Source organism: Coffea arabica, chromosome 8e, assembly GCF_036785885.1.
Source record: "Coffea arabica cultivar ET-39 chromosome 8e, Coffea Arabica ET-39 HiFi, whole genome shotgun sequence".
NCBI lineage: Eukaryota > Viridiplantae > Streptophyta > Magnoliopsida > Gentianales > Rubiaceae > Coffea > Coffea arabica.
The window spans coordinates 31,928,786-31,997,782 of record NC_092324.1 but is presented as its reverse complement, the minus strand read 5'-3'; the positions used below and the strand labels follow the sequence as shown (position 1 = coordinate 31,997,782).

At 33.9% G+C, this 68,997-nt stretch overlaps 2 protein-coding genes, 1 long non-coding RNA gene and 1 pseudogene across 39 annotated transcripts; 2 read left to right on the top strand and 2 right to left on the bottom strand.

Annotated features, from left to right (window-relative positions):
* Positions 1–1,254: 1,254 nt before the first annotated feature.
* Positions 1,255–5,233, bottom strand: LOC113704117 (uncharacterized). The gene is made up of 4 exons (XM_027225785.2): positions 4,877–5,233; positions 3,971–4,176; positions 3,297–3,401; positions 1,255–1,941 (listed from the first exon to the last, which is right to left on the bottom strand). The coding sequence occupies exons 1-4, from the start codon at positions 4,955–4,957 to the stop codon at positions 1,503–1,505; spliced, it is 831 nt and encodes a 276-aa protein (XP_027081586.1). The 5' UTR covers positions 4,958–5,233; the 3' UTR covers positions 1,255–1,502.
* Positions 5,234–8,323: 3,090 nt separating this feature from the next.
* Positions 8,324–13,567, bottom strand: LOC113702690 (uncharacterized). 37 transcript variants are annotated; one of them, XR_003451244.2, is made up of 8 exons: positions 12,940–13,564; positions 12,693–12,815; positions 11,683–11,789; positions 10,801–10,918; positions 10,390–10,471; positions 10,032–10,245; positions 9,451–9,519; positions 8,324–8,719 (listed from the first exon to the last, which is right to left on the bottom strand). XR_003451244.2 is itself a non-coding variant. In XM_072060784.1 (8 exons), exons 1-4 carry the CDS (start codon positions 13,105–13,107, stop codon positions 10,912–10,914), a joined length of 369 nt encoding a protein of 122 aa, XP_071916885.1. In that variant the 5' UTR covers positions 13,108–13,565; the 3' UTR covers positions 8,324–8,719; positions 9,451–9,519; positions 9,645–9,749; positions 10,032–10,085; positions 10,156–10,911. The 37 variants fall into 37 exon arrangements, 33 of the variants coding, with proteins under 33 accessions (XP_071916885.1, XP_071916886.1, XP_071916882.1 ...); XM_072060784.1 differs by adding an exon at positions 9,645–9,749 and having other exon boundaries at positions 10,032–10,085; positions 10,156–10,918; positions 12,729–12,815; positions 12,940–13,565; XM_072060785.1 differs by adding an exon at positions 9,645–9,749 and having other exon boundaries at positions 10,032–10,085; positions 10,165–10,918; positions 12,729–12,815; positions 12,940–13,565.
* Positions 13,568–24,430: 10,863 nt separating this feature from the next.
* Positions 24,431–28,179, top strand: LOC113704720 (histone-lysine N-methyltransferase SUVR4-like; annotated as a pseudogene).
* Positions 28,180–38,360: 10,181 nt separating this feature from the next.
* On the top strand, positions 38,361–42,052 carry LOC140012552 (uncharacterized). The gene is made up of 3 exons (XR_011819736.1): positions 38,361–38,894; positions 41,007–41,062; positions 41,767–42,052. It is a non-coding gene; the product is annotated as an uncharacterized lncRNA (long non-coding RNA).
* The last annotated feature ends 26,945 nt before the right edge of the window (positions 42,053–68,997 follow it).

Sequence of the window (68,997 nt, the reverse complement as noted above, 5' to 3'; positions counted from 1 at the left end):
GTGATTACTGATTTACTGGTTGACAATTTTTCTAGCTTTTCTAAAAAAAAATCAATTAATATGGAAAGGACACTAACGATAGTCGCTAAATCGTATAGTTTATTGTCAATCGTTCTAAAATGATATAAGAGTTTTTTAACAGGTTGTAATTCATCATTTACAATTCATATATTTTTTGTAACAACTTCTGATTCATTGTCACATGTTAATACATTTTTCTAACAGTACAATTCAATGTGAATCATTACTAAACAGTGTAAGAGTTCTTTGACATGTTGTAATTCATTGTCAACAATATATAATTTATTGACAATTGTTTGTATATTTTCGTAACAAACATTTTATATTGAACTATTATTCATGTAAACTTAAACTTGTTAGTTTAGTTAGAATTACATGATGTTCTCTGATCCTTACTTATTAAATTTTGTAAACCCTAGGCCATTAACTTTTTGGGTTAGAGTTTAGATGTTTGTTATTCTTCCCCCCCCCCCCCCCCCTTTACCTACTGAAAAACCTAAAGTTTAAATCCTAAAGCAAATGACAACATTTAAAAAAAAAGAAATTAATTTGATAGCATCAGGTCAAGTTATAAAACAGAACATCCCTCAACTCAAATCACAACATTTCAGCTTTCTGACTTCTGCTTTTTTTCATTCTAGCACCTTCCTCATCTTATATGCATGTGTTTGCATGCCTCTTTGGCAAATTTTTGTTTCTACGGTATGAAACTTTTGAGATTCGTTACTGCATTTCACTATGACCGGCTTTTGCAAATTTGACTAGATTAATCCAATGTGTTCCTTTAAATCATGAATATTACTTTCTTTTTTTTAAAAATAATAATTGTTAAAGTCAATCACTTCAGTCTTTCGTATGATAGCAATTAGAATTGAACTCGTAAAAGCAATCAGTAAAATCCCCTAAAGCAGTTCGGCATGGACTTGGCAAACATACCCTATAGCGTGTAGCAGAATTCTTTCCTGCACATTAGTTTATGAGATCAATGTCTACATTAAGTTAGGATTAATCTTTGTATATATTGTCAGTATTTACACAATTACCGTTAAACATACGACACATGTACAAGATTTGAATTTAAATTCAAAATTTTATTTATATATCATCCATCCAACCAACCGTGACAATATATACAATAACAATGTATATAATAAGTTATTTAAGTGTATATAAGATTTACTAATAAGTTATTTAAGTTGATTTTAGTCCCCCTCAAAGAAATGTCTGCACAGATTTGAGGTGGAATAACTAGGTCAATCAAAGGATTGAAATCTTGAATAAATACAGAAGGGGCAGTTAACTATTTAGCCCAATTACGAGTACATCCAATCACATACTCGAGTCGTCAGCATCTGCTAAATTATTAATTCAGAATAAAGCGGTAAAATTCTGTACAAGTTTGATGATTCAGACAAAGGTCTCAAAGCTTGTGAAGCAGGCGTCTTCAGGCCAAAGATAGGTCTTCATGCTTCAATGCAACCTCACTTGCGACCCAACCTTGCCAAATGCTGCTGATGCTTTGCAGCAGCTGCTTTATCAGCAGCTTCACGCTTCAGAGCCCTTTTAGCCCTTCGGCCCACTGCTGGCGACTCTCTTGCAGCTGCAGTTTCTTTCTTTCTAGGCTGGCGAGATGGTCCCGCACCAGAGTCTTGGGTATTGGGGCGAGGAATTGGCCTAGCTTCCTGCCTTCCTGCTCGAACATAACCATTGTCCCCCCATCTTCTGTTACCAATCCGTATACTCGATGAACCACCAAAGTAAATCTCATCTATCTCTTCTTCTTCTTCATCTTCGTAGGCATAGGAATAGAAAAATCCCATATCATCTTCCACCTCATCCCTTTCCTCCACAATCAAGGGCTTGTACCATACGGCTCTTAGGAGGAGACACACACTCTCCTCGAACATATAATCATGAATGCTGTTCAAAGAGAAAAAACGATCAGCTCCAAAAATATATTACTTCTCGACACAATTGCTTTATTAAGAGGCCACCTTCAAAAGATGGATTACTTTCCAGAGACTATGGCTAGATAATAGCAAAACAGCAATCTAAAAGCATTAAGACTGCACTCTATGGCTCAAGCTTTTCACGGTAAACATCAAGGATGCAAACATGAAGGGACATGCCTGCTCCTGCCAGGACACACATGCAAGAAAATGAGCATTTTCACGTACTACTTCAGGTCTGGATGGTGATGAGAGAGCAGAATTTTTTTCCATTTTTTTTTTTTTTTGGTTTTGAGAGGGAGGTGGGGGTGGGGATGGGGTGAGGAGGAACAAAAGCTCAACTAATTTGATATATGATAGAAACAGTCATGAATCAGATTATCGAAGTATCCATCTTCCCATGCTCTCTGTCTTCTCATTAGTCAAACATTGATTGCAAATACAACATTAAGTCACGCAGATGGATGCCAGATGAGTCAAAAGCATTTAAAGCTAGGTTCAAGCTTTTTTATTACAGGTTTGGGATCAAGTACACAAATCCAAGTTGTAATCAAATGCATTTACACATAAACAAGGTGACTGCTTACTAATATTGGATCACAAACTTTACATAAATGCAAAAGACCAAACCTAGAACCCTAAATGGTCAAAGATTTGCTTAACTTAAGCAAATAACATACAGAAATACAGACGCTAAGGAGGATAAGAGACCAACTAGCAACACAGATCAAGTCCAGCTTAAAAACCAAAGCAGCCAACATAGTCAAACAAACACTCTACTTCGTTTATAAGTGCACTTACAAATCCTTTTCTGGCGTTTATGGGTGAAAGTTAGAATTAATGGTACCAGCAAAAAAAAATTAATAAAGGACTAACCAAAATTGCGAACATCTAGCTGCAGCAGAAGTTTCAGCACCACATTCATATATTTTATGGCGGAAGCAAACAATACCACAACAATGACTGAAAAATTGGTTCATTTAACTGCCAGCCAGTAGTACTAAATACCCACACCAACCAATATGTCACTATCATAAGGAAGGTAGAGTAAAAACTGACTTCAAATAAATACATTTACAGATTAACTCATTACAAAACATGTATGAACTCTTAAAAAGTCCTCCCAATTAATGCTTGTAGAGACACTCTACCAGCTCAATAATTCTGTTCATTTAGCACCAATTGTCAAATAAGTTCTCACTTGAAATTTCTGCAAAGTTTTCCAAAACAATTGCCACATGGAAATTATTCTAACCAAGCTTTCCCAAATTCGACCCACAAAGATCTACAAATGAGAAAATAATGATAGGACACATGATTTTGTACCTTCCATCAAGGGACCGATGAATATTGAGAGACTCAAATGGTTGTTTGCACTGGGGACATGTAGGTTCCTTCTTGTAAGATGCCCAATGCAGTATGCAGTTCACGCTGAGAACCAACAGTGATCGTGTCAGTCATCTAATTGCAATATCTAAATATTGTTTTAGCTCCAACAATATAATGGACACAAAAAGAGTCCAAAACTACATCCATGTGCATGAAAATTTCAAAACTTATCAGAGGACAGCTAACACATAAAAGAGGTAATCCAGCACAAGAGTTGATATATGGGCCAAACAACAGACCTAAAGTTATTGTCAAGCCAACGACAACAACAATAACGGACTACTTGTTAATTGACCAGGTGAAAAGTTTTTCTCATGTTTTTGCAAACCAAACACAATAACCACAAATGAAGTGATACATAGTTACTCATGCATCTGGAAACCAAATTTAGCACCAAAAAAACAGAAACTTGGAAAATCAAGAGTTTAATCAATAACTAACTAGGTACTCTGAAATATAAAATGACCAATACTTTCAAGTAGGAAAATCAAGATCACAACCCCATTCTATACAATTTTACCAAGCTACTCGCCTACAAGAAATAATAAAAGAATCATTGTGCATAGAGATAATAAAATCACAAACATTAATAGGTCAAAGCAAAGACAAACCAGTAGGCATGCTCGCAACCTTTTACAAGTGCAGTTTCCTGAAGCATAATATGATTCAAACAAATTGCACAAACCCCATCATGATGGGGACTATTGTTATCAAAACGACTGTCAGCAACACCACTGCTACTCTCACATCCCACTGAAGTCATCTCCCCTGCTGCATAAGTACCGTTACCCTTCATTTTCTCCTCCATCATCTCACTCTGCAAACCCACATTTTCCACCAAACAAAAACATTCAATTTTCAACAACAAAGATCTAATAATTAATAACTTAATCACCAACCCAATAGTAAGATTTACCACAACTATCATACTTTATCCCAATTAAATCTACCAACGGTGTTAACCACAAGAGTTATAGCATTTTCGATTCATTTTTGACAACAACAACGATAATAAAGAAAGACTTCAATCAGTCTTCAGTGAAACATAGAACCATAACAATCTACAACAGTTATTAACTTCTTTTTTTTATTTGGACTTTACTACTATTTTCAGCTATAATTACTGCAGTTTCCGTTACCCCAGTTCGGAATCCACTACCACTATCAAATCAAATGACACGTGAGAATATAAATTTTCAACAATAAAAGTTAAATCCCAAAAAACATTTGCTAGACTACTGAAGAAAGATAAAATTCAGCCAACAATCCCTCAAGATTTCAATTAGATTAATCCAATATAATCTATCCACAAAAAAGGCTCCGACCCGGATTTTATAATCAGATCAGAAGGTCAAAAAACTTCACATATCAACCAACAATTACTAAGAATAAATCAAATCCATATCAAACCAAGGAAAAAAAAATTTTTCCCATTTTCTCAGTGTTCTAAAATTTTCACTGTAAAACCAAAAAATTCCCAAAAAAATAGTCAAGAGAAAATAACCGAGGGAACGAACCTGGTCGTGGATGGATAGATCTTGAAGAGAGTCGGTGAGTTGTTGCTCTTGATGGGCGATTTCGAAGATTGTAGCAGCCATGGAATAATACTGGAAGGAAAGAAAGACGGGTTCTTGAAATAAAAAGCTTTTTAATTAATCCTAAAGGTCTGATCTATATTTATATTTATGTATAATTTACAAAATTTGGTGAGAAAACAGAGAGCGAGAGCTGCTGACGAATTATTCTGATTCCATAAAGAGGGAGAGGCCCCTCCAGACGGGAGAAGGGAGGAAGAGAGGGGAGAGGCGAGTCAGCCTGAGACACGACAACGAGTCTTTTAACGCGGTGGCTGTAAACTGTAAAGGTCATGATTTCCCCTTTCTATTTTATTTTGACGAAAAATTTTAAATGAATCAAGAGAATACCTATTATTAATTAATCTATTATTACTGCAACCGTCAGAGTTGTCAATACGCAATAGGACCGTGCTTGGTCCGATTGGTCCAAAAAATTAGGCCCAGCTGAGACTCAAAATGAGGTCCGATTTAATTGTAGGTCCAGCTTTTACCCCTTTTTTGTTTGACAAGCTAGCTCGTGGTCAAATAATTAAGGAGGTGTCAAAATGGATGATTTGCATGGGTTTTGGTTGGATAAAATGACTAATGGATATAATTGAGTCAATTTATTTTTAATTAAATGGGTATAAATGAGTAAGTCAAAAAAAGAGTTGGGTAATCCAATTACTCATTTGTAACTCATTTATTTTAACTTTTTATAAATTCATTTAAATTCATTTTTACAAACTAAGTTATCAATTTATACCATCTTTTGCACCCATCATTAATTTTAAATATTTACTTATAATGCTCAATAAGCCTAATTATCAATTTTTTTGCATCCATATTCTATGTCGCAAAATTACATACTATTTAATAATTAAACAATAAGAATATAAAAATTTGAACTAAGTACTATAAAAATTAACATAAAAACTTAATTCAAAAATTTTGAACCTTTAGCATTTTTCGTGTGTAAATTTAAAATTTCGTTTTGAAAAAGTAAACAAACTAAAAGAAAATAAAATGATAAAATAAAACCAACAAATAATAGTAATAATGAAACAAAAGTAGTTAACATTATGACAAAATGAAAGTTTGAAAAAAAAAGGGTGGGGGAAAAGAGGAGGTTTGGGAGAAGACAATTCTAAATGGGTTAATTGAATTTGATGGGTTACCCAATAATACCCATTTAATAAATGGGTATTATTGGTTAATCCATTTATATCCATATGCAAAAAATTTAAGATACCCATACCCATCTATTCGTGGGCGGATATGAGTAAATTTAGTTAAATATGTTTGTTTGGTAGCTATACATATGAGTATGTGACTTTTATTTATAATGATGTATATTGTTTAATAATTGTATGTATTATTGCATACATAATTTATAATTTGCATATAATGGTAAAATAAAATAAAATAATATATGCTTATAATATATAATTATGGATTAAAGTATATGAAAGGAAAAATATAATTATGGATTAATTTTGAGTTGGAATTGAGCCCAAATTAGGCACGAAGCTCTAATTTCTTTTGATGTTAATTGAGGAAGAAATTTAGTTTACCTACCTTACAAATTTATATTGCAAATACGTACCTTCAAACTTACATTCAATATTTTTGTGTGTTTTTATTAGGCACTGTGTTCAAGTTTTCAAGTCTGCTTCGTTACATTATTGTAACCCAATTACGAGGTACCTATGTTTGCAGAAAGAAAATCCTTTCACAAAATGTTAAGGAAATGTTTGCTTAGTTGAATTTGACTTTAATACACAGATATCTTATATGTGTCCTAGGGATGAAGACTCGCTCCATATTTATGGAACTATTTTTCTTAAAAAATGAATCTTATATACACTATAAATGTATATGCTATCGCCATTAGATATATGATACATGTGCAAAATTTGAATTTAAAATTTAAAATTTACTCATGTATCATCCATTCAACCATAATAATGTATACATTGACAGTATATACAAAATTTATTCTTTCTTAAATATGATAGAACTAATTAACTTTTAGATTAATTTTTTCTACACTGACAGTGTATATACTGTTAATGTTGGATGAATGATAAATATGTAAAATTTGAATTTAAAATTTAACTTTTGCACATATATCATGGATTGAACAAGTGATAGTGTACATACTGTTAGTATATATAAGATTTACTTTTAACTTTTATTGTAAAGGTATAAAATATAATTTACAAAATGAGAAAAGAATGAACAGCAAATCCCTACTCTGAATTAAAATTTGAAGTAGTCTTCTTTTAAACTTTCGTGTCCCGCAAGGACCTTGGGTACTTTATTTAACTTTTTTTTTCCTTGTTCTTTTCGTGTGGCTCTAGGGAGGGAAAAAGGCCCCTTAACATGGGATATGCCATGCCTGTAGCATTCTCCTTACAGATAAGATGGATAGATAGCCAACTGGCGATTGACTTTTACTAGGAGGTATAAAACGCGCGATGCGCGTAGGTAACTAAAGACAATATGCCCCGCCAAATATGTCAAATATGCGTTGGTAATAGTGCTTAGCATGCCCCATTGAATGTAAAAAAAAAGTTGAAATTATAAGTTTAATTGCACTAATTGTTGGAAGATAAAAATGGATTGTGCAAAGCATACATTATATTAGAGACTGGAATAATTGTAATTATAGAATGGTTGCAAATTTGATGAATATCGTATAAATAAGGTGCATAGGGAGATTAATTCTTCAAAGTAGAAGATGGTGGTAGATAATAAATTGAGATTTAAATGGAAAATGGCAAATGCCATGTATACACAAAGTTGAATATAATGAAGTACAGTTACAAAAGTCATGGCCTGGTGGATAGAGAGTAGTATTTCGCCATTGCGAAAATCATGATTTGTAACAAAGTGACATTTGTCACTCACAGAATTCTATCCACCTTATCAACTATTTTTATCCCCTCACTTCATTAGTAGCGAGAATGACACACAAGCATTACGCCCCTTCAATGCCTTTTACATTACTACAGTTTTTTGGCCAAGCCCAAGCAATAACGCTCGAAGCAAATATATCTCAGCCCAAACAACAAATTACCCTGTTGGCCAAAATGATTTTACCTCAATATGAAAATATAAATTGAATTGACAAAAGAAGAATCCTTCATTCAAAGGTTGGAAATTGGAACAAGCTTCAGTACAGTATACACTGATTATTTATACAAACATTTGACAGAACAAAGAAAGCAGGCAACAACAAAAGAAGAAAAATTAATAGATAATATCTTTGTCCATTTAATAAATGTATAGATAACAAACTCTTATCAAAACTCTGCAGAGTAGCTCCTAGTAGGCAAAGGCAAAGTACTTTACATGCACAAACTACAATACTCGCAAGATATACATAACATATGTGCCAAAGCATTTGCGATAATGTTCAACTTTCTTATTAGTCAGTTTTTCACAATATCATTCTAGTTACTGAGCCTAGTGAACAATGCTGCATTTTCCAATTAGAAAATAATAGCAAAGTGCAACAGGCCAAGGTTTCGCAACATTGATGTTAGCAAAAGCCATATATACATATGCCAATACAGTCATAGCTGAAGGTGATAATCTAAATCTTTTCAGCTCCATTGATCCGCATCACAGCTAAAGGCTTCCAACAAGTTGTTGAGGCCACATAGTTCTGATAAATATGTTGCAACAAGCTGTTTTATCCAGTTCACAACTGGTATGTTTGTAGTATTTTTTCCTCGTTCGAATAGGATACAACACTTGATAAATTGTGTGATATTAACTCCATCAGAAGCAATAAGCCTGCAATTCATGATCAGAGATTTCTTAACAGCTTTAAATCTATAAAGTGAAATCAAGAGAGTTGCAGTACATTGGAAAGTTTCAAATGAGAAAATAACCAAGTCCTTATTAAAGAAATGATCAAATCAAATTATTTTTCTGATTTCTTAAACGCATTTTTTTCCTAGAGAAAAGAGGGGGGGTTTAACTTTAAGATACATGTAAAGCAATAAATGACATCGAAACTGCAAGATGATAACCAGAGAGATATTTAGAGAATTCACGACTGAGTATCTCAAGATTATTACTTGCGGTGGCCAATCTAGAGAAAAAAATGAGAAAGCCTCTGGTGCATCATAGAGGCTGATAAAGGAATTTAAACCGACAAGATTATCTTTTTGCAATAAGTATATAAATTATACTCTACTAAAAATTAACAAGGAAAACTATAGCTCAATAGCATGTTAAGGTTGCAGAACAAAACCAACTTGTAAACAGACAACCCATGTCCCATTTTCTCTGCCATATAACCAGAGGGATATTTAAAGAAGCATGGAAAATTTTCAAAAATTAATACATTTAGAAATAAGTTCTAGACGGTAAACTGGCACATTAACACACAATGAAGACACAACTCAAGAATATACAATCATCAAACAATGGGAATTACTCAACTAAAATAAGCCTAATCCAATCTTTAACCGTGCTTATAAAAACAGCCAATAGGGAGAAAGAGGGACGAGAGGGCATACTATTTCCAGTTGGGAGGAAATATCTTTCTTGCTTGATCAAATGATACAAAGGAAATTTTGGTGCAACTTCTGCCAGCCAAAAAAAAATCTAATATTATAATAACTTCAACAATAAGAGTAGAAATGCAACATTAAAGATGATGTTGATTTATTTTCATTCTTATTATTACATATATTGTGAGCCTTGAGGATACCTAAGACCTTGCTGTGAGTGACAATTTTAAATCGCACCACATCTAATAATATTTATTCTGACATGCTGTCATTGCCTTCTTTGCCAAGCAGACGCAATTTTCAACCTATCCAATATACACTTAATAAAACAATCAAAAGAAAAGAACAATATGAAATGTATACATGCACATCAAGAAAAGTAGCAAAATAATGAAACTCAACTACCATCTTGGTAGGAGATCTTGAGCCAGCTCAAGGGAGTTCTCTTGTAAGGGAGATTTGATGTAGAAATGCTCTTACAAGATGGTACATGTAATTAAATAAAGTCTTTGCATTACAAATGAATTAAAATGAGCATGAATGATTGCATTGTTTGTTTGCTTGCGAAAGATAGAGAGAAAACAGACCTGCAACGGTGCATGTGAAAGGGCACAAACCTTGTCAGGCCTTAATCCTTAATCCTAGCCAAGGAACAGAAACAGAAATATAAGGTGAACAAATTGAAGAATCAGGATTTGAAATTCTACTAACCCAACATACAGAAAGTAAATATTCCTTGCTATCCTTCCTCTATTATTGTGAATTTAGATAATTAGAAAAATCCATCTTATTCCATTGTACCTGGCAATAAATTCAGAAAATGACACGAAATAAGCCAAGATGAGCGTGAAAAAGAGCAAAAAATCAAGCAAAGGAAAACTAAAGGTGCCAGAAACAAGGAATTAAAAAAAATAAAATGTAAAGGAAGAAGAATCGTGGGATTACAGATTGTAGAACATTATGGTAAATACGACAAACAATTGATGGTGCCACTGGAGCTTTCATCATAGGCTTTTTTGTACTGTGGCTGCATTTGAGGAAAAAAATACTAAATATCCATTAAAACATAAGAGTAAAGAAAAAAGAGAAGGGGGAAAAGTCATAGAGTCGCCAATTTGGCACATGACAATCTATGGTGGTGGAGGAGGAGCTTTGCTTCATTTACAGATTTGGAAGCTTCCAATGACTTTTGGAAAACAAATAGTTCAGCTCTCTTAGTAATCAAGTGATTGATCAGAAAAAAAAGGAAAGAAAAGAGGAAAAGAATAAAAAGGGAGAAAAAAAATATCAAAGAAAGAATCAAGGAAACTTTAGCTTTGCAATTGATCAAAGAAGGAGAGAGAGGGGATTGACAACTTCTTTTTAGAGGAGAGGGTACAAGTGGCCTGGAGTTGCAGCGTGGAGGGATATGAGAGAGAGCCAGGCTTTCTTCGTCAATTACCAGTTCCTCCACCTATGCACGAATTGCTAATATCTGGACAAACATCATAACAGCTACGTATCAATGTAAAACAATCATAAGGTTATATTAGCATAAATAAGTTTGTAAAAGAATATCATATTAGAAACTGTATCATCTCAGCTGGATCATACATTTCAGTTCGTATAATCACTAATCTGTCAATTAAGTTGATGGGTATGCCACGAGGACGTCATATATATTCCTTTACACACCAAAAAACAAAAAAAGATTTCAATTTAGCTAAAAATAGGATTTCCAGCAATTTTCTGCAATCAGACTATAAAGATTAAGATGCGGGCAACTATTGGTGAAAAATACACTCTTCTACTGGCGAAAGACTGTAGGAAGACTACTGCAACATTATTCGGCAAAGGGATGCCTATGCGTATGTCACCTATTGATGAAATTGAGAAATAGATAATGTACAACAGAATCCAAAGTTTCATCCCCTTCCCCCTTTCTCCTCGGGCAGAAAAAAGAAAGCTGTCTTAAGCATTAATCAATCATTGATTAATTACAAATTAACTTCAACATATACATGTGGAAGGTAACACCAGTATGTGACCTACACATTCAGAGAGCATCTACAATAATTTTAAATAATTCAGAGGATGAACTAAGATTGAGAATAAATGTTAAGAGCACCTATGCAAAATTAAGTGATTCAAGTCTACGCTCTTGATGTTCCACTGAGATTATAGCAACCAATAATTAAAGAAATGAAAGGATGAAAATCAAGATATAATTCAAAGAACTACACCAGCGTTGCTTTATACCTGACATTACATATTCCTCTATTTGCGGGAAAAATCACTATTGGTGATAGAAAACTTTCTAGAGCACGGTTCAAGTATGAAAAGCATTCCATATCCAACATATCAACCTGCAAATAAGATGCTTCAAATACTTAGAACATACCAAAATAACACCCAAACTCATTCATAATAATGTGTATATATATATATATAGATGAACCTCATCAATAAACAAGACTCCTTGAACAAGCTCTGCAACACCATCATCAATATAACGGTTCACAACTTGCGATTGACATCTTTTGTAAGATGAAACAACATACAACACAAAATACCAAATCCAAGCATCGACTTTTTGTAGTGATAAAAGTTATCACCTTTCTCCTGAACATTAAGTTAACATTTTACATTTTATAGTCCAGAACAGTTACTTCGTACAACATAAGCATGCTTCTACTAAGTGGTAATGGTTTCAATCTTCTGTACATCTATATTTGCTCTTTCATTTATTAATTTCTTGGCTGTAGGTACTTTTAACATATATATTCGCCATCAGGGTCAGCAAAAGTCTGCAACATTGTTTTGAAACACCACCAGTTTTTCAAAAAAATCCCCTAAAAAATGCAAAAAAATTCAACCAGCCAAGGGGGACTGGTTTCTCTGGATTATTTGGTCCTTCTACGAGTGCAATACTGTTGAAAATTTTGAGCAAAATCCATCGTGTTTATCGAAGAATAAAATATCATAGCTATATATATATATATATATATATATATATATAGAAATTCCAAATTCAGTCAGTACTGCACCCGTAGAAGGACCAAATAATCCAGAGAAACCAGTCCTCCAGTATTTCGTACACATAATTATTACAATTTGCATAAAAAATTTAACAAAGAGTGAAAATAAATCTCAATATACAGGGAGGAGCTATGTAAGTTTACAAACGACTATAAACAAGAATACGAGCTAAATCTTCAAAAAAAAATGACATCAAAGTTCACAAATTAGTGTACTCAAATAAATATTACCAGAACAATTCATTCCGAGGAAGAAAGCATATATACTTTGTGGCAAGCTGTTTCCTTGGAGCCTTTCCTCCGGTGGACTTGCCAGCTGTTTGCTTCGTACGAGCCATTTTGATTGAGAAGAAACTGCAAAAGGTCTCAAAAATTAAATAAGAGAAAGCCAAATAAGATGAAATTAAACTGCTAAGTTCAAAAAATCAGAAAATAAGGAAGTAAACGGAATGCCCTAGGGTTTCGATGTTTTTCAAACCTGAATGAACTCTGACCGACTATTTGATTTCTTCGATTTGCTCTTAATCTGGCCGCTAAAGAAGCTCTTATAGACAGCTGAATTAGAATTTGAACGGGTTAATTGGACATAGACCCCTGAGCTTGGCGCATATAGCCAATAGATCCCTATAATTGAAATGGGTGGCATTGAATCAAGTAATGAGATTCCAAGTTGATCTACTAATCTACACTTGTGTGGATCTTCAATCGTCTAGACGTTGTTTAGAAGCTTGAAGAGATCCCGAAGAGAAAAGTTTAGCTCAATTAGTTTAGCTCATAGTAATCTGGCGATTCGACAGGGAAAAAGGAAAGAAAAGAGGAGAAAAGACTGAGAAAGGCTAAAGATTGAAATCACAGAATAAGAAAGTAAAGGAGGAGAAGACAGAAATTTTGAGAGGAAGGAGGAAGGTACGAAACAAGGAGCGGCGGAGAGAACTGGAGAGTCTTGATTCTTTACCCTAGGTTTTGGATGGGGAGAAACGCGTGTCCAACTCCTTAAATCTATTTTTATTTTGACATCGATCACCTGATGGAACGATGTCGTCTTTAAAAATCACGAGCAACTCACGAGGGCCAACGAAAACGAAGAAGGGCAGACGAAAAAAAGAGCCTCAGACCAAAACCACCCACTCGCTCTTATTCTATATATGTTGAAAAGTTGTGGGGTAAGATAAAATGACGTATTTGAATACGTAAAGAGGTTCCTTCAAAAAAAATAGTTAAAGAGGTACATTGTTGACTTACGTGACCGTTTGAAAAGGTAATCCAAAGTCTCAACGAATCACTTTAATGTATTAATTATATATATACTATACACTATCACTATAGAATGAATGACACGAGAAAATTTTAAATTTTAACTTTTGCATAAGGAAAAATCATTCAAAACGTTCTTCACATTTTATAAAATAACTTTTTTCGTCCCTCATTTTTAAAAGTGTAATTTTACGTCCCTTACAAATTCAAATTAACTAAATTTGGTCCCTACCTACATTTTCGATTAGTTTTTGATCGAAATTCACCACGTGCCTTGCACGTGATCATATTTTAAGGGCAAAATTGTCAAATCAAATTTTATATACTTCGATTCATAATCCCTCACATTTCATAAAATAAATTTTTTCGTCCCTTACATTTCACAAAATGAATTTTTTATCCTTCATATTTTTCAAAATGAATGTTTTCATCTTTTATTGATCATTTGTGTGAATAATTTTTTTTAAATCCATGTATATATCTATTTGATTTCACTTGAACAATACGAATAGCATATGAAATCAAATAGAGATATATTACATACTATTCGTACTGCTCAAGTGAAATCAAATAGATATATACATGGGTTTAAAAAAATTGTTAGTTTTTCAAATAAAGAAGACATTTAATCCTAAATATTATCGAGTGTTTATATCGAATTAAATATGGATAGAAAAAATAAACAAAAGAAAAGTATGGCAAAAAGAAATTAGTGATTGGCATTTTCAAATTTTAAAACAATCACAAGGTAAGTAATTCAACTGTTGGTATTAAAAGTGTCAAGTAGAAATTTTTGTATTTAAACTGAAATTTGTTAGCACAATTATAGAATTCGAGTTAGGACTCATTAATTAGATGAACTTATTAGACAATTCAATAAATAAATTATTGTCAAAATAGAAATGTCACAAATATTGAATAGGTTCAAATAGTGAAATCATATAAATATATACATGGGTTTCAAACAAAATTATTAGTTTTAAACCCCTATATATATCTATTGAATAGCATGTGTACAATTACAATTAGCATGTTTAGATGAAATCCAATATAGATAAATTATATGTTATTTGTAGTGTTCAGATTAAATCAAATATACATATACATGGGTTTATAGAAAGAAATCTATTCATACACATGATCAATGAGGGATGAAAAAATTTATTTTTTGAAATGTGAGGAATGAAACAATTAATTTTGTAAAATGTTAGGAACCAAAAAATTCATTTTGTAAAATATGAGGGACTATGAATCAGATTATATAAAAATTTGATTTGATAATTTTGCCCTTAAAAAATGATCACATGCAAGTCACATGGTGGATTCCGGTAAAAAACTAGTCAGAAACCTAGGTAGGGACCAAATTTGGTCAATTTGAATTTGTAAGGGACGTAAAATTACATTTTTAAAAGTGAGGGACGAAAAAAGTCATCTTATAAAATGTGAGGAACGTTTTGAATGATTTTCCCTTTGCATAATAATGGTAATAATATATATACTACACTGACATTCAATGTCATCCATTCAACCATAATAGTATATACACTGACAATATATATACAACTAGTTTTGTACCCATTCGTTGAATGGGAATTGTCTAAAAATAATAAATTATTTAGTGTAGTTCATAAAAATATTTTCATAAAATACAAAACTTATTGTATAATCTATTATAACCTTTCTTAATTACATTGTTATTAAAAAAATAGTCTTATAATGTAAATTTAAACATCTAATTCAGTGATTAATAATTCGAAATGCAACAAAAAAAAAATCGACAATATAATGACATTCAAAAACTTGAAAATAGGGAAGATCAAATCTTGGCTGATCTTTTGTAAACACAAGAATGGCCAACCCGTTACCAAAACATCAATTTTGGTACTTAATATAAATGGCTTAAAGGTTAATGTGAAAAGAAAAGAAACCAAATGAAATATTAATAAAAGATAATAATTCAGAATCAATCAAGTCACAGAAACATAACAATCTTCTAAATGTGAGGACCCGAAATTTTCTTGTTTTATTTTATTTTACTGGCTTAATTAATTATTTAATTCGACTATTTAAAATTCATTTATATGGAAAAATGCCTCTCTTATGTTTTTAAATCGTTTTGCTAGAAAAGTTACTTTTCGAAAACTCGTTTAGTTCGGAACAACAAGTACACATTTTTTTCGAGACTATATTTGAATTAAGGGTGTATTAATTTTAGAAAAGTAAGAATGATCAATAGTAAATTAAGAAAAGTCGTGAGGACTCGCAAAATTTATTTATTTTAAACTCCTGTTACGAGTTTATTTAAATATTAATTGATTGTTTGCCCCGAATATTATTTTCTAATCTTTTTAGACCCAATTACATGCAACTATGACTTACATGTATTTTTAAAATGACTTGTTATGGAAATTAATTTTTGAAAGCTCGTTTAGTAAGAATAGTGAATACGTGTTTTCGAAACAGTGATCGATTTGAGAATACAATAAACTCGGAAAATTGGAAACTTATACATTAGTCTTAAAAATAGGTATTTTTATGTTTAAACACTCAAGTATTAGTTAGTGATACTATCGTTACAAGAATTTCTTGGAAATTCCACTTTATCGCGCACAAATTGGAGATACCTGTTTTCACACGTGCGATTTAATTGAGGGGCTTAGGACCATTATTTTTAGACCATTAAGAGTGAATAATAATAGTATGAATACAAGTACATTAGAGGTTTAGTGCACAAGTGAAACAAACTCGAGAGGAATCGAGCACGAAACGCGCATGTGCGCGCGCGAATAGAGGTTTGACTTTTGTGCCAAAGAGGGCCCCAACCAGTAAGCTTCTCAGGGAAGCCTCTTTTGATCAACAACGATTCCTTCTTTTCTTTCCTATGCTGGCCAAACAGACCAAGAGGAAGAACAACCAAAGTTTCTTCAATTTTTACCACAAATCTTACTTCAAATTACCTCAAATTTTGTATCCAACTTGCAAATCACTTGGAGATTCACTTGGACTAGGAAAGGAGCACCATTTCCACGGTTCTTTGGAGCTTTTTAGTGGCCAAAATTCTGGTCTTCAACATCTAAGAAGATAATAAACGATCAACCTTGAAATTCTTGATTTATGGAAGTAGTATTGCACTTATAAGTTCATAATTTCATGTGGGTAACTTTAGATTGTTAGATTTTGGTGTGTGGGCTCTATGAACTCCCACAATGACTTGAGGACTGATTTCATGAGTTTTGATGCTATTAATGTTGGTTTAGTGCTTAAATTAGTGGAAATAAGTTGTATTGGTAAAAGGAAACTCAAAGGAGGTGATGAGCAAAAATATTTTGAAATTGCCCTTGTTATTTTCGTGTGCTTTTGAGCACTTTTCAGTGGCTCAATTGACTTGTTTATGATGTATATATGTTATATAGGTTGTGTAAAAAGATTTCATCAAAAATTACGTGATTTGGTTGGCCAAAAATTGAATTTTCAAAAGCTCTTCAAAACAGGAAATTTGTTCCCGGATTACCTGGGCAGTGTTTTTGTTTCGGCCATAACTTTTTGTCCGATGTTAAAATTGAGTGTCGTTTGTGGCACTGGAAACTAGACATTCCCAGCTTTCCAATGGTATAAAATCCATGTCCTGATTCCACCTGAGTGAACCGTACCACTCATTTGAACATGACTGTCCTGTTTCGCTAGTTCACTGGAAGCTCTGTTTTGAGCAGCAAATTGATACTCAAATATGAGCTAGTTGTGGGCAGATTTTGAAAATGATTTCTTCTGAGAAATTATAGCTTTATGAATCTAGTTTTCAACGCCACTAACCATGCTCAATTCTAAGTTGAATTGAGTGAGTTGTGGCCATATTTTGAAACTGATACAGTGAGTAAAAACCCTCTTTTTGACTTGTAAATGCCTAAATCTTGATTGGGACTTGTTGTTTTGAAATTCTTGGTGTTAATCACCTACCAAATATATTTTGGATATTTCCTAGACTTTGCCTACACAAATGAACCATATTTGAGATATTTTCATTGGCCAAATGTTTTAGAAAAGGAAAATTGAAGTACAAGGCAGATTTGCCTTGGAATCCTTGAAATTTTAGTGATTTAGTTAACCAAATTCCCGTACGTATTTTTTTTATGAAAATTGGTATAGGAATAGCCCTTATATGGTAATGTGATCATGCAAAATTTGGTGCCATTCCGAGTCCATTTAGATGTTCAATCAAAGTCCCAAAATTTGTGAATTAAACCTGGAAATTTCTTAACAGTTTCACATTTTCACCAACTTTGAGCTACTATATCTTGGTGCTCAAAACTCTGATTCTTATTCCACTTTTTTTATTTTAAACTTGGATTGCAACTCTAATAGAGTTCTAAATTTCAGGGGCTATTTTATAATGTGTGAATTTTGCCGAATTTCCAAACTTTGCCAAAAAACCAACCCAAATCTGTCTTGATAACTCAAGTCATTAACTTTGAGCCAAATTTTGAATATTATCTATTTGGAATCATGAAAAAGTTTCTTGTAGAAACTTTTAGTACTTTAGATCTAGTTTCCAACGGTATCAAGTTTTCCAATTTTGAATTTACGGAGAGTGAGATATGATTTTTCAAAAATCACACCTCAAATTTGAAATTTTCAAACTGATGGGAATTGAGCTTTAAAGACTCTTCCCAATCCTTCACTACTAATTGACCATTTCGGACTTGTCTTCATGAAGAAAATCATATTTTTCTTGTATTGTTAAACACCACTTTTGAATCTTAAATTTTAAGCGAGTAAAGCTCCATTTCACGATATTTCCTTAGATTGTACAAGTGTACAATCTTTCTTGATAATTAGGGATTTTTAAGTGATAGTGTGTGATAGTTAGTTGTTATTTGCTCAGGCGCTCAAGGGGACCTTCAAGAGGAACTCGAAGTGGACGCCTAAACACTTGTTTGAATAGGTGAGTGTTCCACATAGGAGTACGTAATTTGAATAAGTCTATGACATGCTTATTCCATGATCATTAAGTGTTAAGTGCTACATGTTAAGTATTTATCACACTCATGCATATTTTAGTAATGTATATTTGAATTACTCGACATGAAATACTTGAATTGCATATTTATGTGATGTGTTTAAATGATTAATTATGCTATAGCTGCATAAGTCGGTTGGAGTGAATCTTCTCGACTCTTAAGTGGTAAAAGTGGGAAACGGCCAATGGCGGCCTATTAAAATGACAAATGTCTACCAATTAATCGTAATTATTTATCGTTAACCGTTAACTGTTCACCGTTAACCATTAACCGAAATTACTTACCGTTTACTAACCTACTTGATTACCTGCTTACTCGACTACCAATCTACTTGATTACTTGCTTATTTGATTATTTGACTACTTGATTACTTGATTACCGTAAATTACATGTTTATATGAAATTATCCACCATTTTAAGGCGAGTGTGTACTTTATCTCACTCGACCTACTCAAATGATAAAATCCTACCGTTCGTCGATTTACTTGATTACTTGTGCATGTTGTAAGTTCTAAACTGAACTTGGGTCCTACCCTTGGTTACTGACCTACTCGAGCCAGAATTGGGTTCGGTCGGGTAGGTTGAAACTCTGGACCACCGTTTCGGTATACTCGATTATTACCACTGGAGGGATAAGGTGGTGACCAGACAAATCGAGGGGATCCGGAAGTTATAAGGTGCAGTTGACCGACATAGTTCCAATGGAACACCGTATCCTTCAATGTATGTTTATTTTACATAATGATAACCGTTTCATACAAATATGCTATACCTGTGATATGTTCAAATTACTCATAGAATGATAATTATCTCATGTTCATATGTCAACGTGCAACCCTGAACCATATATGCGGTATGCTCAATTACTTGATTTATTAGAACTGCTAGAGTGTCTTGGAATCTTATTGGGCTGTGTATCTCATCCCATTTTTTTGTTTTCTTTAACAGGGTTCGAAACCAAGAGTGCTCGTGAATAGTACTAGATAGCTTTCTTTTGAAAATTTAAAGTTGTATTACAGCAGATGGCTGTAGTAAATATTCTTTTGCGTTGTATTAAACTTGAGAGCTGATTAATTGTAAGTGTGAAATATTTTGGAATACTTTAATTATGTATTGAAGTTATTTGAAGTATTTCGAGTTTTTGAATTGTGGATTGTAGGGAGTCCTGACGAGAGTTCGGCAGGCGTCTCGTGGATACCCTTTGGTTCGCCTTAGGGAAAAAGTGGGAGTGTCACACTAAATCTGTTCATGGCTAATAGAAACCAAATTGAAAATATAAGATGTATTTTGCTATTAAGTCAAAAACATAAAAAAATCTAAATAGTTTGATGTATATTGCATGACGTGAACTGCTGTATGACAATGAATTTGATGCCTTGCCATTTATATAATCAAGGGTTAAATACCAAAAACCCCCCCTCCCTATGGTTTGGAAACCTACAATTTGACTCCCTGTCGTTTCAACTAAAGTGTATTTAACGAAATTTCTGTTAGATTTTCACTTTAGGTGAAGCGACAGGGAGTTAAATTGTATGTTTTCAAACCATAGGGAGGTAAAGTGTATATTTGACAAACCACAGGAGGGTTTTTGGTACTTAACCCAAAACCCTTATAGAGGGGCAATTTTGACATTTTTCTTTTAGACGTTAGTTTAGATGTTTTCCGTTAGACTTTTACTTTAGTTGAAATGACAGGGAGTCAAATTGTAGGTTTCCAAACCATAGAGAGGTAAAGTGAACATTAGGCAAACTACATGGGGGTTTTTGGTATTTAACCCTATAATCAATGACACATTCTTGTTCTTTAGAAGCTTTCTATCAAAATCTAAAAAAAAACATTGAAAACTGTACAAAATTTTTTTAACCCCAGAAACCTAGAAAATAAAAAAAAAATTAATACGTTGTTGAAGACAATTAATAAATTGTCAAAGGCAATTAAAAAATCGTGTGAAAACACATAGTTTAAAAGGCTACTTCTGAATCACTAACCAAAAAAGCAATATATGTTCTATTTAAATTGAAGAGTGAATCCATAAATTGAAATAACAAACTAATTACAAAAACCTTGCCAGAAATAAAAACCAAACTGTAACTTTTGAAGAGTTAGAAAATTCAAATTCAATGATCTAGCTATGAAAAAAGTGTAGGAAATTACAGACCATATACAGCGAGCATAAACAAAGTCCAAATGCGGTCCTTGCATTGAAGGAAATAAAAACGAAGTTCCAAATCTTGTCCTTGCATTGAAAAAAAAAATTTCCAAAAACATTGTGGAAAAGTGTAAACATCTGCACTGCTTGATAAAGTGATAAGTAATATATCGATAACCATATATATGAGTAAAAATGTAGAGTATCTTCGATAGCGATAATCTGATAAAGATAATCTAATATTTGAATTGATATTTCGAACTTTTGAATTGAAGATGAGAGAGAGTTAAAAATATAATTCAAAATTATTTATACTAATCCCCTGGAAATTTAGACTTGACAATTAGGGTTAAGGAAAAAAAAAAGGTGAGAGAATGGAAGAGATAATTATGGAAGGATTATCTAAAATTGTAAAGTCAAAAGAAAAAAGAGAGATAGAATAGCGTAGGTTACTAGGGGGTTAACTCATAGAGCGCGTTGCACCAACTTGTTATGTCGATAAGCCACGTAGGAAAGAGATAAACTAAAAGGATAAAGATAAGAATAAAACTTTATTATATATATATATATATATATATATATATATATATATATATATATATATATATATATATGATTTATTAAGAATCCTATTAGGAAACTACTTGCCGTTTCGTTAAGCCACGTAGGAAAGAGAAAACATGAAGGGATATAAATGGGAATACGACTTTATTATATATATATATATATAATTTACTCTTAAATAAAAGTTTAGCATATGTGTCATATATTTAATGGTGATAGTATATACATTGATAGTCAAATTCAAAATTTATTCGTGTCATCTATTCAACCGTGATAGTGTATACACTGATAATACATATAAAATTTACTCTTAAATAAAAAAAAGTTTATTCTTTTTATTTGGTACCACTAGACTTTTCGTCCTTAATGAAATGATAATTTCTATAACTCAGTTTGTTTTGTTGAATCTTTTCGGCTTTCTTTCTTTTGCATATGGGCCTATTTGAGTAAAGTAGGGCTTTTAATGGATTGGAAATGAGTTGGTATTTGCTGTAAATTGTTTTTGTCTATGTGTAGATTTTCTTGAATCGATATGACGCCAATCCAATTAAGAAATTCGGTAAACAAAACAAATGTGGATTATTTGTCCTAACCCATTTTAAAACCCCGAATCCAATTAGTATATATATATATATATATAAAATTAGTACATTGCCGAGTGCATGGGATAGATTTTATTTATATATATATTCGTTAGTTGTCAGCCTGTTAAATACATGGATAAATCAAGATTGAAATATCAACAATATTCTTACATATTCATTCATATAAATTTGGTAAAATTGTTGTATTGTAAATCTCCTAACCCTATAACAACTTTAAAAACCTTTTATACTTGAACAAATTCTAATGTGATAGGATCCATAAAATATATCAATGTATGCCAAAAAAATATTCTTTGAGAAAGTGATTAAACTATTATAGTGATTATCTACCTTTATGTACGTATTTGTTTCTAAACTATGTATTTGTTTTTGATTGCTAAGGAACCGTTGTCTACGGTTGAGGCCCTAGGAGTAAAGACTTTTGGGCATAGTTATTAAACCCGGCCCGGAAAGGAGACCGGCGAAGGAGGTGGGTCAACGGGTTACTAGTTCAACCGGTGGGTGAGTGGTTGAACCAGTGGGTCACTAAATATATTTAAATATTATATCTTATAATTTTTTATATAGGATATATGATATAAATTTTAATAAATAATGTCATAACAAATGCTCATTTGATTTAATTTGCTATAGAATAATTAATTTATATAAGAATCATCAAAACATAAATTTAATTAGTGATCCACCAAATTTTAAGTGTAAAATTTTATCTATGTTTAGTGTAATTATCTAGGTTACTTACAAATTTTAAGTGCAAAAAATTATTAAAAACAATATTTGTCTTTAAAATAAATTATGTAATATGTTATTTTTGAAATCTATTTTATAATTTATAGAATTTGGTGGTCATAAGTTTGTATTAAAAGATTCCAAATAAATTTGTTTTGGAGAAATAAAAAAAGAATAAAGATAAAATTGATAAAACGTTCATATAGCGTAAGAATGATAACTAATTAACATGTAGTGAAGTAGCCTGGTGGGGAGCTTGTCATAAACCTTACCTAAGGTCATAGGTTCGAATCCAGCCAACAACTTTGTAAAATTTCCAGTGCTTAACCGATCTAATTAGAAACCCGGCCCGGTCTACTAGCGGGTACACCGGGTTGACCGGTTCGACCGCCGGGCCGGGCCGGGTTTTATAACTATGCTTTTGGGTTCAAATTCTCCTTCCCACTTCTAGATCCCAATCCTCTTGCTATAAAAAAAAAAAAAAAAAAGTAAACACTTAAACTTCTTGAGGAAGCCTTAGGCCTTATTTGGATGGTTAGTTTTCGTAGAAAAATTTTTACGTTTTCCATAAATATATTTTCCAATCATCCTTTTATCTTATATACATCAAATCACTACAATATATTGTTCTATAAAAACTTCTAAAAATAGTAATCCAAACAGAACTTGAGTCTAGCGGCTAATATTGAGATATCAAAATTTAGATATGTTGTGTTTAAATCCCCAATTTCCCTCCTTGCTTCTTAAATTTCAATCTTTTCTAGCTAAAATTTATTTTAAAAATGTATTTTTTTGAATTAAATACAAAAGATGCAACAATCCATTTCCTCATGAACAAATATTCAGTTTCTAGCAAAATCATTAAATTTACTGATTTAATAACTAAGGTGACACTAAACAAAGTATGGATGAAAAAGAAGAAGATAAATTTAGAAACCTCCCTAAGATTTTTGACAATTTTAGTAAGTGCCCCTCTAATTCTAGATATTACTCATATTTCCCTTACTATTATAGTTTTTGCTACACAATAGACCCAATCGGACTTTTTTTTTTCAAATGATAAAATTGAAAATTCCGTACACTGAGGAGAGATATCAACTCTTAATTTTATGTCCTCATTTACCTGAACATATCTTTTGTTAATTAGGAAACATTGATTGAATTTATAACATTTGAGATTCACTGGAAGAACTTGGATTCTTGACGCACTTCGGTTGCAGGGAAGGAACAATTGCTAATTTTCTGGCTAACAAACATGCAGAGAACGAAAATTAAGGGGATAAATAACATTTTAGGTGGACAGGGAGATAACAAGAGTTTAGAAGAAGCTGAATAGATTCAGGAAGAGATAGAGATAAAACGACATATGTAAGAATGTTCACTTTGCAAAGAGAGAGAACTGGGAATTAGTTTAGACACGGATGACTCTTAAACAACATTTTTGTACATATGGACATTCCACTGCACGTATAAATACGTGCTTATTACTGAAAAGGTTATATGATTGTGCTTTTATTTGTTGTTGCTGTTTTACGTTCTAACTTTATTGGAAAATTTACGTGATTTGATATTACTGTAAAATAAAAACTAATAACAGCTGCTTCCCCTCATGATCCCCTCTAAGTACCCCACCTTGAAAATAAGTAGAGGACAATGAAGAGACTGATGGACATAGCAATGAAAAGTAGTGGAAGAACAACAACAGAAAATGATTTACGTAAAGAAGCATGTGCTGTCTGCTTGATTTCTAGAACTCACCTACTGTAATTCTGTTCTTGTACCTCTTTAAAGAAAGCTTTTTCTGTCTGCGTGATTGTTGTTGTCCTGTTCTTCATTAAACTCTATTTCCAGATGACTTACCTTAAATTTTGGCAATAATGCAAAGCTCTTGCTTGCTGAATGAAGACTAATGAAATCATGGTAGTTAGATATTTCATAAATAAAATTTTCTAATTTGATGTCATTTATCCTGGTAATTAGTCAATAATGCGGGTAACTCACTACATCCATCAATTGTCTTTAAACGCCTGAGTCCTCTTTGATTACACATGATCTTCTCTACTTGTATCCTTTATAATTTGATTTTCTTTGGTGTCACTTTCTAGATAACATGAAATTATTGATTGAAGGTGATCCTTCCAATGAGGAAGAACAATTCTCAGCATCTCCTCAAGTGATTAGTCTTGAATTATTGGACACATTTCAGGGCTTATCTCCTATATGAGACGTGCATGTCTCTCATGTTATTAGCCTAAAATTAGCATCAAAACAACGAGTTCAGGTGTTAACTTTTATGCAAGTTTGGAGATCAACATCATACAACTCCTACATGGAGCCTGACTACAATTAAGTAGAAGTTCTGAGTTGCATAATATCATAGACATCTAGTTGCAGATGATGTGCTATGTATGCCATGATTGCATCTTGTCTTCATATTCCCTGGAAAAATCTTATTTTGGAATGTCACCTTATGAAAGTTCTGCCTCACTTATTCAATAGACTGTCATTCCTTCTCAAGTGAATGTTAAATTAATTCCACTTACAGCTGATAGAATTTTTAGTGATTCTTCCTGACTTATCCAATACGCATACCTTCCTTCTCAAGTCAGTTAAATTAATTCCACTTAGAACTGATCTTTTTACTTAGCATCTGTATACATTTATTAACATAAAAGATTGTTTTCTGTACTCTTTTTTGCGGCTCTTGCTTTATGTTGTGAAGACTGCTCTTCAAATGGAAAGAATTCTCTTCAAGGAAATTGTCAGGAGTATGAATGGTCAGCTGCAACCAAGGAGGAAAATAGTTCCTTAAACTCTTCACATATAGATATTGCCTCTTCTTCAAGGGGCGAGGTTAAACTTTTTATAATCTACGAATCTTCCCTTCCATCAAACTTTTGTGCTTCTAGTTTAGATGCAGTCTTGAGAAGGATGGAGGAAAAGCTTGTTAAATCATACAGAATCACCCAACCTGGTTTCTCTATGATGAATTTGATGAAAGATATATGTGAGGGCTTCTTAGAAGTGGGGACCAATACCATTCATGATGACACAGTAAGTTGTGCTGATGTACATTCCAATCCTGTTGCACCTAAAGAATGGGAAACTCAGGATGTTTTAAATAGGAATGTCAAACGTCAAGTTGGTTTTTGTTTTGTTCCAAATATTTCAATGGGGCCTGTACAACTTCCGAGCCTTATTGGTAGCCAATTCCAGATCCCAAAGTTTCATAGTTTGATGCACTTGGACTTAAGTTGCTGCAAGATAGATTTAACCAGTAGTGAAGGAGTAAAAACAACCTAGCACTTGCTGATCTAAAATCTTTAACTTCAAGGCGTACGGTAATAGTTCAGAAGCAACATTTTCCTCATGACATACTGAGTTCCACTTATTATATTGATGACATTACAAGAGGGGAGGACGATCTGGAGATTTCCTTGATAAATGACCTTAACAATGAGCAGCACCCCATGTTTAAGTATATCCCCAGGAACATAACATATCATAGAGCACATGCGAAAGTTGCTTTTTCTAGTATATCAGATGACAACTGTTGTTCCAATTGCTTTGGAGATTGTTTGTCTTCAGAAATACGTTGTGCTTGTGCTGATAATACTGGTGGTAAATTTGCTTACCTGCCAGGGGGTATTGTTAAAGAAGAGTTTCTTGAAGACTTTATTTTGATGAATTGCAGTCCCCACCAGAAAAATCTTTGCTACTGCGAAGAGTGTCCACTAGAGGGGTCCAAGGATACTAGCTTGTCTGGCACATGCAATGGCCATCTGGTCAGGAAGTTTATAAAAGAGTGCTGGTATAAATGTGGTTGTGCCCAGGGTTTTGGGAATCGTATTGTGCAGCGGGGCATAGTGCACAGATTGCAGGTGAGACCATGTTGTTTCATAAACATCTCTTGCTTTGGCTCTGTAGATGTGATATGAAACTTGTGCTATTGCGTCTTTGGCAGGCTCGTGCATTTTGCTCAATTTGATCTGATAATGCATTTCTTTTTTATTGAGATTGTTCAACCCATGTCCAGGTTTTTATGACACCTGAAGGAAAGTGATGGGGCCTTAGAACCCTTGAAGACTTGCCTAAAGGTGCCTTTGTCTGTGAGTACGTGGGAGAAATATTGACCCACATGGAACTACCTGAAAGAAATTCGCCGAATACTAGAAAGAAAAATACATACTCTGTGCTACTAGATGCGGGCTGGTCTACTAAGCGTGTCCTCAAGGATGAGGAAACTCTTTGTTTGGATGCAACCTTTTATGGAAATGTTGCTAGATTTATCAATCACAGGTATCCTTTATCAAGGGTTGAAGTATGTGTGCCAATGTTTCTTGTGTAATAACTGCCTCTGTGAAAGATCTTTATCTTTGTTTTGACTTCGAGTACATTTAGTGTTTACTGGTTTTAGTCGAATTACCTTTTCTTCCTTTGTATGCTCCTTTGCCTATTGCATGGTGTATGAAAAGTTCTTAATGCGAAAAAAGGAATAATTTGAATAGGTCCTTATTTAATTTCAAATTTTATGTCAATATTTGATGGCTATAGGTTGTAATGCTGAATAGAAAAGATAAGAAATAAAGTTCAGGAGTAGGAGCTAAATTGCCTGCTTATGTGAGTGTTTAGTTTTTGCAGGACTGGAGAGCAAATTTTTGTTATACTTCTGTCTGGTAGGCTCTATCGGCTTTAATTTAATGATCTGATTGAGTCATAAAGGATACATTATTGCTTTCTTACAGTTGCTTACATTGGCTGGGCGAAGCAGTTCTCACAAACTTGTTTCTTTCTCTTGTTTGGTTGTGACAATGCCAACTTGGTTGGGATTCCAGTTGAAGTGGAGACTCCAGGTCATCATTATTACCATGTATGGTTCTATAGTAGCTTTGATTTTAAAGCGTGTTCCTTTTGTTTCCATGGCCAAAGATGGTAATTTCATGGGATTAACATGCAGAATTTACTTATTATCCTAAAATCTGCAGCTTGCTTTTTTCACATCAAGGAAAGTTGATGCTTTAGAGGAGTTGACTCGGGTAGGTATGCCCTTTACTTTGTATATTTTTCATAATGCAGACTCTGAATCTGTTTTGTTAACAATTGCAAAGCACTTGTCATTTGTAATGCACAAATGATATGTCCAAAATGATAATCATCCCTGATGCCATTTTCTGTTCTTCCTGTTAACAATCCCTGTTAAATTGAGTGTTCTATTGAAATGTTTCATCAAATTTCCGGGAATCAATCAAGAATATAGTTGCACTTGAGTTTTAGGCCATGAAGGCTCATTAACAGTAATATTGATGCAGGACTATGGCATTGACTTCAGTGATCATACTCACCTGGCGAAGGCTTTCAGATGTTGCTGTGGTAGTCAATTTTGCCGAGACAAGAAAGCTTAAAAATGTATGTATACCTTCTCATTTCTTGTTATTCTTTTATTCATAGCAACCCTCTACAGTTGGTTGCCACATAATTATTCTTCTCTCAGCGGTATAATATACAAGGGAGTTTTCAGGATGTGGATGTGAGTCTGAGTTATCTTTCACATCAATAGAGCAGAGTTACGTAGTGCCAAATATTCTGATTTTTTTTTTGAAAGAAATTTTAAATGTTATCTCTGTGTCCCTTGGCAGTGTGAAGATAACTTGATGATAGTGTCTTTGTTGATGAATAGTATGCAAAATTTTGGTCACAGCATCCGATAAAAATTGTAGGAAGTGATTGTCACCTTCGAGCTGGTGCATTAGTGCATCAGCTTTGTATGGATTATGATGTTCATTAAATCACAATCTACCCATATTTTGGGTAAGCAGCAAACTTTATCAAAGTTCAGCGAGTCATTTGATCTAAAAATCTTTTGTATGGGAAGCAGAATATATGTCTATTATCTTGATATTTGCTTTATGGTGATATCTTCATAAATAGAAGCTTTGCCTATTTTGTTTTGTGTCTCTCTATTTTCTACCCTGTTGGTGTTGTTAGTTTTAAATTTACTGCACAATATTATTGTTACTATTGTAACGTGGCTTTGTTCACTTTACAAGTTTACAGTTTAAAAAAGTTGTTTGCGTTGTAATGCTTTAATTGTTATGCAGGTGGAGCTTTCATATGTGGATTATGGTTGTCGTTGATCATTTATACATAGAGTGAATATGAGAAGCTGAATATTGCATGAGCTGCCCAAATGAACCTGCCAGAATGTAAAGTCAGTTTCCATACATTACACATCTTTATCTTGGCAATATTTACAACAAAGTAGGACCGCCAGAATGCTCATACCGTTTTCTGAGTACAATACTATAGCACTGTCCATTTGATGTCAGCATGAACTTTTCTGGCAATAACTGTAGTTGCATCAGTATAAAGAAGTCACTTGGTCGCTTCAACTCTCTTAGTAGGTAGTAGATCTCATAAATATCTGAGAGGATGAAGCATCTGGTGGAGAAAGGGAAGATCAACCATGCCCTTAGATATTCCTACTGTTCATTGTCTTTTTGCTTGTTGAAAGGGTGATATGTGGTAATTAACAGGTCTATTAGATGACTATACCTTGTCCATACTATTGGCACTGGCAAAAGTGAGTGATGCTGGAGTGCCTAAAACTAAATATCTTTGCACTCCAAAGTGATATCCGTGTAGAGTTTTGAACTTCACAGTAGTGTATGGTTTTCAGAAATTCCTGCATATATCTCTGGCTGTTGCTCGAGTTGAACGGTTTAAGCTGCGTGCTGCTAAATGGAATTCTTCTTTGATACTTTTTTTTTTTTGCGAGATCTTTTCCCCCTTTCCTCCCTTCAGCAGCAAATAAGCATTTCTTGTTGCATGCTGAAATATTTTCTATCTTACTGCAATTAGTACCGTGGCATTTGCCGGTACTAGCACTTGTAACAAGCCAAAGATGTCTGAAATATTTTGGGTTCTCGGTAGAAAGCGCCCATGGCTTCTTGACCTATTGCGTCTCTGGAAATTGGATCATCGGTTCATCCTTTCTTTGGTATTAATGCATGAAAGGCATCCTTGATACTATAACTGTCTGTCTTGCCTCTTTTTATTGTTTTTCTTCCGGTTTAAATTTTCTTTTATCTTTTGTTTATTCGTTTGGAAATCCAAATGCTACTTTTCCAATGAATGTGATGACGTTTACCTGATAAAGCATTTATAATTGGGCAAATTATCCAATTGGTCCTTAAACTCTTTGTCTAGAAAAAAATAAACCCCTCATCTATTTTTTGCTAATTTTAAGCTCTCGAACTTGTAAAATTGAGTACCCGTGACCCTTTTAACCAGTTTCTCCGATTTTGCTATTGGAAGGCCAATTCACACGAATGTCCGTGTGTTTTTTCAAAGGACATTTTTGTCTGCATCTTCTAAGCAAAAAGGGAACAACTCCTCTTTCTTCTCGCAAAACCACTAGAAACATGAAGAAGATGGTATCAAAGTGACGAGTTTCCCCAATCCAAAATATACCCACTTACCGGAAAAAGTTACTAAAATACTCAAATTGAATCATATTATCCAAAAACCCCAAATCAGAAGCTGAACAAAAGATAAAAGAAGGTCGCGGAAAGTCAACTGTATACTGCATACCCAAAGCATCTGAAAACGAAGATGGAACCCATCATTCCTTTCACAAATTCAAGTAATGGGTCATTTACGAAATAAAGAAGTAATCAAGTAGGAACCTTGTCGGATTCTTCCTCTGCTCCACTTCTATCCGGGTTGCTGTCTTCAGGTAAAGAATTCGGTGAAGAAGGATGATCTTGAGCTAAAGTATCATCAGCGGAAATATCATTAGATAGAGCTGAAGCATCTCCGCCGCATTCGGAAGCCGCCACCGCAGCAGTCGGAGCCTCCGGCAGCTGTATCGTCTTCCCAAACAACTTTATCGCTGGGTCCTTTGCTTCCGACATTTGTGGGGTTTTGGATAATAGTAATAATAATACAAATATAATAGTAATACAACAAATGCTACTACCAAGAGGCAGAGACAGGAGTTACGGAGCAAAGCTAAATCCGCTGATAAATGATAATGGAGTTGTTCCCTTTTTGCTTAGAAAATGCGGACAAAAATATCATTTGAAGAAGCACACTGGCATTTGTGTGAATTGGCCTTTCAGTTGCAAACTCGGAAAAACTAGCTAAAAGGGTCACGATGCCTAATTTTACAAGTTCGAGAGCTTAAAGTCAGCAAAAAATAGATGAAGGACTTATTTTTACCTAGACAAAGAATTCAAGGGCCAATTGGATAATTTACCCTTTATAATTCTGTTTTCTTAAGCTGCTGCCTACAATTCGTGTGGAGTAAAACATACTTGACATGAACAAGCAAAGGATCTCTTTATTTTAATTCTTAATCTTGTTTATTATTAATCTAACATTATGGTGTAAACAAGTCAACACTCTCATTCATTATTGTTGCTATCTGCTAGTTGACTCGATTGTAGTCTCCTCTTTCTTTGTCAATAGACTATTAATTACGTGCCTTTCACCATTTTTAATATCATCTTTGTTAATATCATCTTCCGGCAGTTGAAGGAAAATTTTCTTTCCAGCGCAAAAAGAACTGAGAGTATTCATTGAATCAAAATGATGGAACTTGAAACTTGCTTCATCCCCACATACGTTTCCAAAGTCAATTCTGCATATACCTTAATTTTCTCCTTCTTGTAGATACCAGAATTCTGATAGATTGCATTTTTTAGAGGAGATATTGAGAAAAGTAAATTGATACACTTTTTCGAGAAAGTTGTATGTGAAACAAAATGATAATCAGTGACACATGTTTAGAAGTTTCTTTTATTAAAAAAAAACTTTGATTAGTTAAACAATTGGAGCCGAAATGATTTGCCAATTAAGAGTTATGTCCCCATTCTAATAGTATATTTTTAGTTTAGTTCCTATAGCTATAGTTGGCACGAAGACAACAAGAAAATAAGCAATGATTACAATCAAAGATGAGTTAAAAATTTTTGAATCCACATCAGGTGACCTCCACCTTCCTAGCGTCATGAGCTACTTAAATTCCTATAAACCAATACACCGTGCGACACTAGCGATTATTCAAAACTTAAGTTATTAATAGTTTGCTAGTTCAGCCTAACCTCTAGGTGCGCAGAAGCTAAATGTAGTGAGCAAAGAAGAAAGTTGTTGGAGGTTAAGGAAAACTTTGTATTGCGCTTGTGAACACTTCCAAAGTTCATTTACAAATGAGGAAGATTGGTCTATTTATAAGCAAGTCAATAAAGTAATACAAGTCTCTAGAGAATTCTATACTAAATCCTCTCTAAAACTTTTTATACAAAACAACTCTTATGTACAAAGCTCTTGACCATTCCATAAGGCTCTTGAACAACCCAGAGCGTTCTTGAAACTCCTAGAGCTTACTACATACTTTTAGCAACGTTTGGTATAACTTCCATGCCTGAGAAATTTCTAAAATTATAATGAATTTTAAAAAAACTCTACAAAGGGGGCATTTTGAGTATGAGATTCCGTCCAAGGGTCTTTGCATTCAGCAAATGCGAGCTCTAGATTCCGTCCAAGGGTCTTTGCATTCAGCAAATGCGAGCTCATGGAGCGCATTTGTTGAATGCAAAGTCTCCTTGAATTTTCGACCTACGAAATCCAAAAAAAAAAAACAAAAAGAAAATAAGACCTCGCATTTCAGCATTTATGAAATGCGAGGTCACTAAGATGCGAGATCACTGGTACCTATCGTTTTATCCTTCATAAATGCGAGGTCACTAAGATGCGAGATCATTGGTACCTATCGTTTTATCCTTTGGTTGCAGTGAATATATGGTGGTTACTATAATGTGTTATCTGGATTTTGTAATCCCCTTTTAACCATGAGCTCGCATTTGCTGAATGCGAAGTCTTCTTGAATTTTCGACCTACGAAATCCAAAAAAAAAAAAAAAGAAAACAAGACCTCGCATTTCATAAATGCGAGGTCACTAAGATGCGAGATCACTGGTACCTATCGTTTTATCCTTTGGTTGCAGTAAATATATGGTGGTTACTATAATGTGTTATCTGGTTTTCGTAATCCCCTTTTAACTTCTCTTGGTTCCTTTTTCTATCCAGCGCGGACTCCTAAAGAAACAGCTGGAGAGAACAAGGAACCAGAAGGAAAAACTCGAGGCTTTATGCAGGTCACTTCAAGCAAAGAGAAAAGCGAATTCCACTAGGAGCAGCAGCTCAGACACAGTTGCAGTTTAGTTCAATTGCAAAGGCAGTTTAAACCTGTTGAGCTGCTATGAGAATCACATAGGGATGCGTAAAGGAAAGCAAAATCACGTGGGAGGAGCTGCTTGGCTGCTGTTGCTGTTTCTATTCGTGGGAGAACCAGAAGCTCTGCCTTTTAGATTGAGAATGCGAGGTACCTCAGCTCACATTTTTTTTATTATTTTTTTTACTTTTTTTCTAAAATCTTTCTTTTTTTTTTCGTGAAACACTGACTTCGCATTTCACAAATGCGAAGATCATAATCCTAGAATTAGCTTAAAAAATTATCCTCTTTGTAGAATAACTTTTTTTTTTCCATCACAATTTAAGAATTTACTCTTCCATGCCTTGGGTAAGCTTCCAAGGCTTGTCACTTGTTTAGGAGATTGAGGTGTGGACCTACTAACGAATTCTACTGACGCACTATATACACTAGTGCATGACTGGCTGGCCAAGAACAGACGAGCATGGTCGCACGCAGATAGAATGCAATCCGTGTCACTAGGAAGAGAACTAATCAATAGGGGTCAAAATGAAAAGTCTTGATATGCGATCTGATAGTGATTCTCCTTGTTAGACCAAGAAAATCAAACTCTTACCCAAAAAAAAAAAATCAAACTCTGCATTAAAATATTTTATCATTTAATTTTTATTAATTATTGCAATTTAATATAATTTATGTATTTTACACCATGTAAATGTTTTGTACAAGTTAAAATTGATATTTAAGTATGTTGATCTAGTCATCAAAATAAAAGCGGCAAGTCAGATAATTTTTTCAATCTTTTAATTATTTACGTACATGTAAATTGAAAAAGAATATAAATTGGTAGATAATTGAGAAAAAGTAATGGAGAAGAACCCAACACCTTAGAACATATTATGGTCCGAACTCGTGTTACTTCCTCATTTCAATATTTGAGTCATTTTTGGAATCTAACTTTTTAATGAAAACACTTAAGTATTATGTTTAGATGAGATGTCATACGATGAAATACATACAGTATCCGAATTTTAAAGGACTCGCCATATGCACATTGGAATTTGGAAAAGTTACTTTGGCTTCAAAAATCTGTCTTTCTTTTTTATGTTTTCTTAATTTGCATTACATCCACCGGGAAGATGACAAGATTCTTGGACTAGTACTCTAAGCATTGAGTTATGGATGGAGAAGAGACAGATTTGTATCTTTGGCATGGTCTATAGACTCTATACGTTAGTCTTGAAGTTAGTTGATACGTGGGAAGCTGAAACCTTAATTGCTTCTAAGTTTTAAATATAATTCAAACTTCCACTACTGCAAATGCATAGGTCGTATACGAATATAGGGAATATTTGAATGTTGATCTAATAGAAAAATGATCAATTGTATGTGGTATTTGAACACTTTTATTGTTTAGACTATCACAATTCAAACAAATAAATCTATGCTAAAAACATGCAATAAAAGTAGTAAAACTAATAGCATAAAGGTTCCTAAATTCATAGAATTCCTATCTACTCATGCAAGTGAAATTATCAGTTAAGCAAGTTTATTATCTTGGCTAAGTGTGGTATAGTTTTCTAATGTACATGATACCCGTTTTTTCCAGTGTACCAACTTTACATATAACCATCCTTCACCTATATTTTGTGATGAAAGAATTAGTTATAAGCTCATTAGAATCGATGAAATTGCTTGGTTAAAATCACAGAGATGATTCCCTACTTTTGCGAGAATACTTCCTAGATTTAACAGTTCAATGAACTAATGTTAAATCACAACTTCATTGATGATATAATACCTTTAGATGATCACAATTAATGATCAGTTAATCATGATTGTAGAAGCACAAGTGCTAAATAAATTGTATAAGATCTAACTCAAATAGCCATGAAAACATCACACAACAAGCACATATAGTTCATCCATTCCCTAGGTATACAAACTAATAAAACATGAAGAAGTAAAGGGAAACAAGAGCAAAACTTGTATTATAACTAAATATATGAATCAAATACAAGAAATCAAGAGTTAGGAGAGAGGTCACCCATGACACATGAGCTTCCAATTTCTCTATCTTCATCATTAATCTTCATCTATGCTTAGCTATATACAAGATAGATAAACTACACTAATCTACACTAATTTAGTGAACTAGGGAATTTTACTGAAAGACTACATTTTGGTGTAGTTTTTCTAGTCTCAAAAATTACAAGAATGCTTCACAAGAGAGTCTATTTATTGATGAATCATACTCCAAACAATCCCATTTCAAGTTGTGCAAATAGTTCCGTGGAATCTTCATAATGTGTTTCTTGAAATCTTTAAAATTTCTTGGGTAGCTACAACCGAAATCCTGCTAGAAAAAATGATCTAGAAAGTTGTGGGAAATCTGTGCAAGTGGTTATGCAACTTGTATAGCTGCTATGAGAAAATGGGGGTAAGAAAACGTCGGCGATGACTCTCATTTTACTCCTCATTTTGCCTCCCCTGCATTATTCCTGTCCTTTTCTGGTTCATCCCAATCTGAGGGTCAAAACGTGGGTTACCCTGGTTTTGGTCCTCGTTTTCTCCTCAGATTACAAATTTTGTAGCTTTTATCATTTTTGAATCGTTCTTGAATCATCTCTAACATCCTCTTTGTATTCCTCTTGATCCGAAATGAACATGAGACATCAAAACCTATAAAATTAACACGTTTTGCACATTAAACCATTCAAATGAAAGTTTTGGTTATTAAATGCGACTTGAAGAAATGGTTGCTTAATAGGTGCATTTTTCATCCTTAAACCCTAAGAACAAATAAAAAATTAAGTAATAAAACATGCTAAAAATATGCAAAATAAACATTTACAATATTTTCCCACATTTAAATCATTGCCTGTCCTCAAATAATAAAAAATACCAACCAATAATGATCCAAAAGTCTGAAATAGAACATATGCAACATTTGAATTCAGTTCAACAAAACCAAGTAAATAGCCATTATGCACCATTTATTCTACCTTTTAGTACACATAATATCAAGTAAAAAAAAGATAATTATACCATAATTTCAACTAGTTCCACTCAATTTCTCCTTCTATCTCAAATTCTCAAGTGACTCGTATCATCAATTGGAAAGTTTTCTAATCCTATGATCATTTCTTTTACAAATTAAAAGAGGAATTGATAGGGTATATTTTGTTGGTATATTTGTGAATATTGTTCCCTTGATTTTAGCCAAATATTATTTTAATTGGTGGATTCTACTTGTGCTAATTGTAGGAAAATAAAACGTGATTAAAAGGAACAATTTTTCAGCTAATTTGGTGGTGACATGTTCGGGACCTACTTTCAAATCCAAAAGACTCAATAATTTACTACGCGTGGAATTTTCTAGTTTGAGTCAATTACGGACAGCTTGTGGTTGAAGATTCGGGAAACTTTGATCATATTTATTAGCAGTAGTTTGGGATTAGGAAAAATGAGATATTATCTCTTGTAGTTTCTTTCTTTTATTTAGGAAATATATTTATTAGTAGTAGTAGATATAGACATATGATCTAATTTAAATAAATCTTGGTAGTGTGTTTATTGATTAGAATAGGGTTTTTCTAGTTTCTAGTGCAGTCAAAAGATTAAATTCTATAGGCTTACCTAGGGTTATTTTTTTATTAGGGAAGTAGTTAACAGGCTTATCTTAACTATTGAGACGGTAAGGAAAAACTGGTTGTCATTGCTTGTTTGGCAACTATAACCTGTTTCTTAACGAATAAATGAAATAATTCTTGCATCGATGATTAGCTCTATGAACCACTTCTGAAGTTATTTTCTTGGCTAGAGCTTGCTTACCCTTGATTTAAATTTACTTTGTTTAGTTTAATTGTTTTTATTTTAGTTGATTATTTATTTTAACTTCCATTTTCCAAACTCCCCCCAATTAATTTTCACTTAAGAAGAAGCAAATTTTCCTTCTAATCCTTGTGGAGATGACCCTACTTACCATTATATTTGAATAAATATTTTTGTGAGTAGGAATTTATTATTTTACAAACCCGACACCTGTCAATTTTTGGTGTCGTAGCCGGTGGTTGGTGCCTGATTAATTTATTTCTTTTTGAGTTCATCTTATTTTTATTCTTATTTTCTTTTTTTAAAATAGTTTATGGCTGCTAACATTCAATATTTTGGTGATAGACTAGATTTTATCCCTATGAGGGATAATGAGGCTTATGTGTTTTTTAATGATCAACCTTTAAATACACTAATTTCTCATGTAGAAAAATTAGCTATTGCAACTTGTGAAATTTGTTATATTTCAAATTATTTAACCAACATATGGCCCACATTTCAAAATGACCTGAGTGCCCCAATCATTACTTTTTGGAGATTTTTCACCACTATTTCAAACGTGGTACGTGTGAGAACCCTGAAAAATGGATATATAAACTAGTGCATATTTCATTTGCATTTCTTTTATTCTTTGATAATTTTTTTTTTAGTATTACTTTTAATTGTTCGCAATTAAGTACGTAAAAATAGGTTTACGTGAAAAATAATATAATTTTCCAAAGTTATGAAATTTCTTGGTTTTATTTGACTAAATTAATATCTCTAGGGTTGGAATAATTTTTCGCCTTAAAATAAAATGTTAGAATACTTAATTCCTTTATGCTAAATTAATGATAATTGAATCGTTAGATTTACTATCTTAAAATAAATTATTTAAAGCCCTATGATTAATTCCAATTAGATGCTAATGTTAAATGTTAATAAGAATTTCCGCGTTAAGATGAAAACCAATGAATTTTAGATAAATATAGTACTAATATACTAAACATACTTAAGGCGTGAAAACTTCGATAAATATATCCTTATCTTTCATTGTTTTCGCAATAAGTGCGTAAAAATAATTTTTATGTGCAAATTGATACCCTTGGACTAAATTATTATTCCACTTGACTTTATATTATTAAATCGATAAATTTCGAGTTAGACTAACTCTATTTCTTGAGAAATAATAATTGGAAATTCTAAGAACTAATCGCTAAATAATATAGGAATTACTAGGAACCTTAATATTCAAGTTTAATCGATAATTATTCGATAAATATGGTTTAGGTATATTATGGTATAATTAGGCGTTCAAATTACACTTGAGGATAATTTTTAGAATTAAGTTGGAATTGAGAAATTAAGTTGAGATTGGGGAGCAAAGTGAAAAGACTAAAATACCTTACCTCACTTTTCCATGCAAACCAAACAAGACGTCTGACCGCAAATCAAATCACACTTGCTATTACCAATTCGATACGTAACCAATTGTTATACGAAATCGATTCTTACACGAAACCTCTATTCCCTAAACAACGGCACCACCAAACCATCCTTTCTATCTCACGGCTAAAACCACAAAACCATTCACTCTAATTCACATTTCATGCCACAAACACAAACCGCAACTTCCTTTCTTCTCTGCACAAGTAAACCACAAACCGCTTCCTCTCTTGATACCGAGACACCACCATCACCAAGTCTCATTTCCTTCTCTGCACACTCCACCGAAACCACTGCAATTTCTCTCCACAACCACACCATACCTCTTCCTCTGCCTTGACCGAGAGCATCCGAGAGAGAGGGCTGCTTGGTGAGCTGCATCCGAGAGCTAGGAGGAGGGAACGTGAGCTGCCAGAAATTTTCTGGTCCTGCCGTGAGTTGGAGTAAAGCCAGGGAGGAGATTTGCAGGAAGCTTCACCATTTTGTACCTTCATCCCCACCAACTCCAACCAACCGACCTCAAATCCACCAGCCACAACCAATTCCAGCCGCAACTTAGGAGCCAGGAACCACCGACTGCACTTGGCCGAGAGCTAGGGAAGAAATTTCTGGAATATTTCGTGTGAAGGATTAGCTGCTATCTGAGGTAATTTCTGGTCTAATTAGGTTGATTATTAGTTGAGCAAGCTACATCTGAACTTGCATGTTCAGATTATGCAGTCGGATGTTGAAATCCAACCATTGGAAAAAAATTCTGTTTTGTTAAAATGTTGCTACCGAGACTTTGAGGAGATAATGCAACTCCATTTGTGTTTTTCTGTGGCATCTGAACACCTAAGTGCCTTTAGCTGAGTGAAGACTTGAAGATTTAGACCATGCATGTTGAATTGTGCATTCGGATGATGTGTTAAAGCAGAGAAAATTTCTGGTTTGGTTAAGAAAATTTCTGCCGAGGAGCTGGCTTGGGATTGTAATTTTATTTCTGACTTCCTGCGATAATCTGAGCTCAATTAGGTGTTTAACCAACTAATAACAATAAGGTTAAGTCATCTAAGAACTTGCATGTGGGGGCTAGGCATCCGGATGAGATTTTTTAAGAAAAGAATTTCTGATATGTGCTAGTATAAAAACTACCGAGAGCTTAGCTGGATTATTGCAGCCTAATTTGGTTCGATTTTGTTGTGTTGTTTAAGCTTATAACCATAATTAGATAGTTAATTACCAGTTAATTAAGCTCTGCATGCAGCTAATTAGTAGTTTAAACCAGAGAAAAAAAAATAAAGATAAAATCAAGGGCAATCTGCCATGCATGTTCATCCGAACCAAGCAGGAGAATTTTAGAAAATTTCGATGTTAAAGGTTGCGTTGGAATCTTAACTTGATTTTTAAATTGTTCCTTGAAACTTGATGGATGGAAATGCCTGGAAAATGTTGTTTTGGATTCTATAAGAAGTGTATGGATGGTTTGAATAAAAACATTTTGGTGTTAAAGGAGAAAAAGGAGTTTTCACAAGTGAAAAATTGAAATTTCAGATTTTCGGATGTCCCTGACCAGTCCCAATAAACTGTTTATATCTTGGTGTAGGAAAATCCGTTTAAGGCGCCGTTAGTGGCATTTGAAACTAGAATCATAGGCCTTTGTCCTGTAGAAATTTCGTATTTTTCCTTCAAATGTACTGCTGTCTGTGAATCCTTGAAGTAGACTGTTTTAGTAGGAATGTCCTGTTCTTCGTGAAACTAAATTTTGATTTGGTTTGATCTTGTAGCTTACTTGTGGGTTAAATTCTGGATTAAATTGTGGTTGGAAGTAATTGCTGTTGTCAAGGGCTAATGATTGATGAAGCCCTTGGCCATTTGAATGACTTTATAAGTACTACTGGGTGATAAAAGTTAATTGCTGGAATGTCTGGGAGGCCGTACTTTTATTTTTATTTGCTTATGATGGGTTTGCTGAAACCAAGTGCTAATGATTGATGAAGCCTTGGTCGTTCATTTTATTTTTATCAATAATGCATTTGTTGAAATCTGGGGCTAATGATTGATGAAGCCCTAGTGATTTGCTATGTGATTTTTGCCATATCTGATCCATAATATGATTTCAAAACGGAATCGGAGCTGTGAAAGTCGTTTCTATCTTGCGAACTCGAGTAACTGTGATCATATTAATCAAAAATATTTTCCAGCTAGTATTAAATTATAAAAACTCAATATCTAGTGTTTTGCCTAAAACTTTCCAACCCGATAATTTCCTTTAGCTCAAACTAGCCTTATTACCTTTGGAAAATGGTTTTTCTAGTTTCTAAAACTCTAGCCTTGCTTTACTCCTTTTCTTCTCCCTAAGAATTGGCCTTGGCTAGTTAACTATAGGAAAAAAGTGCCAAAATACGAGTTTTAATAATTTTAGTTAAAAGCATAGAAACTTGCTCGGCAAGAAACCTTATTTTTTTAGGTAAAATAGTTTTAGTAATAATTTTTGCAAAAACCATAGCTTTAAAGAAATGTTCAAAGTAACTTCCTAACGTGGATTTTAAGAGGTTTGTCGACTTATCTCAAGAAAATAATACTAGTTACCCTTTTATAAGGAAAAGTACCTTAAGGAAAATTATAAGAAACATTTCTTCTACTTTTGTCAAGTTTTAACCTAAGGGACTCTTGATTCTTCTAAGGAAAAGTAGATTAGTAGTATATTAGATATACCTCGATGTGTATAAGCTAAAAACTGAATAGAAACTTATAGTTTCAAAATTTTGTATTCTAGGATATTACGAGGACGCGGAATTCGATTCCCAACTTGATATCTGAACTCCACTCTTGGTGAGTGTCCCTGTTTGTTCTATGCTTACCTGTTTAAAGTGCATTCTTGTCTCGATATGTGATAATTTGCAAAATTGGTTTTTGACCCATCGAAGTGAGCTGTGTGTACCTTCTCGTACTAGCCATTCGAGTGGTGACTTGTGCAAAACATTTTTCTCCTAAATCCTTGAATCCAAATGGAGTTGCGTCGTTGGGTGAACCCCTCGACTTCTGAACCCAACTACCATGAATCTAAATGGAGTTGCGTCGTTGGGTGAATCTCTCGACTTCTGAATCCAACTACCATGAATCTAAATGGAGTTGCGTCGTTGGGTGAATCCCTCGACTTCTGAATCCAACTACCATAACGTCGTTGGGTGAATCCCTCGACCAATCATCTACGGGTATATCTCGAGTATACTGCGTCCTTAGTCGGTGAGCGGGCCCGGGACAGGGGTATGAATGGTGACGGGTTAGGTATCAAAATGAGACACTCTACATAGATTATAAGTAGTGAGAGTTGACGGAGGGTCAACTACGATAAATGGTGATCGAGCGAGGAAAATGGCTCCTGAGAGCCCATGTATCCTACCTTGTGCTGTTATCCGCTTTCCTGGCTGTTTAAATTTGCTAAGTTATTATCCGCTGTTTGTTACTACGTGATTGCATGTTTTGGGGCACCACTGAGCTTTAGCTCACCCCACGTTTATTGTTTTCCTTAACAGGTTCTGGAAATTGAAAGCTTGGATACTCACTTATGTTTTTCCGTTTGGAATGTATTTGAAAACTATGACTTATTTTGTGGGCTGTAATGCGTTGATTGGGATAATGTACTTTCATTTTGGATTGCCACTTGAAGCTGGAAAATGTGTAACCCTAATTCAAGTGTTTGGATTGTAAGTTTGTATTAGTGATGTATGTAGTTATCTATCCGGATTGGTACGACTTTATACCTTGACATGTAGCACGTGGAACGTTTAAGAGTTTTGATTAGCTATTTTATCACTGGTATCTCTGAAGTTAATGTGATTTAAGGGATGATCGTATTCGGGAAACAATGGTTTTACCATAGATTAGGTTATTCTTCGACAGGATTTGGATTAAAATGCTTGCGTGAGTCCTGGCGAGAGCTGGGCAGACGGCCCACCAACCCTTTGGTTCGCCTTAAGGGGAAGTGGGGTCGCCACAGTACGACCCTTATTCAAATGTGTATGATCAAGGATGGTGGGATAACTCCAAGTTTAATTATGCAACAGAGCTAATTGGTTTTAAACATCATTATCAACAGCAACAGCCGTCATCCACGTTAGATATATCTCTTGAAGAAATGTTTAAGTCACTAGCTATTAACACTTGTCGATTTCAAAAGGAGACAGAAATGAGCATTAGAAACCTGGCGGATCAAATGTGTCTAATTGTATCTGAAGTGATGCAACTGACTTCTCAAATTTATGAAGAATTGCCCTTACAAACCATTATCAACCTTGGAGAAAATAAGAGTGCAATTACCTTGACAAGTGACGAGGAGTCTCACGAAAAAGGATCTAAAGATGTAGTTGAAAAGGAAAGTGAAAAGGAAGAAATGAAACCGTAATCTCAAATAGCTCAAGTGAATGAATCCAGTGAATAATTCCCAAATGTGGTGGCACCTTCTCCATGTCCTAGCCAATATTCTTCTAACTCTTATCTCTAATTTCTGTTAGCGAAATTGACTTTATTATACCAGAAGTTTTTATGTCTCATGGTAGAAATAAGTTAGGAGTTGCTATAGCCAAATATTTTGAACCGGTAAGGGGTCATGATGGAGGAGTGAGCGAAGAATTAAAATTATTGCTTTCTTGTTTGGCACCATCTACTAGTCAATGGAACAAAGTAACTCGTGTGCTTAAAGATCAGTCTATTTACAAGGCTTATCAGGATTGCTTAGAGGATGAAGCACTGAAATGAGTTACAAGATTTTATCCTCCGCGAATAAAAATGGCAATGTCTAGCCAAAGAAATTAAAGAAAGGCACTTATTGGGAGGCAACCCAATTCATTTTTAGTTCATTTTTATTATTAGTTTCATTATGCTAATCTTCGGTTTTTCATAGTTGGTGTATTTAATTTTCATTTTGATGTTTCAATGGTCAGGAGACTTCAATTCAACAAAGCATGCCCATGCCTAATTGACTGAAAAACTCATGTTTTAATTTCAGTAATTTTGGAGGATAACTAGGCAACAAGACGTGCTCACATCTTGAGGGCATGTTGTAACTCGCAAATAACCCAACTTCACCATTAGAAGACTACAAACCAATAAGACGTGCCCACATCTAGAGGGCACGTTGAACCTTGTGAAAATTTTACTCCATGATTAGAAAACTACAGAGTAACAAGACATGTCCGCTTCTTGTTCCACCAAGGGGGAACAAAAAAAAAAAACCGAAATCCTAACTATTCTCCTTCTTTTCTTTTCTTTCTTTCTCCCTCATCTCTTTCTTTTTTTTTCATTCTTTTTCTCTCCCCCTTGCATTCTAGATGACGAACTCCTTGCCTTTGCCGTTCGAAAATTGTCACCGAGTTTGGACATCATCGCCACTGCTCGCATTTTCCAGTTGTGGTTAGTGCTGCAACCATTCCGTCGATTGTACTCCTCCTTTTGCCCTCACCCATAGCTGCCATGCCCCCTCGTTGATTAGGGAAGTTTCATTGTCTCTTTTTCCTTTTCTATTGTTCTTTATTTCTTATATTGGGAATAATGTAAGATTTAGGTGTGGGGGAGAGGGTAGTATATTGGAAAAATGCAAGTGTAGGCACTTTTGCTGAAATTTTTTGTTTGATTTTTTCAAAAGTTATCCAATTTTTGCCACTTCTTGTGTTTTTTTTGTGGTTGTTCTTGATAAGCAATAACTAGTTGTCTCAAATTGTACCATTGCTAAGATTTTATGTGCTAATGTGTTAAGTATGACCCGGTAAGGTCTACGGGTGTTTCTCTGGTGAATATTTGAAAATTTGTAACTTTTACACTTTTAGATAACTTTTCTATGCATTGTAAATATTTGTCTTGCATTTTTCATGTGAATTGATTCAGTTATTAATCTTAGTTCTAGATATTTGGGAAAGGAAGCATGATTATGATCCTTAATTTTATTTCTAATGCATATTTGAATAATGTTTGGTTATACTTCGTTGGTAATCACTACTTAGTAGCCAGGTGTCTTCACCAAAAGTGTCGACTTTTGCGTCAAAAAGTGATGATAGCTATGAGGATATGGTTCTTAAGCAATGAAGAACTGAGTAATTGGACTCTTTCATTTGGCAAATGTTGGAGTTAACGTCAAAAGACTTGAATGGCTAAGGACCAAGTTTTTTCCCTTGAAAAAAAAGAGCTCAAGCATGGGGATATTTTAAGAAAAAAAGTTGTGAAAAGTGAAAAATATGCAAATGTGTGAATGATTGTGTTAGTCTAAAGAGCTCAAGCATGGGGATATTTTAAGAAAAAAAAGTTGTGAAAAAGTGAAAAATATGCAAATGTGTGAATGATTGTGTTAGCCTGCTGATCCATGAGTTTTAATGTTGAGATTTTGCTTAATAGTTGAACCATTTACTGATGAATGTTGGTTGAATATTTATATCCTTATATTAGTTAGCCAGGTATTGAAAGAGTTCTTGGTTTTAAAAGTTAACCGGAGAGATATCTCTTGGAGGCTAACCACTAGTACTTGACATGTGGGTTTAATTGTATTTTGGCAATGGGTGATTTGGGGGATAGTTGTTGTTTGAACTCAATTGTTTGATTGGTTTTTATCATGCTTGAGGACAAACATGATCTAGATGTGGGAGGGAATTGATAGGGTGTATTTTGTTGGTATATTTGTGAATATTTTCCCTTGATTTAGCCAAATATTATTTTAATTGGTGGATTCTACTTATATTTGGTTAATTGTGCTAATTGTAGGAAAATAAGCAAAACGTGATTAAAAGGGACAATTTTCTAGCTAATTTGGTGCTGGCAAGTTTGGGACCTACTTTCAAATCTAGAAGACTCGAAAATTTGCTGCACATGAGATTTCCTAGTTCGAGTCAATTATGGACAGCTTGTGGTTGAAGATTCGAGAAACTTTGATTATATTTATTAGTAGTAGTATTGGATTAGAAAACATGAGATATTATCTCTTGTAGTTTATTTCTTTTATTTAGAAAATATATTTATTAGTAGTAGTAGATACAAAGTAGGAAACAAAAAGGAGACATATGATCTAATTTAAATAAACCCTGCTAGTGTGTTTATTGATTAGAACATGACTTTTCTAGTTTCTAATGCAGTCAAGAGATTAAATTCTATGAGTTTACCTAGGGTTATTTCTTGATTAGGGAAGTAGTTAACGGACGTATCTTAACTATCGAGATGGTAAGAAAAACTTAGTTGTCATCGCTTGTTTGGAAACTATAACCTGTTTATTAATGAATAGATGAAATAATTCTTGTATCGATGATAAGTTGTATGAACCACTTTTGAAGTTATTTCCTTGGTTAGAGCTTGTTTATCCTTGATTTGAATTTACTTTGTTTAATTTAATTATTTTTATTTGCATTGATTTTTATTTTAACTTCAATTTTCCAAACTCCCCCCAATTAATTTTCATTTAAGAAGAAGCAAATTTTCTCTCTAATCCTTATGGAGACGACGACTCTACTTACCATTATACTTGAATAAATATTTTTGTGAGTAGAAATTTATTATTGTACAAACCCGACACCTATCAGGATTTATTCATATACATGTCTCACATACTTACTTAAGTTCTGAAAGTACCTTCTTATACGAGAATCGAATATTTTTAGATAAGGACCCCCAACTACACATCACTTCACATTCTCGAGTTGTTTTGTATACTCTTAATTGAAGTACCATTTGACATGAAAGTCGACATTTTTAGATAAAAACTCCCGATTGTTGAGTATAAGTACCGTTAGAGTAGAATAACTCTTATTTTATTTTATTTTCTTTTTTCATAAAGGTAAACACATAAATAAACATTCCCTCTTGAACAAATTAATCTACTAATCATAGGAATAATATTGAAATTATTGACCATAGTCACCACTTATCTTTGTAAAATCAAGTAAAGGAAAAAATGTCATTATACATGCAAAGTTTAGGCATAATTTTCTCCACTTTATAAGATATACTTCCCTAAAAATGCAAAAATTCTAATCACATAATAGCCATTTCCAAATTAATTGAGGAATGAATTTTTTAAGACACATATATTTATCTCAAAAAGTAAGAGAATTTGAAATACTAATGGTTTGAAGCTTATTGCCCTTGGATTAAATTGAAAATTTTTCAAAAATTTTGGGGCAATTTTGAAATATTGGATAAGTTTTTTGGAAAAATTTTGGCAGAGCCTCTCCTTATATATGGACGAAACTCCCTGCTAGTAAACTCAAATTTAAACTATTTCAAAGCACAATATCATTTCCAATATCAAGTCCTGCGTCTTCAACCAAATACCAATCACATACAAGCTCAAGTTTTTCCCTCCCCCACACTTAAAATACGTATTGTCCTTAATGTGTAAAGGAGATAAATAAAAATAAGGAAAAGAATACTCCCCTACTGATGTGATTGAAATGCCATGACGATGAAGTTTAGGATCCATTGTTTGCAACTCTACTAATACTTGCAGTTGTAAACTTTGTGAAGTTTTTATTAATAACCATTGATAAAGAAAAAACATAAAAAGAAAGAAAATGAAGAAAATAAGCTATAAGGGTTCAAAGGCATCAAAAAGAACAATAAAATGGCGATCAAAAAGCAAATGCATTTCAATTTCACAAGCAAAGGTAGCAAAGGCATTAAAAAACAAAAATGGCGATCCGTAGTGTTGGGTATCAGGCCAATTATTTGAAAAAGAAAAGATCAACAATTTAATAGAAAACAATATCTAACACGAACGGTGAACAACACACAAGAATTAACGTGGTTCGGCTTAATCACCAAGCCTACATCCACGGAGAGAAAAACTTGTTCTTACTATGAGAGAAAAACACCACAAGATTACAACTTGATTCCCAAGCCCCAACTCTTGTATAACCCTCTCACCTACTAAGAACTCTCTCACTCCTTTCTTGTGTATATTTGTAGTATGCCAACCCACCTATTTATAGGGAACATTACTGCCAAAAAAATCAAATAACAATTGGAAATCAATACTATTTCCTAAACTCATATAGAGTAGAAAATAGTATCTAGCTAAATAGGAATTTACTTGACTACTACTTCAAGTAACTAAATCCAATTAGGAAACTAGTTACTTCTACACAAAACAGGAATTTTACCTAAAAGAAATTAAGCCAATTTCCTAACACGTAGTTCCACGCCTTTCTACCTACATAAAATAGACAAGAAGCAATATGAGGTAAATTTCACACAACGCTTCCCTACAATTATGCATTTACAATTTTCACCAAAATACTTAGAATATCAATTATAAAATATATGACCTTGTTTAGGTGTTTACAAGATCACCATGTCACCGATGAAACCAAATTAGGATCAAAATTAAATCAAAGATCACACACTATGCACATGTTCAATTTCATTCTCCTAAAATGCTACTACAATTGCAAAATTTTTCAAATATCGAAAATTCATCATCTAATTATGTTCCATATAAAGAATAAGCAATAATGAACACATAATAACACCTAAACATCAATTCAAATGCATTATTTCACAAACTAGTTAACTAGCTATTTTCCTAACTTCAAAATTTAAACTTTCCAAAATGTCATCATATAATAAATGTATACATCATGAATAAGTCACATTTTGCCTATACAAATCATCCAATTATACTTAACAACATTCTGAGACTAATTTTCACACTGATCATAATATAGGAATTTGAAAATTTTAAGTAAAATATAAAAAGCATCACATTCCTATATTTCAACATCTAAACATGCTTGGATATGTTGAATAAGCATAATAGAGGCCAAAAATATCAACAAATATAGCCAAAAATTTGTGCATTAAAATTTTGTCAGAAAGCTCAAGATATGGAATAATGGAAAATTTCAAAATACAAAGATTTGGTGAAGATTATTAACTCAATCGTGTAGAAGGGTGTTTGATGAAGTGAATGATCCAAAAAAGCTCCAAAAATTTAACTCAAAATGGCCCCTAATTGAACGAATTGAAATTTAGAAACCTTAAATTTGAAAGTCCTTCAATCCAAACTTCAAAGTGTTTATGAATAGTTTTGTTCAGCTAAAGTGACTCTATGAAAGTTGTGGGATGTTGGGTTGATGATTTTTAGCGATGAAAATGCTGAAAAATAAGATTTGGTGAGAAGTGTGTGAAATATGGGTATTTTCCTGGGTGGGAAAAGGTGAAGAAGAAGGATGAATGTGTGACCCTCGTTTTGCTTCTTTAAACCATTGACTAGAAAACAAGGGGTAAAACAAGGGTGATGACCCGCGTTTTCCACCCTCATTTTCATTTAGATGATTCGGGTTGCAAGCATAAAATGTGAGTTAATACGCAGATCAGATTGCATTTTGTCCTGCATTTTTACCTAGATAACATGGAATTTAACTAAAACTGGGGCTAAAATGTAGGTAGAGGCAGCGTTTTGACTTTGACCCTCTTGAGATTTGTATGATAAGTTTGGGATTGCAAGAGGGAGATTGTGAAGAAGTGGAAGAATTGACCAAGTATTCAGATTTTTAAGCATCCTATAAAAGAGCCAATGTTTATGAAAGTCTTAGATAAAGAAAAGGGCTTCCACTACTTTTGGAGATAGAAGCTCCAAAGTTAGAACTCAAACCACTTCTGAAACATCTAAGGTATGAATTTCTTGAAGCTAATGAAACTTTACCTGTGATTCTTAGTACTTATTTAGATGAGTAGCAATGTAAGATGCTATTAAGAGTCTTAAGGAAGCACAAAAGAGCAATTGGATGTACCATCTTGGATATTCAAGACATTATCCTTCTATATGCATGCATCGCATCTTTTTGGAGGATAATTACAAGTCGGTAGTTGAATTGCAAAGAAGGCTTAATTATAATATGAAAGAGGTGGTAAAAAATAAAATTTTCTAGTGGCTCGATATAGTTATAATTGATAAGTGTTTATTTTGTTTGATTTTTAGAGTGTTCATTTATTTAATTTTCAAATGTTTTTTAAGGTTTTTATAGATGAAATTTGCTTTTTTAATCTGCTATTTTCATAAACTCCATTTTTTAACCAAAACTTGCGGTTGAGCAATTTAATGTGCAAAACTTTTTACATTTGTAGGTTTCGGTGATCATTAATCAATTCAGATGGAAGAGAATTCAACCGACATATATGGTGAGATTCGAAGATTAATTGGAAAGGATTAAATGAACAAAATCAATTTTCAAGCAGAAAACATGACCTAAATACATTTGGGAACCCACGTTTTACCTCCTTATTTTAGCTGGAGCAGAAAAAGACAAACAAAATGTAGGGGAGGCAATAAGTGGGTACAATACGCGACCTTAAACCTGCGTATTGACCCCGCATATTCTTAAGGCGGCTGTGCAACTTGCACCACCACTTACTCTAATTTTCTACAACTTTTTACAACTCAATTCTAGCAAGAATTTCAGCTACAACAGTAAAGAAGAGCACGGAGATTTGTAGAAGTATATTTTCAGAATCTCAAGAAGCATTTCACATCAACTTTAACAACTCATTTGGAACTTGAATTCATATATAAATTTGGGGTTTGAAGACATATTTTCTCAACTTTGGAAGGCTAGGAACTGCCACAAAAATGTAGCTTTCACTAGTTTTCCTTAGTTCATTAGTTTAGTGTAGGTTAGTGTAGTTCATCCATCTTGTATTGTAGCTAAACAAAGATGAAGTTGAGGATGAAGATGGAGAACTTGGAACTCAAGTGACATGAATGGCATCTTTTCTATCACTTTATTTTTTGTATTGATTCTCATGCTTAGTGAATATACAAGTGTGGTTCTTGTGTGTGTTTCACTCATGTTTTGTTAGTTTGATACCTAGGGGTATGGATGAACTTACTATGATTGCTATGTGATTTTTTCATGATTATTTAAGTTATTTATTGAGTAAGTTATTTAGCACTTTTGTTATTTCAATCATGATTAACTAATCGCTGATTATGATTATCTAAAGGTATTGTATCATCAATGAAAATTGTGATTTAACATTAGTTCATGAAGTGTTGAACCTAGGGAGTATTCTCACGAAAGTAGGGAATTACCTATGTGGCTTTAACCTTGTGATTTCATAGAATTTAATGAATTTATAACTAGTTTCTTTATCACAAAACATAGGTGAGGAACAGTTATAGGTATGATTGGTACACTGGTGAAAGTGGGTATCACGAACATTAGAAAATTAGCCATGACCTAACCAAAATAATGAACTCAATTAACCGGTAATTTTTACTTGCAAGAGTAGTTATGACTTCTATGATCCTAGGAGTCTCTTTCTTTTCATTTTTACTACTTTTGTTGCATGTTAATAGTGTAGATTTATTTGTTTTACTTATGATAGTCAAAATAATAAAGAAATTTGATTACCACCACTAGTTGATAATCTTCCCGGTGGGATCGATACCTAATATCCCTTATGCTCGATAAATGATCCGTATAATTGCAAAAAATGGAGTGTTTAGGTTTTCAAAATTTGGTGTGAAGTAAAAGCCTAGTTAAGATTTTGGTGCCATTGCCGAGGAAGATTTGGTTCAATATCGATGCTAAAAATGACTTTATTGGTTTGAATATTTTTACTTGCTTTTCTTGTGTTTGCGTGTATAGTGTCTTATTTGTCATTTTTAGTGTCTTGTCAAGTCTTCAAATTTTGTGTTTAATGTCTTGTTTTGTTTGTGTTTTTTAAGTTATTTTTCTTGATTAATCTTACTTTTGAATGTTTGAAGGCATTTTTAAAATTTTAAAAAGAATAGTTACAAATGCAGATAAAAGCTTGAGAGAAAGAATCTCATTAATTGGTCCCTACAATTTTTAAAACCACAACCATAGAGGTAACCAAAGGATGCCTAGAGGTATGTCATTTGAAGATAGTGTAAGAGCTTTAATGCTAAACTTGATTATTTGGGCAATATAATGCATGTGATTGAGCAAAATAAGAATGGTAATGTTTTTAATCCTAATCATATGATTTGAAACTTGTGTAGAGGTTATCATGCTACTTATGAATGCATGCAACAAACCCGGACACAAGTCCTTGAAGCTAGCTGTAACTCAGATGGATTCCAATTACATGATCAGTATGGACCCTTGTGCTATGTGATGCTATCCATTTGCAACAATCTGTACTAATTTTCCAAGATATCATCTTCGCAAAATAATACAAGCTCGGAGATCACAAAATTAGGAAAGGCCAATTGCTGCCGTTGTCTTAAAAATTTCTTTAAATTGAAGCAAAAATGTTCTGCCAAGAAAGAAACTGAGGAGTTCATGACCTTCCAATAGAAGGAAGAAAAGTTAGATATTATCAAAAGATTTTTGTATCTGCATCTTTAGTTGATAAAATTTGTTTAACCTTTTATCAACACAGCATGGAATACAAGTTGCATGTTTGTCGGTAAATAACTGAACTTGTCATAACGCTGTCTCGACTTTTTCAAAAATTTTTTGTTGAAAGACTCTTCCAAAAATTGAATTATCAAGTCCTTGAAAAGAAAAATATGGTCGAATTGAACTTATTCTTACTTTTCAGAATAGTGCAAAAAATAATAATGACTTGAATACTTTTACAGCGCCTTTGGGGCATGTTCCTTCAAGACTTCCAGGACATAGGTGACGAAGACTTTCTACAAATACTCTTGTTCCTCTTGTCCAAACTTAAAAGCTGAAAAGATATGTTATGCATAGTGCCAAACCATTCTTTCATTTCACTACAACAAAAATGACCTTTTCTGACATGTTTATAAGGACAGTTACTGGTTTATGTCATTATAGCATTTCTATTTTTTTTTATTTTATCTAATATAAAAATAATAATGTATCTTTAGGCTCTCTATCATAACACTTGTGAAAATGTGAGATACATCAAGAAAAATTAAAACACAAAACGACGTGGTTTAATTTTGGCGGAAGTTTCTTTGCCAAAACACTTAAGTGAAATCTCAAAACTTCATTTTGCCTCCTCGTGAAATTTTGCTTCTTCTTATCTCTCTCACAAACTCTCTCTCTCTCTCGGCAAACTCTCTCTCAAAACTCTTGGCCAAAATTTTGCTTTCCCCGCAGAATTTTCTTACCAATTTATGCCCTCTTGTCCTCTGCCTTACTGAATAATGCAGAAGCTAGGGGAAGCCCTGGCCGATCTCCCCAACATTTCTAATTTCCAAACTGGTGTCCGCCGAAAATTAGGGCTCTGAGTTTGAGAGAGGCCTTAGATTTAGGGCGGTATTTGCAGCATCTGCACTTATTCTTTCTTGGATTTCAGCGATCAACGGCAAATGTCGCCTCCTCCTGGACCCTACTTCGGCACCAGCACTCTCGTCTTGGTAAACCATCCGCTAATTTTTCTTTAATTTTTTGAAAATTTCATTTTGTTTACTTTTGTCTGATTTTGAGTTCTTTTTGGGTAATTATTTTGTGTCAGTTGGTGATTTGGGGGTTGAGGGTGGATGTTGGGGGTTGAGGGTTTTGGGAAGGAGAAGGTAAAGAAGGTAGAGGAGGTGATGTGGTTGTGGAAGGGAGTGAAGAGGTAGAGGTGGTGGCGGTGATGGGTGGTGGAAGAGCGGCGGACGATGAGGCGGTGGAAGCTGTGGTTGTTGGCATAGGAGGAGAGGATGATGGTAGTGGTTGTTGCAGAAGTTCTGGCGGTTGAGGAGTGGATGCCGGTGGTGTTGGCATCTGAAAAAAGATTCCAAAGTAGAAGATAGTATTGATGCTGTAAAAGATTCCAAAGTGCACACGACTAAGACAACGTCGGTCCTTAGTGGTAGTTTGTTAATGTTATCCTGATGAGTGACGAGAAGCCATTGGGAAGTCTGCATCTATATTATGTACTCCTAACATCTAGCAGCAGACAAGGTATTTTTCTATTCGTGTCAGTGATAATCTATATTCTTAAAAGAAGAATTAAAGCCAATATATGAAAGGTCTTCCTACAATGATGATGCATGACAATGACATGATCACGAATTAAATTTGTTATCAAATCGAAGTGGATAAGAAATGTACGGAAAGAATGTTGCAATTGAGACAATGTTTGACAGAGAGAAGGCATTAAAATAAAGAAAGAGATAGGCCTCTGTTATCAAGGCAAGGACTCTTTTGTAGTGTTGTTAAGTGGCTATTTGTACAAGTGTTACTAAGGTATTGGTAGGCTCTTGGATATTTTTCCTTTAGTTATGGAAGGGGTAGTTATCAAAACCTGCTTCGATCATTTTGTGACAGCTTCAATTCAACTGATTGCTGCTACCATTGGAACTCTTTAATTTAATTTATTAGCCAGCCAAAGTCAGGAGTTGGCTAATAAATTGGTTGTAAGTTTAGTTATATGTTTGGTATGCACAAAAGTCCGCTGCTAAAATCACAGCAGATGGAGACAGAGAGAGAGAGAGGATTATACATATACATATATCTTTCTTGCGTATAATGTAAGTTTAATAATACCTAAAGGATGATCAAACCTAAAGCTGAAGGAGTTGTTAGAAACCTTAAAGAGAGATTTCTGAAATTATCTCTAAAATGGAAGATAAACTAACCGTGTTGGATTTGTCAAGAAAGCATGAGAATTGATTTCGACGTCAAATTGCAATATTTGAGCGATATACTCTATTTGTTTTCATATGTTAGTCATGAATTATAATTAATTACTTGCAGTCAGTCCCTTAAATGTTAGATCAGAACCAAAAAAATATGTGATGTTTTCTGATAGGGAAACATTTTGTAATGTGTGATGTTTTCTGTATCAGGTGAGGAAGGTGGATATGCTTGAAGAAGTCACTGTTATCTGGTCTGAGAAAGTTAAGGATGAATTGGTGTTGGATGGCAATGACATTGAGCTTGTTTCCCGATCTGCTGCCCTGATAAACCAAGTAAGAGACACTCTGTGCCATATTTATTATATTTGAATCTACAAGTTTTGTTCCTTGTCACTTGTCTTTAAAATGTAGTTCATCTGGCTGAATAGCTAATGTACAACCTTTTCTTATTGTGGACAGAAATGCCATGTGAAGAACAAAGATATCCAGAAGCTCCTTGATGGTATCTATGTCAGTGAGAAGGGGCAAATAGTCGAGGAGGAGTGAGAGTTAGTGGCCTACATTTCTTGATCGTTTTCTTGGATTGATTCCCTTTTATCATATCAAGATGCTTGTGGGGATTTCTTAGAGATGACTTCTATTTTGAACTTAAAATAGAAGTCATGTTTTTTGGAGTATATATGCTTGCTTTTAGTGGTCTACTTTAGTGTTTTCTTATCTGTATTTAGAATGTATCAGCAGTGTTTTCAACCACTAGCTTGACGATAGCCCATTGCCTGCTAACAGGCTTCTTCATCAGTGCTTGTTGCAACCTTTTCCAGTACACACTCACTAAATGGAAAAGGATCTACAGGAGGTGGAAAGCTGAGTCGAAATGGTGAAGTAGAGAAGGGGCTATTGACGCTAATTTCCTCAGATGCTCCTGGACTTCAGGTGTTGTAACCTATTTTTGGACTTTTTTTTTAATGATCAGTAGGTAGGTTGCAACAATATATACTAATTTCCTGGATTCCTTTTTAACTGCTTATACATTTTTTCTACATTTCAACTAGATCATTTTTGGAATTGTAATGCTTCAACACTTTGTTTTTCTTGATTAATTATCCACCAGTTCTTTCCTATTATTTTCAGGTTTGTGACCCCAATGGCCGCTGGTACCTGGCTGATAGTGGCTTTGTTCTTGGGGACCTTTTATTTCTCACAGGCAAGGCTCTCATCCATGCTACAGCTGGTTTGAGGCCTGCGGTTTCACATTGTTCTAGTGGCGGAAGGTAGATATTGGTGATTAAGTGTAATTTGATAGTTGCCCAAGAATGTCATAGGTTGAAGAAATTTCTACTGATCAGTACACTTTGCCCTGCAGGACATCTCTCGTCTTTAGGCTCATGTCACAAGGCAATGCAATACGTGATTGTTCACCAATTGCAGCAGATGGTCATGTCATTCCTCAGAGTTATGTGCCAATCTCTATAACCCAGTTTATGGATGGTATAATAGTACTTGTTATGTGCCAATCTTTGTAACCCAGTTTATGGGTGCTATAATAGTACTTGTTATGTGCCAATCTCTGTAACCCAGTTTTGAGTAGCTATGTTAGTACTTGTTACTGACTTTTAGTTCAATAAATGATATTTGAGCATTAGCCTTTGCTTTTGCATTTAAATTACTACAATATTCTATTCTTTGGGATAATTTTACAAGTCCTTTGGGTATCTGATTGACGGAATGTATAGCAGAAAGCACAATCAGGTTGCTTCTTTATTTAAAAAAAAAAAAACTCCGGGCAGTTAAAAGTGTCAGCATAGCTCAACAACTTCGACAATATTTTGATACTTTCCATTGTTAAGAAAATGGATTTTTGTTGGCAGATGAGATGCTATAATAGCATAGTTTTCCTAACACCTTGAATAGTATGAACCTATCCCCACATTGGAAGGGACAACACTTGTCCGAGGTGTGAGGAAAAGTAAAGTGTCAGTTTAAATTATTTTTACTAATATTTTTAAATGCCGTTAAAGGTCATTTTTGTTGTAGTGTTTGTCTCCTAATTTCTGGAGAACTTTTGGAGAATTATGGAGATAAAAGCTTTTGAAATTATACAAGAGCAATGTGATGCTGAAATTGATTTTCACAGAAACTTTCATGGATCTACGAAATTTCTTAATCCAGAAATATATACATAATTAATTCAAGATGGCAATTATTTAAAATATTTCTTGAATGGTACTTTAATTTTACATGCAAAGTGTTAGAAATTTAGTTGCTAAAAAGGTTTGTAACTAAGGATTTATTGGCATGATTGAGCAACAAAAGGGTTCCTAAGAGAAAAAGTGAACCAAAATAGATATTAAAATATAGTTGCTTAACTGATGAAGTAGTAAGATGTCTAGTACAAAATCAGTTAGATAACAATTATATAGTAGATTATGTGTAATTTTCTTTGATGGCAAAGGATCCTACTTCTCTTTCCCAATAATCTCTAATCCAAGTAAATGTAATTCATTACCAATTAAATTCAGTTAGAGATATAAAGTAGAATCTAGGTTCATGAGACCTTGAAAACGACCTATCCTCTTTGGGATAGAAAGACTTTAAGTTTTGACTTTTAATTTTTTTTCACCTTTTACAAAAATTTAGTCTAAAAAAGAACAGATCCTACTACATTTTTGTCTACATGCAATTCCATAGAAGACGGGTCAGTCCAACTTCTAATCGACATGGTTATATTTTCTACAAGACTTGACACATTAGCGTGTCTGAATTGGAATGCTTAGCATAGAAAAATATTGTGGCAATATGTAATATTCTCTATAATAAAGTGATGCGTTGAAGAATTATTGGGAAATATGTTGAATTGGTGACCTCTAAAAATTAGCCCCACAAGATGATCTGTGACAGAATTCTAAGTAGGAAATTGATGTAATTATAATATTACATTCAAATTGATACTGGCCCAACCCAATTGTGGCTTTTAACCTGTTGAGACGTAATGTAGGGACGACATCATTGAATTCATTGCTAGAGATGTCTATAAAACTTCGTAAGTTGATTCTTGAAATTGCTAATGGGTCTAAAAAACCATTAGCTTTCAGGACTTTAAAGTCTTCGAATATGGAAGACTTTCGAGTTAGCCATGTTGAAAATATGTCACCTTTATATGCGTGTCCGGGATGTTAAGGACTTTCAATTTTCTTCAAGGTTGGCTAATTATCGTGTTAAGCAGCGAATCTTTCAAAAATTGCAATACAAACCAAGACTTCTCAATAAACATTTTGTTGGCTTGTTGTAAGACCATTATTCTTCAAGTTTAGTGCCCAAAATTGAAAACTTAAGTATCCCAAGCATAGTAGAATTGCAATTTGCATGGTCGATTTGTTTTTAGACAAGTCAAGGACTATGAATCCTGCTCAATTGCACATAGAAAGTGGCAATGGACGCTAGGTCTGTGATTAAGTCTGACTTTTACAACAACTAGATTTTTTTCTAATTAGTGAACCGAAAGAAGAAAATTAGGACATTATCAAAATATTTTTGTATCTGCATCTACAGTAAAAAAATTTTGTTTAAATTTGTATTAATTAGCATAGTAGGAACTACTAGTTTTGTGTTTGCAGGTGAACAACAGGACTTCTCATAGTAATATCTTCACTCTTCGAAAAAAATGGAGTCAAGTCTTTGAAAAAAAAATGTGGTCCAAATCAACCTATCCTTACTTTTCTAAATTGTGAAAAATTCACAATGACCTGAATCCTTCTACAGATTCTTTGGGCCATGGTTCTTCCTAGACTTCGTTGACATAATTGACAAAGACTTTCTGGGAACATTTTTGTTCCCATTGTCCATTTTAGAGCAATTGAGAAGTACAATTTAAAAGCTGAAAAGACTTGTTACATATTCATATAGTAGCCAAACCGTTCTTTCATTTGTCTCCTAATTTCTGGGAAACTTTTCAAAGATTTATGTAGATAAATGCTTCTAAACTATATGAAAATAGTGCAATGCTCGAATTGAGTGCCATAAAAATTTTCATGGAACTATGAAATATTTTCTTGTATAGAAATATATGAATGCAATTAATACAAAGTAGCAATTGTTTGAAATGTTCCTTGAATGGTCCTTTATCATGACATGTAAATGTCTTAGAACAAGCTGTTAAAAGCTTTGTAAATGAAGATTTATTAGCATGATTGAGAAATAAAGAGGTTCACAAGAGAAAAAGGTTAAGTAATGTCGACATCCAAATTAATTATTATAAGTTGACCTTGTGCTTAACTCATGACGCATTAAGACATTTAATACAAAAAACAACCATATATATAATAGATTATGAATAATTTTCTTTGATAGGAAATAAAAAGGCTTTGTTGTTTAAGTTGAAAATGAAGCATCCTACTTTTCCTTCCTAACTATCTCTAATTGAAGTGAGTGTATATTACAATGTCTGTCCAAATTACCTTAAAGTGATCACTCCTTTCAAGGATGATTTTGTGTTTAACTTTTTTTTTTTCACCTTGTACAATTAGTTAGCCTAGGGGGAAAAAAAAAGGGGTTAGTCTAGAAACGATAACTCCCAGGTCCAATATCATTTTCCTCCAAATGGAATAACCACAGGCATTCCAAGGAAGACCCTTGAGTCCAACTTCTACTCCACATTGTTAAAATTCCTGCAAAACTTAGCAAAAGGCGTAACAGACAAAAGTATGATATTCTGAATTAGAATGTGTTAGACAGCATTAATGAAAGGCCCGAGTCCTAAGTCCCAACTGACATTCGTATATTGCTTTGCATAAAAAAAACCATTTTCCATAGAAAATGGTTTCTACAACCGTATAATATAAGTTACGCAGAGAATGGCAATGTATTTTTGCATTTATTCAACATATTATTTTCTACATATTATTCTAACATATGCTGAACTCGCAATCTATTGGAATTCGCCCCGTAGGATGATCTGTGACAGATTTCTAAGAATGCAGCTGAAAGTGATGTAATTAACAATGTAAATTACCCTAAGATATCTCCCTCAATTTGATTGCAGGTCCCTCAATATTAAGGGAATAGGGACAGAGAATCTGTTGAAGTTAGTTTTCAACCCCTATACAAGACTCATAAGCGACTGATCATGATTGCTAACCTACATAAACATTGATTCTGATTCATGTTTGCCTAGCCTAATCATAGTTCTGAAACTGCTGAAAAGTATTGTAGGGATAACACCATTGAATTCATTGTTGGAGAAATCAACAATGCAAAACCTTCTAAATCAACAATGGCTCTAGAAATCTATTAGCTTTCAGGCTTACAGAATCTAGACTTGGAATGTGGAAGATTTTCTAGCCATGTTGGATAAATATCACTTATAATATTGTTCTTGACATCAAGGATTTCCAATTTTTCACATTGGTCAGTGATCGTGGAATCGCACCATTGAATTTGTTTGTAGACCAGTCGAGGATTGCAAGTCCTTTACAAATTTCTTTAAATGTTGCCCAAAAAAATTTCATTAAATATCTGAATTCTCCATTTCTTTTACTTATCATTTGTATTATTTCATAGTTTAGTTTCACAAATTAATTGATCCCTTTACCACTATTTCTGTTTTTGGTTGCAAGCTGTATGGTACCTTCTACATTTCGGATGACAAATTCATTAAAAATTTCTAGGTTAACTATGGTGCATATTTGATAATGACCAATAAAAATAACAATTAGATTTCTTTGTAACTATATCTTGTCAATTTGAGGCTCTGGAGACGAATATTGCTTGCTTCGAAAAGTTATCATTTAGATCAAATATATTTAGCGTAAAAGATGGACATCGAATGGGATACAGATAATGAGCTTCTCACAATTTTTTTTTAAAAAAATCTCTTCAAATACTTAGATTCATGTAAACACACTTAAATTGTCGTGAAGACTATACTTGGATCATGTACAAACAAGCTGACAAGATACTCTTTGAAAATTATGAGGTATTTTTTTTTATCATGTATTTTTTTGAAACATTTTAATAAACAGAGCGAGATCTATACCTAACCTTACCACTTTCTAGTGGTTTTTAAGTTTAAAAAAAAAGAGGTGGACAAGATACATAATCATGTGCACCGATTACCGAAAGCAAAGGATAAAAAAGAATGTAGACTGAGAGCAAACCAATATAAACCATAGCAGATGATCAAATAATGGAAAATAAATAAATCAAGAAATGAAGAGAATTTACAAACCTATATATATATATATATATATATATGCATATATCAGATGATTTTGCCATTTTATCAATATATATATATATATATATATATATATATATATATATATATATATATATAGGATAACTTGGGTCACAGATACAAGAAGGTATTTGACCTAAAGTGAGTTGGAATACATGAAGTAACAGGGAGTTGGTCCATGGTACCAGCCAAAAAGTAACGTGAAAGGTTCAAGTTGGTCAAAAAATTGCAAGTCTTGGACATGAACCAGCTTGGAATTTTGCTGTGAATCATGTTATTTGAGGGGTACAGAAATACTAAACTCTCTGAATTTCTAAGAAACTCTACAAATTCCTTTATCTGGCAAGAAGACAATCCCAAGTGCATGAAATTTGAATAGGAAATGCTTATAATGTTTTTAGTGTTCCACGGTGCTTCATTCTGAAGAGGGTTCTTTTGAAGCTGATTGAAGTCCACAAACAAGTCTTGTCCAACACCAGTAAAATGGTATGATTAAAGGTCAAGGTAAGATAGGATCGGAATAGTAAAAATTGATGGAGGAATTGAACCAGTTAGTTGATTACTTGAGAGATCTAGAGAGCCAAGATGTGTAAGGTTGAGAAGCGAATTTGGAAATTTCCCAAATAATAAATTATGATCAAGTGACAACCTACTTATTTTTTGTAAATTGGAAAATTTATCTGGAATTTTCCCTCGAAGATAGTTATAATCCAGAGACAATTCAGTAAGTTATGTACGGTTGCCAATTGATTCAGGAATGACACCAAAAATTTGACAAGAACTTAGATCCAAAGCATTTAAGGACCCTATGCACCCAATTAAATTTGGCAATGCAGCAGAGAAATTTATATTGAATAGGTTCAACTGCCTCAGGGAATCAGAAATGCTGCAGTTCAATTTCGGTAAACTAACAGAAAGATTCTCATTGCCACCTAATGAGAGAATTTGCATATTCGGTAGATAAAAAACATGACTTGGTAGAATACCTCTTCTTCTAGTATCCACGAGATCTAGATGTCAAAGAAAAAGAAAAATTCGCCCTCAACTCGGATGAGATGTTCACCAACCGAAGTGACAGCTCTCTTAAATGGGTTAAGTTTTGAAGTATCGCTTCAAAATTGCTAGGTTCATATCTTAGAATCGAGTGACAACCTATAGAATTACACGTGAGAATGGAAGAGAGATTAAGTGAAATCAAGTTGGACAGGTGTGATATTTCTAAAGCAATTTCACCTTCAAAATCTGAACTCGAGAGATTGAGGTGGGTCAAACTTTTTAGGGACCCAGCTCGATGTGAAATTCATGAACTGATGAAATCGTTAAAAGCAAGGTTGAGGCGGCGGAGACGGGAAATGTGGAAAAGGCTAGTGTTTGGATGGATGACTCCGTAAAGCAGGCCGCAACCCAGATCCAGCCCAATTACACAACCACAGAGGTTGTGGCATGTGACGCCAGCCCAATTGCAACAATCTGTATCTGCTTTCCAATGTGTTGTCTTTGGATATGGATGCGGACCCATTTCATCACAATCTTGAGAAGCATAAGTTGACATGCTAAGCATTTCTTTGAATTGAAACAATGCAACAGCGTCATCGTGACAGCACAAATGATCTCCCAAGAAAGTGAAACTAATCACTTCCCGAGGTTGCAATAGAAAGAAGAAAAGTAAAGCACTAAAAAATGTTATTTGTCTCTTCATTCTTGCTTGACAAATTTAGTGTCAGAATAACGGTTATATAAAGGCACGGGATTTACGTGGAGGAGGTATCATTTGGAAAAGGTTGTAACAAGTTTTTCTTAAATGTTGAGCAAGGTAATAGTGGAAGTATAAAGCTGGAACAGTAAAAGTTCGAAAGTTAAAAGCTTTTTTTCCTTTACTGGTTTGTTGTTTGAACAATTAATTATGGTATGAAAAGGTCAAGTATTTTGCGAAGAAGTTGCATGTATAATACTCCATTCTTTTTCTTTAAAATTGCAAACTTTACATCATCTTCATCTTCATTTTTTTTTTTTTTTTGGTTTTTCCCTTAAGAGCAAGTATTTTATACAATATTCTGATGAAATTTGATAAAGAAGTAAATGAAGAGAAGACAACTAATAAAATTCTACAACATGATGAAACAATGTTATCGTAACTTAATTTTCAACAAAAAAACAAAAAATATTTAATCATTTAGTCTGCATGATCTCTATGATATTTTCTTATGATCACTAGTTCAAACTTCATAGACCTAAAGGATCTTTGTTAATTTGAACACAAGAAGTCAAAGTGATACTGCAACGACCCTTATATGTATAGGGTTTTCTTTACCTTGACAACTTAATTAAATCAAAATAACTCAAAATTCTAACATATGTCATATTAAAATGCAGCCAATGAAGGTTTTCTCAGCTGTTAAGATTTGAACCATTTGCCTAAACGGAAACTCATATTCAAATACACTCCTAGCAGTTGCTTAATGATACATCATATGGAAGAACACCTATAAGTTGTCAAGGGAGTAGCTGATTTACTCTGGCTTAATTTGAATTGTCGTGACCTCCCTTTCTAGCTTTCTCTTGAATTTTCATGTACCAAAACTAAACGGAAAGAAATAAAATGTAGAGGATAAAAGCGCAAAACATGACGTAAATTAAGATAATTTAGAGTCAAGAAAGAATTTTCTACTGTTAGATAGGAAAAATTGATTCATTGTTTAGAAATTGTTGATCATTAGCCAAGATTGTAATTTTAAATGTCAGAACTCATAAAACTAGTCAAGTTTTGTCATTTAAAAGAACTATCAAATTAGAAATAAAATCGGCTCTACTTGTACAGATTGTATTAGTAAAGGAAGATGCACCACCAATAAGCCACAATTTATAGTCAAATAGCCGATGTTTCTGCTAAACTCCACACACACACACAAAGACACATAGGCACACACAGATTGTCATTCGAAGTGAATATTCACTAAGCAACTCTATTAAAAATAAAATTAGCATAATTTGTTCTAGTTTGCTTATATAAAAAGAGCATGTACTGTCAAAAAAATGTTTTGTATCTTCAAGCAGTAAAATTGTTTAATGTGTAAGATATTACTATAGCAAAAATATATTTAGTTTATGTATATGTTTTCTGTTACTTAAAAAGAAAAAAAGCCAGCATACAAGTTGTAATCATTGTGCCATTTCCATATTACTATAGGCACTTTGCACTTTAAATTTATCAAAAGTTTTTAAAGCACCCAATTGTTCGCGCAATTAATAAAAGTGGACTAGACAGCGGCCATGAATTCATTATTTTAAAAAGACTTGGACTAAAAAGTATTACGTAATATATACAGGTAATGAAGTATACGTAAGATCGCTTTCACAAGATACGCGGGGGTGAGCATCATGTAGTAATAAGTCTATGGGCACTTGGACTTGGAATAAATTCTAAGAAAAAAAAATAATGAAAATGATGATTAACAAATTAGAGCACTTACAACATTCTCTCACTATGAGAGCCCCTTCTCTCTATTCTAGAGAGAGAAATCTCCCTCCTATGGGAGTCGTGCTCGTTTAACAACTTTTCAAAATTGTTCAATTCCCAAAATAACAGATTCACTTCATCATTTTCTTTCCGTTTTTAGCATCCTTTCCATTTTCGTCGATCCAGCTAAGAACATCATTTTCCTTAGATTAGCTTTAGCATTTTCAGTAGATAGCCATATAATTCATCATCCAGCTCGCGGGTGGTCTGTGGCGTGTTCTCTGGGGAGGTTTTTCTTTTTTGGTTTGTGTTTTTCTGTTTGTCTGCTCTTTCAGGTTGCTCAGCTAGATCGCTGATCTAGAGGCGTAACAGTGTGGTCAAGGAGACGAAGTTTGGAAGGCTGGAAAGCGGTGACGATTTCTGGAGCAGAATTGGTTTGGCAACAATCTGAAATTGGCGGCAGTCTGTGTTGGGTTTTAGGGACACTACGCAGCGGAAAAATAAAAAATTTTCCCTAAAACCATCCAGGAATCACCCTAGATTTCACGTATGATGTACTAAAAGTGGGGTTTTAGGATTACCTTAATCCAAGCGGCGTCTCCTTGCAGCGTTGATTGAGGATGGTCAGCCCTTGAGCAGTCCAATCGTCCTGCCTCTACTGATATCCACGCTAGAGCAACCCTGGATCGTCTCACGAACTATGTATTGAAGAGAAAAAGGTGCTAGCCTTTTTACTCTCTTCGAACGTATGTTTTTCTCTCTCTATTGTATGTGACGCTAACACACTATTTCTGTATCTCCGCTAAACCCCAAAAACCAAAACCTTGGAGAAAGAGAGAGATGTCTCATATCATGGAATGATCAGTCTTCTTGTTTGATTCAAAAACCAAACCATTAGACTTCTCATCACATAAGACTCTATCTATCATTATCTGATAGATAAGAGATAACCATTTACTCTTATCTGCTCAAATAGGCCTGGGATTAATTTTCTTTTAAAATTAAACCCCGACAATTTACATAGTTTTAATCCAGGATTAAATCTCTATTGCGTGTGACCCAATAGGTCCCGAATGTATTAGTAATAATTATGGTTTAATAATTAGATAAAATAAACAACTTTATTTTATCATAACTTATAATAAATAATTAACCCATAATTATAAATCACGAGCGGTGTCTAGCAACACATCGCGACTGCCCAATTATTCGGAATTATTCAAGAGTATTTGACCTAACCTTTCCGTGAAAAATTACCGTGTAATTATTATCCTTTTACCAAAGATATCCAATTAGTCAGGAATAAGGAATAAGTGCCAATTCCCTGATGACTAATTAAATTTTCTAGTTCCCGAAATTTACCCTTAATTAGGTTAAATTGAAGACATTCTTCAATTTACCTAATAGTCGACTTTAAGGTTAATTTCTCACTAGTGGCCATCCGGATATCAACTCCTTCTATCAGAGTGGTAAATCCTATCTTGATCACCCATTTTCTTTACGTGCTTCACACTACATCCAACTTCTACACTTTAAGGTACTCACGAAGAGTAACAAGTAAATAGAGTCAAAATGTAGCGATTCACACTCAAGATACTATGGTGATCTCAAGTCGCAGGATCACTTATACAATTTTTCACTAGAGATACACCATTGGCACTAGATAGATATCCTAACGGGATCTCTAAACGGATCACTCCAATGCATTTGTACTTTTCAAATCATCTACACATTAGCCTAAGTATCTTCATACCATAGTTGATGAGAACAACCACTAATTACATTAATTAGAGGCTAACTGTGTACTAGTTTTACCGTACTAAAGATGTCCTATTTCATTAGTACAAAAACTAGGAAATTTTAATAATATTACTATAAATGTGATTGATATCTCATAGTCACCAACTCTTGTGACTATCATCACATTAGTAATATTATAAAGACTTTATCGGTTGTATCTAATATTTAACAGATAAATAAGAAGTTATTAAAATACAAAACATATAATAAGGAATGTATAAAATAAAAACAAATACATTGTTTTAGGGCATACATTCCAACAATCTCCCACTTGCACTAAAACACATTATCCATGTTTTTCATCCCATAAGATAATACATGACTATCATGCTTCTTTTGAGGAAGAGCTTTAGTAAGAGGATCAGCTATGTTATCCTCTGTGGAGACTCTCTCTATCTTTACATCATTCCTAGCAACAATTTCTCTAATCAAGTGAAATCTCCTAAGCACATGTTTGGATCGCTGATGAGACCTAGGTTCCTTGGCTTGAGCTATAGCTCCATTGTTATCACAGTACAAAGTGACCGGATCAACAATGGTTGGAACCACACCAAGTTCAGTTACGAACTTCTTGATCCAAACTGCTTCCTTAGCTGCTTCCGCGGCCGCAATGTATTCAGCCTCTGTTGTAGAATCTGCTGTGGTGTCTTGTTTGGAACTCTTCCAACAGACAGCACCTCCATTAAGAGTAAAAATGAAGCCTGATTGTGATTTACAATCATCCTTATCTGATTGAAAACTCGCATCAGTATAGCCTTTGAGCTCTAACTCACCCTTTCCATATATTAAGAACAAATCTTTGGTCCTTCTTAAGTACTTAAGAATGTTCTTAACGGCTATCCAATGACCCTCACCTGGATTAGCTTGAAATCTGCTTGTGACACTCAGAGCATAGGAGACATCAGGTCTTGTACATAACATAGCATACATAATTGATCCAATTGCTGAAGCATATGGAACATTGTGCATCTTATCAGTCTCAACTTTTGTCTTTGGACACATGTTTTTAGAAAGGCTTATACCATGAGTCATAGGTAAATTACCTCTCTTAGACTGATCCATGCTAAACCTTTTTAGCACTTTCTCTATGTATGTAGATTGTGAAAGACCCAGTAGCCTTTTAGATCTATCCCTATAGATCTTAATGCCTAATATATAGGCCGCTTCTCCTAAATCTTTCATGGAAAAGTTCTTCGACAACCAACCTTTTACCGATTGTAACATCGGTATATTGTTTCCCATTATTAATATGTCATCTACATATAAAATAAGGAAAACAATCGAACTCCCACTAACTTTCTTATACACACAAGGTTCATCCGGATTTTTGAGAAATCCAAACTCTTTGATCGTCTCATCGAATCGGATGTTCCAACTCCTAGATGCCTGCTTAAGTCCATAAATGGACTTTTGTAGCTTACATATTTGACTAGGATTTGTAGATGTAAAGCCTTCAGGTTGTGTCATATACACATCCTCATGCAATGTCCCATTAAGGAACGCGGTCTTTACATCCATCTGCCAAATCTCATAGTCATGATATGCTGCTATGGCAAGCAATATCCGAATGGATTTAAGCATAGCTACTGGTGAGAAAGTTTCATCATAATCGATTCCCTCTTTCTGCTTGTAGCCTTTGGCTACCAGTCTAGCTTTATAGGTAACCACATTACCATCCATGTCAGTCTTCTTCTTGAAGATCCATTTACACCCTACAGGTTTTATCCCTTCAGGTGGATCAATTAAGGTCCACACCTTATTGTCATACATGGAATTTATTTCGGAATTCATGGCTTCTAACCATTTAGAGGAGTCTGGATTACTTATTGCCTCTTGGTAGGTAGTAGGTTCGTCATCTTGAATGACTAAAACATCATTGCTATGGCTCACAAGAAATTGGTATCTCTTGGGAGTTAAGCGTGTTCTTACTGACCTACGAAGCCCTTGTGTATCAACAGCTTCAGTATCTGCCCCATCATTATGTGGTTGAAGCTGTTCTTCATTAGATCGTTCAATGTTTGTTGGATGATCTTGAATTTCTTCAAGATCTATTCTACTCCCACTGCTTCTTTCTAGAATGTATTCTTTCTCTAGAAAAATAGCATGTTTTGAGACAAACACTTTTTGCTCAATTGGATTGTAGAAATAGTATCCTATAGACTCTCTTGGATACCCTACAAACAAACATTTGTCAGATCTAGCTTCAAGCTTGTCTGACTCTGCCCTCTTCACATAAGTTGGGCAGCCCCAAACCTTCATATAAGACAGATTTGGTTTCTTTCCTTTCCATATCTCATATGGTGTAGAGTCGACAACTTTAGTGGGTACTCTATTAAGAGTATAAGAGGCTGCATCTAATGCAAATCCCCAAAACGATTTTGGGGCACTTGAGTGGCTCATCATAGAACGAACCATATCCAATAAGGTTCGGTTTCTCCTTTCAGATACACCATTTAACTGTGGTGTACCTGGAGGAGTCCATTGTGGAACTATTCCATTATCCTTTAAATAAACTCCAAACTCGTCATTTAAGTATTCTCCACCACGATCAGATCGTAGTATCTTAATACTTTTATTGGTTTGTTTTTCTACTTCATTCTTGAATTCCTTAAACTTTTCAAAGGATTCAGATTTGTATTTCATTAAATACACGTAACCATATCTCGAATGGTCATCTGTGAAGGTGATGAAGTATGAAAAACCTCCTCTAGCAGTGATCGACATTGGGCCGCATACATCAGTGTGTACTAACCCAAGTAAATCACTGGCTCGTTCCCCTTTTCCAGTAAAGGGCATTTTGGTCATTTTTCCAAGTAAACAAGCTTCGCATGTATCATATGATTCATAATCAAATGAATCCAAGTATCCATGTTGGTATAACTTGGAGATGCGTTTTTCATTTACATGACCAAGCCTACAGTGCCAGAGGTAGGTTTTATTTAGTTTATCTGTTCTCATTCCTTTTTCACTCACATTGAGAATTTGATGATCAAGATCTAGAATATATAAACCGTTATTCCAACTTCCAGAACCATAAAACACACCATTTTTAGAAAAAGAACAACATTTATTCTCCTGGGTTATCCGAAACCCATTTAAATCCAAGCAGGAAATAGAAATGATGTTTGTAGTAAGTGCTGGAACACAGTAACAATTTAATAATTCTAAAATCAATCCACTGGGTAAAGTGATATAATAAGTCCCTACAGCTAAAGCAACAACTTTTGCTCCATTGCCCACACGTAGGGTGACTTCTCCTTTTCCCAGCTTTCTACTGTCCCTTAGACCCTGCATAGATGTGCAAATGTGAGAACCACATCCGGTATCTAATACCCAAGAGTCTGATTTGGAAGTAGACACATTAATCTCAATCATATATGTACCTGATGATGAAGCTTCAGCAAGCTTCTTTTGCTTCAGGCTCTCCAAGTATGACTTGCAGTTCCTTTTCCAATGTCCAGTTTGATTACAATGGAAGCAGGTTGCTTTGGACTGGTCCGCCTTTGCCTTTTTGGGCTTTTGGGTGGGCTTGTTTTTGGATTTCTTAAATCCCTTTTCTTGCCTCTTCCTCTTCTTAGAAGAAGTAACGACAAGCACACCAGTAGAGCCCTTTCCCTTTTTGATTTCTTTCTCAGCAGTTTTCAGCACATTCAACAATTGAGGCAAAGTGTGCTGCAGATTATTCATCTGATAGTTCATAACGAACTGTGAGAAAGAATCTGGCAGAGATT

Excerpts from the sequence above, each read along its gene's own strand:
- LOC113702690 (XM_072060769.1), bottom strand. The coding sequence starts at position 13,107 with ATGCCACCCATTTCAATTATAGGGATCTATTGGCTATATGCGCCAAGC. Across the intron at positions 12,816-12,939 it reads GTCGGTCAGAGTTCATTCAG|TTTCTTCTCAATCAAAATGG; the intron begins GTTTGAAAAACA and ends GACCTTTTGCAG. Across the intron at positions 11,790-12,728 it reads AGGAAACAGCTTGCCACAAA|GTTGATATGTTGGATATGGA; the intron begins GTATATATGCTT and ends TCTTATTTGCAG.
- LOC113704117 (XM_027225785.2), bottom strand. The coding sequence starts at position 4,957 with ATGGCTGCTACAATCTTCGAAATCGCCCATCAAGAGCAACAACTCACC. Across the intron at positions 4,177-4,876 it reads ATCTATCCATCCACGACCAG|AGTGAGATGATGGAGGAGAA; the intron begins GTTCGTTCCCTC and ends GTGGGTTTGCAG. Across the intron at positions 3,402-3,970 it reads GGTTGCGAGCATGCCTACTG|CGTGAACTGCATACTGCATT; the intron begins GTTTGTCTTTGC and ends GTTGGTTCTCAG.